Below are 72,089 nucleotides of genomic sequence, written 5' to 3'. Positions count from 1 at the left end.
CCGGAGCTGGCAGGGTGTGCGGGAAAGGACCTTCAGGGGTGAGAGTCAGTTCGGGTAACATGCAGGCCGGTGCAGGTGTGGAGAAGCCTCACAAAGTGCATATTAGTGCTAGATAAGATATTTGTAAAATGCTCGAAAATATATAGTTGAACTCCAGAGAAAGAAAAAACAAGCTTCCCAGGTGTTGAAGAAAAGTTTCCTGGGTGAACGGGGAAGTGCAGAGAAACAGCAGCGGAAACATCCATGGCCTCGAGGGCTAGGAGTCTGTCACCCCTCTCTCTCTCCCCCCTCCTCTCTCTCTCTCTCTCTCTCTCTCTCTCACACACACACACACACACACACACACACACACACACTGGGGGCCCCAGGCTGATAGCAGGCAGGGAGTTGGAACTCAGTGGCTTTTGTCCCTCCCGGCCCCCACAAAAAAGTTCTTTGTTTTTAAGTTTTTATTTATGTAATCTCTACACCCAACGTGGGGCTCGAACTCATGACCCTGAGATCAAGAGTTGCATGCTCTTCCGACTGAGCCAGCCAGGAGCCCCAAAAAACTTCTACTGGATTCTTTTTTCAAATCTCCTGTTCCTCTAAATGGTGTCCTATCTTATCCCTTAGTGTCCAAGAAACCTGAAAGGATGCTCCTCTGTGAGAGGGAACTCAAAACAAAAGTACCCCTGATCCAGGATCAGGGAAGCTGGTAGTTTGCTTGAGATGCTGGGTGAGGGTGGGGGTTGGGGGGAGATAGGGTTGGGGGAGGATGGGCAGGGGCAGAGGTGAGGAGAACGAGTTCATGACCGGAAATCAAAACTCCAAGCCTGAGTGGATGAAGTGTGAATTTATGCTCACAAGTTGTTATAGGAATCCAAAGTTAAAACAAAACAAAACAAAAAACAGAAACAAAAAGAAAGAAAGGAAAAAAAAAAGGAATCCAAAGGTAATAAAAGTCACATAAAAACTCATCACTAGCATTGTTAGAAGAGTTGCAAATATCTTCTCCTAGATTGTGTGTTGTCTTTTAACTCTGTTCATTATGGCTTCTATTATACAAAAGTTTTAAATTCTAATGTGGTTGGATCTGTAATAGCTTGGGCTTTTTGTCCTGGTTAAGAAATCCTTCTCTACCATGATATCATAGAGAAGGTCTCGTACAATTTCTTCTAAAATGCTTATTCACATTTAGATTTTAAGTCCAACTGCAATTTACTTTTGGATATGGTTTTGGATATGGCTTGAGGTGGGATCTAACTTTAGCTTTTCCATTTGGATACTAATTGTCCAGAATTTTTCACTCAAAAGTTCTTTCCCTACAGACTTATGATGTCATGTTGGTCATATACCAATTTCTTCTACTTCTACATACATGTGCTCATTTGTTATTTTTTTTCCATTGGTTTATTTCTCTCTCTGCCACATTTACTTAATATTTCTTTACAGTAAATTTTAATATTTGGTAGTACGATTCCTCTCTTCTTGTTAACTGAAGAGTCTGAGAATTTATCTCATTTGCGAGCGAGGAAGTTAGCCTGTTGCTGGTCCGTGTATACAAGCCCAAGACCTGAGAGGCTGACAGATCAGGGGCAAAGGACTTCAGCACTTACAGTGTAGCAGATAGTGCAAATTTCAGATTCACCTCAGCTACCCTGGTCTCCAAGTCCCATGTGTGACCCAGAAGAGCTGAAATCAGTGCTGCACACATCACCGGGAGAAAACCAAGGTTAGGAAACCTGAAACTTTGAAGTGGGGGGTAATGCTAGCAAACCTATCCTTCCCTTTACCCAGGGAGAGACATTTCGTAAATATCCTGTACGTCCAACAAATCTGCCCTATGCCCTGGAGGGAGACATTATCTCTGTCTTCCAAGGCAATTTGCCATACAGATGTCCTTGAAATTCGAAAAAAAGCTGTCAGTGCCTGTGTTCAGATGTAGGACCCCAATGGAGCATTGTCCTCCAGCATCCGTTCTGCTTTGGTATTATTTTGCTTCTTGTGGCCCTTTATTCTTCCATATGAATTCTATTTGATTTTATTTAAATGTTTATTCTTGAGAGAGAGTGTGTGTGTGTGTGCACAAGTTGGGGAGCGGCAGAGAGAGGGAGAGAGAGAGAATACCAAGCAGGCTCCAAGCTGTCAGCACAGAACCCAACTCGGAACTTGAACTCACAAATTGTGAGGTCATGACCTGAGCCCAAGTAAGACACTTAACTGACTGAGCCACCCAGGCACTCCGTTCCCTGTGAATTTTAAAGTCAATTTGCATGGGCACCTGGGTGGCTCAGTCAGCTGAGTGTGTGACTTGGGCTTAGGTCATGATCTTGTGGTTTGGTTAGTGAGTTTGAGCCCCACATCAGGCTTTGCGCTGACAGCCTAGAGCCTGGAGCCTGCTTCGGATTCCGTGTCTCCCTCTCTCTCTGCCCCTCTCCTGCTTGTACTCTGTCTCTTTCTCTCTCTAAAATAAATAAACACTAAAAAAATTAAATAAATAAATAAAATCAATTTGCATAGTTGTTTTGGATAAACTGTTGCAAGATATAAATCTATACAAATCACTTAAAAATATACTTTTTACAACCACATATACATAATATAATTAATTAATAACCATAATTATATGCATGCAAAGCAATTAATAGCTTAAAGTGAAACCACAGGGGCTCCTGGCTGGCTCAGTCAGTAAAGCATGCAACTCTTGACCTCAGGGTTCTGGTTTGAGCCCCACTTTGGGTGTAGAGATTACTTAAAAATAAAATCTTAAAAAAATAATAAAAATAAATAAAGAGAAACCACAAATTAACAACAAAAATAGTTTAAAAAGGCAACAAAAAAACAACAGTAACTATAGCAACAAAACAGAGAGCCCTCTGGGATCTTGCAGAAGTAAATACAGAATAGCCTTTTAATCACATTTCTCCAAATAGGGCACAAGGGACTCCCTGAAGTTTAAAAACAAAACAAAACACAAAAAATGAACTTCTGTTGAAAATAAAAACAAGCAAATTCACAAACACAAGAAAACCATCCGCTGCAAGAGACAGTCAACAACCCAACAATCTGAAGAAATACCAGAAGAATTTTAGATGATAGAATTATCTGAGAGAGTAAAACAAGCATAATGAAAATTTATTTTTAAAAACTCATAAAGCAAAAATGGGAACCCAGAGAATGGAATGGAATAATGAAGAAAAGGAAGCTTTTGTAAATAGATCGAACAGAACTTCTAGGGAAAAATATAATTGAAAACTGAAACTCAAAGAAGGGTAAAAGAGCAGATCAGGAAGAGCTAACAAGAGATTAGTGAACTGGAGGACAGCTCCGAGGAAATTGCTGAGATAGCTCAGAGATAAAGAAATGGAAAACAATACATGTATTCCTAGAATTTTAAGGAAACTACAGATCACCAAGCACAAAAAAAGTCTTATAGGCAAGCAGATAGTAAGCAAAAGATACAATCTCACCTGCATGAAGTTCAAGAACAGGCAAAACTAATCTTATGATGTTAACTATTAGAATAGTGGTTATCTCGGGGTGGTGGGGCGGGAAGGGCGAGAGGGAAGGGTTCCCATTGAAAAGGGCACAAGGGTACCCTTCAGACACTGGAAATGTTTTACACCTTCATGGTTACATGGCTGTATAAACACGTAAGAAGTCACTGAGCTTTACGCTTACAATTTTATGGACTTTGTGTATATTATTCCTTAATTAAAGTACTTTTGGGCACCTGGGTGGCTCATTGGTTAAGCATCCAACTTCAGCTCAGGTCATGATCACGCGGTTCATGGGTTCAAGTCCCCTGTAGGGCTCTATGCTGTCAGCGTAGAGCTTGCTTTGGATCCTGTGTTTCCCTCTCTCTCTGCCCCTCCCCATTCTCTCTCTGTCTCAAAAATAAATAAACATTTTAAAAAAGAATTTATTAAACAAGTAAGTAAATAAAAAGAAAAAAAATATTTTAAAAAAGGCAATCAGAAAAGAGGGGGAAAATTACCTACAAAGGGATGACAGCTAAATGAACAGAAACACAAATGGCCAAGATATAATTCAATGGTGACTTCAAAGTGCCAGGGAAAATAAACATCAGCTTAGAGTCCTTTACCCAGCAGAGCTATCATTAACAGATGAAGGGGACTAAAGACATCTCCAGGTCAAAACTAAAAAACCTCTAAAATGTGTGCTTTAGCAAGAAGCAAATCACATTAGCAAACAAGGTTAGTGAATATATATAAACACTAGTTTCAATAATAATTATTTTGAAGGGTTTTCAAAATTAGGTGAGTTATACCGTAGACACACACACGTGCACGCACACAAAAGGACGCGTGACAAGGTTATTCACTGCTGTGTTGTTTGAAACAGCAAATTAGAAAGAACCTCAATATTCATCCATACATTGAAATACTATTTGGCCATTAATTTTTTGAGTATGGCATAGAATAAATGTATTTCCATATGAGTCAGATTTTTCCGACTCATTAACAGCTACAACGTGTCAGTTGGTTATAATGATAAACACGGATTTTTCATAGTTTCATACACTCCATCTACAGGGAAGGAATGAGTAATTGCAAACATTAAAATACAGGGGCACCTGGGTGACTCCTTTGGTAGAGCAGGCTACTCTTGATCTTGGGGTCATGAGTTCAAGCCCCACATTGGGAATAGAGCCTACTTAAAAAAAACACTTTCACAATTGCTCAGTTTAAAACAAATGCAGGACAGAGTGTACAATGTCCTACCATTTGGGTCAAATCAAAACAAAAGAATCCATCACATAATTGTCTTAGATACAATATCTCTAGAAGAATCAACTTGAAACCGGCAAAGGTGATTGCCTTCATGCAGAGGAAATGACTGGCCATGAATACTGGTAGACTAGAGACATTTCACTCTCTATATGCCCTTTTATACCTTTTGAGTTTCCTATCATTTGGATATATTATCTAAGCAAGAATTCAATGTCCTGTGTTGTTTGGGTGGAGACTATAGATAGTAACTTCAGACATGTTTCAGGAGATATATATACATGTTAAGATTTTAGAGTAAACACACACACACACACACACACACACAGGGAATTGAACATACAACTACGATGGCACAGGATACAAAAAGGGATAAAACAAATTATCCTGAGCCTTTAAAAAAAAATGATTTGAAAGTCACATATGTTTCCTTTTCTGTGAACTGTCTTTCCACACATTTGCCCTCTTTTCTATTAGATTGTTGATCCTTTTTGTTACTGATATCCAAGGGCTCTTTGTACATTAGGGAGAGAAGCCCTTTATGATAGAAGTTGTAAATATTTTTGCCCAGTTTGTCACCGATTTTATTTAATGTGGACAGCTTTCAATACTTTCTTTTGAGTCTTAGAAAGGCTTTTCTCACTCTAAGGCTGCAAATGAAACGATCCCATATTTTCTTCCAATGCGTCCCTAGGTCCTGCATGAGTTTCCCATTTCCCCAGGCAAACTTTTCTTACAGGCAAGAGCAGTAGTGGATACATCTGCATGTCAGTCCATGGGGCCTAATGTCCTTCGTGTGATTTCTCCTGTAGTTAATAAATTTCTCCTGAAATCTTCAATTTCTCTCTAATCACCCATTAGTGTCCTATATGACCTAGACAATGGAAAAGTGTCAACAGTGAGTTTGAAAAATAATTTGGTTTCATCCCCATCAGAGATAAGGGGATTGAGGTTAAGAGATGTTAAGGAGCATCTCACAGTTAGAAAGTAATGGGGTTGGAATCGAAACTCAGGTAGTTGCTACAGAGTCACAACCTTAACCCCAAAGGTCATAGTGGGTACAACCTAGAAATACTGATTTACTTTACTCTTTAAAAATTGCTGTCAATATCTGGAAAATGAGGGCAGCAAAAAGATAAGTGATTTTCTAAAACAGACTTACAAATATTAAATGGGTGAATTATGAAACATAGTTTACAAATCTGATATGTTCATTTATCCACTGACAGTAATACTGAACACTTTGCAATTTATAGTGTTCTCACAAAGATCACATAATGTTACTCTTTCAACAGCAGGTATTTTAGCTGTTAAAATAACATTTATCCTATAGTAGAATGAGAGGGAAAATGCCGTATGTACAATGTTATTCACTGTTGTTATATCAGCAAAGAACTGGAAACAGCTTAGATGTCCTTCTTCTAACTAAGGGACTGAAAAGCAGAGCAGAACAATGTGCGTATCGTGCTACCATTTGTGAGCAAATGCATATTTCAACTTCTTCATCCATCTGAGGTTCTAAATTCAGAAAATGGTCTGTTCGATATTTCTTTCATCATTGTTATAGGAAAGACTGTCCCATTCAAGACATACACCTTGGCCACACTCAAGATGTGTTTCATTCACAAGGTCAGTCGATTCAACCCCAACTATACTTCTCTATTCTTTCAGGTGTCCGTTCATCAGCCCGCCTCTGGCTTGTGTGGTGACTGGTGATTCTCAAAGCAGAACAACCCTTTTATCTTACTTAATGTTGGTATTGGTGATAAAGACGATACTGATGATAGAGAACAACATTGACGAAATGTGATGGCTTCACAGACTTCTTTCTTTCAGAATTTCGTTCTTTGTCTTACTTTGTGAAATATATTTTTGTTGCTTGCTACACAAATGCACACTCTAAGGCAGATTTCATGGCATTGCATAATTTAACAGCTTTCTGTCCAGCATCCTTTCTGCAGCAGGTGCTACATGCATACTCTCTGAATAGACATAGAATGTAGATCTCAAATGATCTCATTTAAATGCTTATTTAAATCTCTTGATATCTTATACACAAAGATCATGGTTGCAATTCTGGTTGCACACCAGAGTACACACCGTCTGAGGGAAGATGATCATATTTCCTGACTTGTGGATCCATCCACCATGTGGCTGGTCCACTCAAGCAAAGCCTTCATTGGATCTCTTGGTGGATTCTTACACCTCATTCACACTCCTCCCTTTCTTTGTTGATCTTCATAACTCAATTTTGTTCTTTAACAGGCAAGTCATCTATTGAAAGAAATCACTAAAGGTGTGCCTGGCTGGCTCAGTCGGTAGAGCATGTGACTCTTGGTCTTGGAATCATGAGTTTAAATCCCATGTTGGGCACTGAGTTTACTTAAAAAAAAAAAAAAAAAAGGAAATCACTAAAATCCTTAAGGGGTGCCAAGTCACTTTTGTGTGTGTGTGTGCCATTGGAACCCAAGAGAACTGGGGACAGTGCCCCTTCATTCAAGGTTGACATAAGCTGTAAATCCCATCCATGATCGCTTATCAGCAACTCCTGCTCCTTCTGAGGGAGGCTGGCCTCCACCAGGCTTTTGGCATTCTGTGTAATACTGGATACATCAACTCATCCCTCTTCTTCTCTTCCTCCTTCTTCTTTTTCTTCTTCTTCTTCTATTAATTTATTTATTTTGAGAGAGAATGAGAAAGGGGAGGGGCAGAGAGAGAGGGAGAGAGAGGATCCGAAGCAGGCTCCAGGCTCCAAGCTGACAGCAAGAGCCCGGTGCAGGGTTTGAACCCACAAACCATGACATCGTGACCTGAGCCAAAGTCAGACACTTAACTGACTGAGCCACCCAGGAGCCCCAATTCATCCTTGTTCTTAACTAAGCCCCATTGTCTTTTCCCTGGTGACTCTTTCATTATGCAGGGCAGAGCAAGGGTCAGGCAAACTGGCTGATGACAGCTAATCCAGGGAACTTGGAAAAAAGGTGGTATGAGTAGCACCCCTCTTCCACCTCTGTCAAGTATTCTTGCCAGAAAATCAAATCTGAATCAGCTCATGCCTCTCCATCCTCTATATCACTTCACAGGAAATGTAGGGCACAGAGAAATATGTGAAATACACCATGATGAGGCAACTAGCAAAATCCAAAATATGGGAAATCCTACAGGACAAATGATTTGGTCGGTGGAAACAAATTACAAAAAGGGAAAAAAAAGAGATTAAGGATTTATAGATTTAAAGATATTGAAGAAAGAATAGAGTAGATAGAGAAAGGAACTGTAAACGTCTTTAGTTGTGACAACAATATAACTATGGGTGTAAGTAAGGAGTCCTATCTTTTATGGTACTATTTACAGATGTAAGGACAGGTCCGGGATTTGCTTCAGAATGGGACATGAGGGGGCTGTGGATGTAAGCAGATTGGCCACGAATGGAAAATTGGCCATGAGTGGAGCTCAGTGATGGATGCTCCAAGGTCCACTGTACTAATTCTCTATGTTGAAGTTCTCCGTAATAAGTGTTTAGAAAAAAGATTGGGTTAAAGTCAGACATTAAAGTCACTGAAGGTTCTGGGCAGGTGTTTGAAGCCGAGGTGAGTTGAGTGGATCAGAAGGAGCACAGCTGGTGACCTGAGTGGGGAAAACTGACTTGGGGCAGAGCTGCACCGAATGCAGTCTGAGACCCCTGAGTAGGAAGGTTTAAGTAGACAGATGGGAACCTAGGGTCGGAGCCTGGAAGAGGTCCGCAGTCCTATACTTAGGACAATTACAGCCACAAGCACAGAGAAGCTTTCAAGAGTGCAGAGAATCAGTGATCACACCCTAGGGAATGAACCACCTTAGGGTTCAGAAGGAAAAAAAAATAAAAGGAAGTCTGCTGAGCCAACAAGGCAGATAATTAGCCCAAGCCTCCTCCTAAAGTTTCCGTTAGTAGTACTAAATGATAGGAGCACTTGTCAGACAGATGAGCTGCATTTCACTCTTGCCGCCCAGAGATTTTCTTTTCATTTTTTTCCCCTGGGTAAGAGAAATAACTCAGAATATGTATTTTAAGGACAAAATCAGGCTCATCGTCTCTCTGAACTGCAACCCGAACTTCCCTCTGGGAGTTTCACTGTGCCATTTTGAAATGGTTTCAAGAGCTACTTAGACTTGGAACTGGCTCTTTAGTCTGTGTGCCCAACTCCATTCTGTACCATGTTCGGGCCACATACCTAAGCCGTTTTAACTGGACCCGAATGGGAAGAGACAGAGAAACAGTTCTGTCTTCCACTGTGTATTTTCAAGGACTGACAAGGAGGAGCCAGGTCAAAATAAACCTGGCCCCTGGAACACTGTTCTCCATCCTGGTGCCCATGTTCTGGTCCTGGAGGGTCAGCCCAAGGGTCTCACCTCTCCAGACAGTTGTCTTTCTCCTCCAGTTCATCCCAGTAGTTATTGCACTCTGCTTACAAGAAGTCTATGGAAGTGATGGTATTTTAAATGTTTATTTTTTTTAATGTTTATTTTTGGGAGACAGAGACAGTGTGAGTGGGAAAGGGGCAGAGAGAGGGAGACACAGAATCTGAAGCAGGCTCCAGGCTCCAAGCTGTCAACACAGAGCTGACACGAGGCTCGAACCTCGAGATCAGGACCTAAGCCCAAGTTGGCGCATAACCAACTGAGCTACCCAGGCGCCCCGGAAGTGACAGTATTTTACACTTCGATGCTCACCTGCCCTGGAGACACCTTGCTTTCAATGGTTGTCATTCTACACAAATGTGTTTGGAGCAAGGATGGAACAAAGGATGATGCAGGGAAATGAGCTGCAAATAGCCTCGCAGAATGAAACCGTTTTGAACAAAAATGTTAGGGATTTGAATTTGGTGGTGTCGAAAAATACAAGTCCAAAAGGGGGCGTTACAGAACTGCTTGCCCACGGTTGGGATAGTTCGCTATTGTGGTTCCGCACACCCTACCGCGGTGATCTGTGCATGTGTGTATTTCCCCTGCTAGACTAAGTCTAAATTCAGGACAGCAAGTGTGTCACCAGTGTCCAGAGAAGTGGCTGGCTCACAGCAGGATTCCAACGTGACTCAGTGAACATGTGAACGAATGCACAAATAGCTCTGAGGATCCGGTCTTTTAGAACGTAAAAATTATGCAGTGAAACCTTGGATTGTGGGTAACTTGTTCCGTGAGTGTTCTGCAAGATGAGAAAATAATTCTACTAAATTTTGAGAAACAAATGATGTCTTGCAATACAAGTAGTACGTGATACCAAGTGTCACATGATCACAAATGAGCCAATGGTTCTTGATATATGAGTGCTTTGGTTTAGAAGCCTGTTTACAGAACGAATTATGCTCACAAACCAAGGTTTTACTGTAAATGTGATTTAGATGCCATCCTTTCAAAATTCCTCCAGAGTAGGACATACACATTTGTTCCATCATTTAAAGCATTTATTTATTTTTATTTTTTTAAGTTTATTTTCTTAGTAGTCTCTATACCCAACATAGGGCTTAAACCCATGACCCCAGGATCAAGAGTCTCATGCTCTTCTGACTGAGCCATCCAGGCGCCCCAAAGCATTTTAATTTTTAGTCGAGTTTCCAATGTCAGAAAAGAACGGTACTTTCTCATGATAGTATGATGATTGAGGTAAACTGATGAGATAAATGAAAGGCACTCCCATTTTTCCTTAAAGAGTAACAGCTGTTATTTCCGAGCCCACAAAGAAAATAAGAAGTTGGCCTGCATTTCCTCCTGCAACTCAGTCTCTCGGACTAAACTTGGGATCTGTCTTTTCTAGGCACCAAGAGAAAACGATGCCACCACTCCACTCCAATCAGACCGCCTTCCCCAAGCAGGTGTAGCTGTGACAGTGGTCACTCCCAATCTTCCCCTTAGTCCCCTGCAGAACTTTCCTGGCTCCCCAGGCCACGTGGTGCCTTGCTTGTCCCCAGTTTCAGCACACACCCTTCGGGGCTGCGAGGCAAGGCAGGATGTGAACACGAGGCTGCCTGCCCCTCTTTGCTACCAAGTGTGTCCTCCCCGTCTCCCATGCTGGGTCTTGTAAGAGGACGAGTTAAGCATCCTGCCAAAGAGAATTGTCCATGATTTATTGTTGCTGATAGTGTCCTTTATGTATTTTACACACCATCTGAAGACTTGCCGAATGAAATGACCTCAGACATCGTTTAATACAATCTTCTAATTAAAATTTTTTTTTAATGTTTATTTATTTTTGAGAGAGACAGAGCGTGAGTAGGGGAAGGGCAGAGAGCGAGGGAGACAGAATCGGAAGCAGGCTCCAGGCTCTGAGCTGTCAGCACAGAGCCCGACATGGGGCTCGAACCCACAAACCATGAGATCATGACCTGAGCTGAAGTCGGATGCTTAACCGACTGAGCCACCCAGGCGCCCCTAAAATCTTTTAATTTAAAAACTGACCTGGGGGGCCTTGATGGCTCACTTAATGTCCGACTCTTGATTTCCGACTCTAATGTCTGACTCACGGTTCGTGAGATCGAGCCCTGCGTTGGGCTCTGTGCTCTCAGCCCAGAGCTTGCTTGGGATTCTCTCTCTCTTTCTCTCTCTCTCTCTCTCAAGGTAAATAAATAAACATTAAAAGATAAGAAAATAAAAACTGAAAATTATCAAAGCCCACGTTCTACACTAGAGTTCACTCTTGGTGTAGTACACTGTATCGATTTGGACAAATGTAGAACACACATCCACCATTAAGATGTATTTTCACTTTCCTTAAAATCCCCTGGGCTCCACTTCTTCACTGCTCCCCTCCCAACCCCTGGCAACTAATGATCTTTTGTCTCCACAGTTTGGTGATAACATACCAGTGTATTCCATCAATTACAGCAAATGCACCACTCTGGTGGGGATGTTGATAATGGGGGAGGCTATTTATGCGGGGGAGCAGAGGGGAGATGGGCTATTTCTACACCTTCTTCTCAGTTTTTCTGTGAACATAGGATTGCCCTAAAAAAAAAAAAAATTCTTTTAAAAGAATAACAAAGTTGAGGGGCGCCTGGGTGGCTCAGTCGGTTAAGCGGCCGACTTCGGCTCAGGTCATGATCTCGCGGTCCGTGAGTTCAAGCCCCACGTCAGGCTCTGTGCTGACAGCTCAGAGCCTGGAGCCTGTTTCAGATTCTGTGTCTCCCTCTCTCTGACCCTCCCCCGTTCATGCTCTGTCTCTCTCTGTCTCAAATATAAATAAATGTTAAAAAAAAAAAAAATTAAAAAAAAAGAATAACAAAGCTGAGACTTTGAGAGGTTAAGTGGACCAAGGTCACAAAGATGGTTCACAGCAGACCATCATTAGAACCCAGAGGGATCTTATGTTGCAAGCTTTATGCATCACACATTAGGCTACCTGGCATCCGGTAATAACATAAAAAACTCATAAAATAGTGTGCATACATGGTGTGCTATTTCTTTTCTTTAAAAAAATGTTTTAATGTTCATTTATTTATTTTTGAAAGAGACAGAGAGTGAGCATGAGTGGGGGAGGGGCAGAGAGAGAGGGAGATACAGAACCCAAAGCAGGCTCCAGACTCTGAGCTGTCGGCACAGAGCCTGAGGCGGGGTTGGAACCCAAGAATTGTGAGATCGTGACCTGAGCCAAAGTCAGATGCTTCACCAACTGAGTCACCCAGGCACCCCCATGGTGTGTTATTTCTTAGAAATACAAGTGAGAAATAGAGTTGGGGGACCTCCCCCCCCCTCCAGGTCCAGTTTAATCAGCAGCTCACGTGAATGGCAGAGAAGTGAGGGTCTGTCCTAAAGTGTACATCCGGGGTGTGTTTTCACCACCCGAAACACCCCCCCCCCCCCACACACACACACATGCCAGCACTTCTCTACTTTTGCTGGTGCTGTGCTCTGTGCCTGGCGGTCCTTCTCCTTCATCCCCAGCTCCTAGCTCCCCAACCCCCAGAAGCAAAGCAGTCATTCACCTCTCTTCCAGGCTTTCTCTGGGCAGAAGGGATCCCCCTCTCGCACTTCTGAACCCCGAGTGCTTTGCAAATGACTCCATTAGAGAATGTGTAAGCCTGATGGTTACTCACTAGCCCCCCAGTCAAACTGTGAGCATCATCACAGTAAGGGTGGGTCTCCATCATCTTTGTATTTCCAGAAACCAACTCCATGATGGGGTATAGTTTACAAGCTCCACAAACTGTAGAGAGGATACAGGCTTTATTTCTAGAGTACAGTGTGAGACTACAAAACACTATAAAACAAAAATACATAACAGCTACAATGAAGCAGCTGACAGAATATATCGAATATTACAGATTTAAAAGTTCTGATAGGGCACAAACTATGTATCACTAAGACGTAAAAACATTTTCCCCTTTACTTTAGAAAAAATGCCAATAGGATTGTAATTTTTCATCGTTCTGAAACTTAGTAAGCATTTAGGTTAGTCATAATAATAATGGGGAATCATTTGTTTTAAAAACAGAAAACCACATGAAATATACAAAGTATATAAAGAACGGCTTGGTCCTGACTCATGGGGGCTCAAAGGGAGTAATTTTGGATGGTTTTAAGGCCATTGGTTATGAGAAGAATAGAAGGCACAGGTTAAATATAAACCTGAAAAGGAAATCTAATAGTTTTAATTACATATGATCAAAGCAAAAAAAGCAAAGTCAGGCAAATAGTTAAAGCTTATAGTCTTTGTGCCTCAGTCCCAAAAATTACATTAACTTGTACCAAAGCAAACAACTGTACAATAACGAACTTTGCAGTTTCAAATAACCAATTTTTAAATTCAAGATTTAAAGAGATAAAATGAATGTTAGTGTACTGAACAAAGATGATGAGGCTGTTTTCTCCTAGCATGTAAACACTGTACAATGATGGATTAATACAACCAAAAAGTTTTAGATGAAAAATTTTCTCTTTTTAAAGTATCTTTTGCTCCACTTTATAGGTTCCTGTTTTTCCCTAAACATGAACAGGACATTCAATTTGTTTATATATTTTGCTTTATAAGCAATTGATACAAATGTAAATATACATATACCTAAAAAGTGGTTATCCTATGATATGACAGCCCAGAATTTAGTAATTGAATAGGTTTTCTGGTGATTTTAATTATTCATAAAAAGAATGATAGAGAAGACACATTTGTTATTTATTCTAATTAAAGCATATGAATTACAGTACAGTTTTGAAAGTTTGCTATTTTTAAAATCTTCATTTTTTTAATTCAGGAAATGCCCAGGCTTAACCTTTTAATAGGAATTAAATTTAATTGGTTTCTTGGGTTTGGCCATCTTTTCTTTATTCGTCTTAAAGGTAAAAAAATAGAACAATGAGGAATGTAGGCCTACTAAAAAAATATAAATACTTAGAGCGACCATTTAAATCATTTGGTCCTCAAAAATATTGCTTAATTAATCACCGGTAGCTTGATTGTAATTACGCCCATGGCTGATATATTTCACTCTGCCTTTGGTTGCAGGTTGTACTTTTGTGGCTGGAAAAAATGTTCCTCAATAGCACTGACTAGTTCATTGAGTTCCTTCTTCAGCTGCTCAGGATCACTGGAAGATAAGAGGGGAAACTCCAGGTCAGTGGATTATTCCAAAGCATATTTTAAGTTCTCCCTGCATTGGTCAAGTAACACTGAAATTTAACCTTAAGAGGAAGGCTAAATCAGACAAAACAGAACTCCAGTGGCTTAAGCATGGGAATGTATCTGTTGACTTGGACAAAACAAACAAACAAACAAAAAAAAACAAAAAAAAAAAACTGTGAGACAATATCCATTATTTCCCCCAAAGGCTTTCCCAAGGTCTCTACTAGAAATAAAATCTTCCCTTTGCATTTCTTACAAGCTTTTTAAGAAGCACAGTTTTTGCCGTAGCATCCCTGTAGGATCTGCAAAGTTTGTACCTAACAGTGCAAAGAAAACTTTTATAACTTCAGTTGTCATTCAATCCTGTTAAACTTTTACCAACGACCCCTCTGTTAAGTCCTCAGTCTCCCAGGATAGGAATGTTCCCGAAGCAGCTTGTCTTCAGAATATTGGAAGCTAAGCAGCAGAGAATGGGAGCCTCCTAGTGGGCCTGCTAATCACATACCAGGCACTCAGTTCCCCCAGCTTTTCTCCTTATTCTACCTCCAGGGTCACAACAAAGTATAAGCAAAAATCCAGGGAACTGGTTCCCTCTAAGGAAACCAAACTTTCAAGCATGCGGACAACACTCATTTACATGCAAACAATTGGAAGGTAGATCATGATAAAATGAATTTGTGATTAGACAGGTTTCCAGCAGCCCATGTTAGGGTCAGGCTCCTAGCACGGTGCGTTTACTGGAAGGACTTTAAACCAAAAAGCTGAATTGAAAAAACCAAATCCTTCAATTCTAACTTACATTACTTCATAATCGACTGTCTTTAATATATGCAACTTTATCTAAATGGAAATGGCAATTCTTGTAATTAGTTAAGTTCATTTTTACACTGTGAGAGCTACTCGGTACAACTAAAACAATCCATTTTATCGCAGACATGAATTCTGGCTCTACTACTAGCTGTATGCCCTTCTTAGCCTCTCAGAGGCCCAGATTTCTCATTTGTAAAATTGGGATAAAGACTTTATCTTCTCAAGAGAGTTGTTGTGTAGATTGAGATAAATTATATAAAGCAATTAGCACAGAACCTGGCCCAAAAACCTCAATAAATGTAGCTGTCATTAAAATTATTTTTACCCCCACTGGTAACATACAAGGTAATTATGCTTCATAAATACACATGAATCACATTGGTTGTTATTTCCTTCTCCACAAATGTGTTTTGAAGAAAACAACATTTCTCAGGAAGGCACACAACTAAACAACTACTGTTTGGTTTTTTTTTTAAACAATATACCTAAAATTAAACTCCCCAGTGAATACACAAACACAAATATATAAGTACAGTGTATATCTCCTACTGGTTTTGTTTCTCTGTTAGAAGCTTGCCTGATATAATTGTTACCTAAATTGTGATATTGTAATCCAGTATCCAAGGAATTCCAAGAATTCCTTAGAACATCCTTAGAGCATCCTTGTTCAGTTGTACTGAGGTCTGCAGCTTATTTTCAAATGGCTCAGGAAAAAACCCTGCATATACAATACAGGTACAAAACCTGCATATACAATAATATATGTGAGAGATAGCAAATATTGCAAAATGTTAGCGACTGTTTAGGTTAGAGTAGGCTAACTATGGCTGGCAGTCTGTTGACAGCCTGTTTTTATAAATAAAGATTTATTAGAACATAGCCACACCTATTCCTTTGTGTGTATTCCTTCTTTCTGCTTTTGAGCAACAGCAGAACTGAGTAGTTGCGACTATATGGCTTGTAAAATCTACAATATTTACTATCTGGCTCTTTACCGAAAATTTGCCAACCCTTGGTCTAGGCAAAAAGTATGTGGGCATTCGTTGAAAATTTCCAAAATAAAAAGTTGGACAAAAGACATCTACCGATCAAAAAATATTTTGATCAAAAAATATTTTAAGCAGGACTTAAACTTGAAAAGGATTTTCCATTCTAAAGGATGAGTAGGCTATGGAATTCTATGAATAAATGAAATTGATGATATAAAATACAGCGATAATATTAAGGTGATCAGACCGTAAGGAAACCTTAGCCATGGCTTTATTGCTCTTGTACGTTAGGTATGCTGGTAACTTGCTTGAGCCCTGATAGCATATCCGTGGACTGACCTAGTGCCCAATGTCCCAATTAGTAAATTAGAACAGCATTTTGATGAATATAATAAAAGGACAATTTTTCTAAGTGTCTTCAGGAATTTGTAAACTAGTATTTGAATTTAAGTCCACCCAATAAGCCATGTGAAAAATGTAAAATACCAGATCCTTAAACATTAAATAGTATTGTTATTATAAAGTTTTCCAAATTATTATATCTTCACAGAGAAATGACAAGGAAGGAACTAATATATAGAGAAAATGGATCTTTAAGTTGGACTAATGTCCCTTTTTTTTTTTTTCAGAAGAAAGGCATAGAAACATGAAAACATTACATGAGAATGAGAATTACAAAGAAATGTCTGGAAAAACTCATACCAGATAGAGTAGCAAACAGCTTACTATTTAACACACATAGAAACAGTGACACTTGCACAATATTACAATCAAATGTTGGTAATACAGAATGCTTAGAAAATGGGAAGCTTTATGTGTTTGTTCAAGCTGCTTACTAGCTGAGTTTTTGCCCTTTCAGCACAAAAAGGTTTTGAATGGGAATTTGTAGCAAAATATAGGACACAGTCTATGACTTTTTAAATATATTGGACTATCATGATATTTAAGAGCCATTATCATGACTTTAACTGTTGACCTGGGTCTCTTATTCAGAAGAAGATTCAGGGCCCATTTGGAAGTGGAATGCTATTTCCCTTATGATAAAGCAGTAAACATTCTGAGTTACCGTGTCCATGTATTATGTTTTTGTTTTGTTTTAATGTTTCTTTCCTTGCTATCAGCAGTCATTTCTTCCTGTCCGAGGAAAGTCTAACACTAATAATTCTGCATCCCCCTCTCTAATTTGCTACATTTAATCTGCTACTGGCTGGCCAACTGAAGATGCTCAGAAAATTTCCTCTGCTTTTATTTCCACATAGTGCAAATTGGATTCACAAGATCAGAAAAACTCTGCAATGAGCAAGGCTTTGGTTGGGAAACATCAGATCCATGCTCCTGACTATAGTACTGAGCCCTGGAAATGTGACTAGTGGGACTGAAAACTGAATTTAAGTTTAATTAACTGACTTTCAAATTTAAAAGCTGAAATTTAGGGGCACCTTGGGTGGCTCAATCAGTTGAGCATCTGACTTTGGCTCAGGTCATGATCTTGTGTTCATGGGTTTGAGCCCCGCATCGGGCTCTGTGCTGACAGCTCAGGGCCTGGAGCCTGCTTTGGATTCTGTGTCTCCCTCTCTCTCTGCCCTTCCCCCGCTCATGCTCTGTCTCTCTCTGTCTCTCAAAAAATAAAATAAAACATTAAAAAAAAAATAAGCTGCCATTTAATTCAATTATTGGAAAACTGAAGTATGTTTGGAACAACTTAGGTATCCAAATCTATTTTTTCAACGGTAAATTTTATGAACTCTTAACACATTTGACCCTTCAACAGCCTGGGATTTAGGGCATTAGTGACCCCCCCATGCAGTCAAAAATCCATGGATAACTTTTTACACCCCAAAAAGTTCACTATTAATAGCCTCCTTTTGACTGGAAACCATACCATAACATAGACAAGTAACACATATTTTGTTTGTTACATGCATTCTTGCAATACACTAAAAAAGTTATTAATAATAAGAGAAAATACATTTATAATATTATACTGTATTTATTTTAAAAATCCATATATTGGGGCGCCTGGGTGGCTCAGTTGGTTGGGTGTCTGACTTCGGCTCAGGTCACGATCTCACGGTGCGTGGGTTCAAGCCCTGCATCAGGCTCTGTGCTGACAGCTCAGAGCCTGGAGCCTGCTTTGAATTCTGTGTCTCCCTCTCTGTGCCCTTCCCTACTCACGCTCTGTCTCTCTGTGTCTCTCAAAAATAAACAAACATTGAAAAAAAAAATTTTTTTTTAATTCCACATATAAGTGGACCTTCATAGTTCAAGCCTGTGTTGTTCAAGGGTCAATTGTATGGAACAAGTGTTTCTTAAAAAAATCAAGCATTTTAATTGAGATATGTGGTGAGTGTAAAATAGTAAATGGATCTTGAAAATGTGATAAAAAGTAAAATATCTCATTAATTTTATATAAATTATATATGGTATAATAACAATATTTTCATGTTAAGTAAAGTAGAATAAATTACTAAATTAATTTTACCTGTTTATTTTTATTATTTAACTTTTTAAAAAAATATTTATTTTTGACAGCGAGAGAGACAGAGTGCAAATGGGGGAGGGGCAGGGAGAGAGGGAGACACAGAATCCGAAGCAGGCTCCAGGCTCTGAGCTGTCAGCACAGAGCCCGATGCAGGGCTTGAACTCATGGTTTGTGAGATCATGCTCTGAGCTGAAGTCAGACGCTCAATTCACTGAGCCACTCAGGCGCCCCTCTTTTCACTACTTAAAAATGTGTCTAGTAGAAAATTTCAAATTGCATTATGTGACTCACATTTTATTTCCATTGCACAGTACTGACTTAATTAGTCTTTAAACAATTTTTCCTGATTCTTTACTCCGAATGGAGAAGTGCTAGTTACCTGGGGGTTAAATGAGCGTGCAGGGTCACATTTACACAAGCTAACTACATGCACCATGGTTGGTAAAGTTTAAGATGTTATGGTATTGCAAAGTAAACTCAAACCCTTTACCAAGGTCACAAAAACATGACCCTGAAGCTACCAGACCGTCAGCTTTTTGGAGGCAAGACTCTTTCTGCTATGGCTCTTTATCCTCCCCAGAACCCGGCACAGACTTATGCACAATAGATACTCAAAGATATTTGTTCAAGGATGTACAGTGGAATGTAAATTATTGGGGTGCCTGGGTGGCTCAGTCGGTTAAGCGGCCGACTTCGGCTCAGGTCATGATCTCTCGGTTCATGAGTTCGAATTCCGTGTCGGGCTCTGTGCTGACAGCTCAGAGCCTGGAGCCTGCTTCGGGTTCCGGGTCTCCCCCTCTCACTGCCACTCCCCTGCTCACACTCTGTCTCTCAAAAAGACATAAATATTAAAAAAATGTTTTTTTAATTACTGTATCAGAGACAAGAAGAAAAAGAGAAAAACTCATTGGTGCTAGTCTCAAATTAAAGTATTAGAAAAAGGAAACTGTATTACTATTACTGAAATCTGGAATGAAATTTCCCCATACAAAGAAAGGTAGGACAGAAATAAGTAAGTAAAAATGAGCTCCTGTGTCCGTGGATGCTCCAAACAGCTGTTAATATCACAGTATTGCTGCAGGCTTTGAAACAACATTCCTAATTAAAGTACATAACACTGGCAAAGCACAAGGTTTTACTTAGCACTTGTGCAGAACCAATTAGGAACTTTAGGGCACAGCAATCACACGTGCTGCCGTGGATATCATACCTATTTCCAGGGGGGGCACACAGTTCCGAATAGTACTTGATCTTGGGTTCAGTCCCGCTGGTCCGCATGGTGGCCACGCCCCCATTAGCAAAGGTAAAGGTGATCATTTGGCTGCTTTTGCTAGTAGGGAGAACCTAGGAACAAATTTACAATTTATACATTTAAATTGTAACATGAACTGTTCTGGCTCAAATAATAGTTTCCCCCTGTATAGGCAAGAAAATAAATGCCAAGCAAATATACTGGTTTAAGAGAAAAGGATACTTTCGAGGAAATTAAAAAAAAAAAAATTCTTCTTCTGAATTAAATACTAAATAATAATAATCATAAAATGATTTGTGGAATTAAGTAACTTGTATACTTGCATTTTACCTCCCTAGTCTTGTTAATTAAAGCTACTGAAGTTTTTGGGTTTTTTTTAAAGATTTTATTTTATTTTTAAATGTTTATTTATTTATTTTGAGAGAGAGAGACAGAGAGTGAGCAGGGAAGGAGCAGAGAGAGAAGGAGACGGAGAATCTCAAGCAGGCTCTACACTGACAGTATGGAGCCAGATGTGGGGCTTGATTTTACGAACTGTGGGATCATAACCTGAGCCGAAATCAAGAGTTGGATGCTTAACTGACTGAGCCACCCAGGTGCCCCTAAAGATTTTAAGTAATCTCTACACCCAATGTGGGGCTCGTATCTACAACCTAAGATCAAGAGTTCATGCTTTTCCAACTGAGCCAGCCAGGCACCCCAAAACTACTAAAGTTTTACTAACATGGAAACATATCATTTCATGAGAAATTGATTTAAATAGATTGATAATATGTGACCAAAAAACCCACAATAAACTAGACCTTATTTTACTTTGTAAAAAAAAAAAAAAGTTATATAAAGAGATCTTTTTAAATATAACATTTCTGGCAGATGTATTCATAGCTGATCGCTCCCCATACTCAGCTAAAATGACAGAAGTGTGTGTGTGAATATATAAAACACAAGGGCAAAGAGGAAAAGAAAAACAGTAGTTAATTAGGTTGCCAACGAATCCTGGGAGTTACAAAACAGATGAAGGGGCAGAATTGACCTGATGGAACACAGGACAATGACAGCTGAGCACCTGCAAGGAACAAACAAGACCCTGGTCAACTTCGCAGAACCCTGGCAGAGCTCACTATCTGGTGGCACCAGGCACTGTGAAAGGCAGGTGGGAAACAAAGAAAGGATGTGAAAAGACCTATCAGACCCTCCCAGATTCTCACCCTCTGCCCACACAGTCAGGCAGCCACCTTAATAGGAGATGGCTTAATTCTCTGGTATAATTGAACAAGAAAGGCTCAGGAGTTGGGTACACCAGGCACTGGTGTAGAAGGGCAGGATATGGTGAAAACAGAGAGCAACTCAGAGTCAACAACCTGAATACCAGCCATCCTCCCTCCAGACTCCAAGGCAACTCTCCACCGCTGTCACCACCTTACAGCCTTTAGGCAAGAGATCAGGGTGAGAATTAGGCTTCCCCAGATAGGGAGCCCGGCGTGTAAAAGTTAACTTGGCACCCAATCTCCTGAGAGCAAAGTTTGTCAGTTGACAAGGTTTGCTCATGTACGTAGAGCTTCCGATCGGTTTTTGAGTGCCCCCAAATAATGAGGGATTACCAGACTTTGGGAAAAGACAGCTTAAAGACAAAATCCAAAAAACCCGAATAATAATAAAAAAATAACTTGGGAGATATAAAGACAATACAGGAAAAAAAGTCTACATTTTAAAAAGTTATAATGCCTATACTTAAGAGAGATAAAATATTATATACATAAGCAAAATAAAACCATTGGGACTACACCTAAATAAAAAGCTTTTGCACAGCAAAGGAAACCATCAACAAAACAAAGAGGCAACCTACTGAATGAGAGAAGATATTTGCAAATGATATATCTGATAAGCAGTTTATATCGAACATGAATTAAGAACTTACAGAACACTAAAAAACAAACAGATTAAAAATGGGCAGAGTACCTGAATAGACATTTTTCCAAAGACATAAAAATGGCCAACAGGCACATGAAAAGATACTCAATATCACTGATCATCAGGAAAATGCAAATCAAAACTGCAATGAGATATTACCTTACACCTATAAAAATGGCTAAAATAAAAAAGACAAGAAATAACAACTGTCAGCAAGGATGTGGAGAAAAAGGAAAACTTGTTCATTGGTGGTAGGAAAGTTCATTGGTGCAGCCAATATAAAAAATAATATGGACATTCTTCAAAAAATTAAAAATAGAATTACCATATGATCCAATGATTCCACTACCAGGTATTTACCCAAAGAAAACGAAAGCACTAATTTGAAAAGATATACACAGGGGCGCCTGGGTGGTTCAGTCGGTTAAGTGTCCGACTTCGGCTCAGGTCATGATCTCGCCGTCCGTGAGTTCGCGCCCGCATTGGGCTCTGTGCTGATAGCTCAGAGCCTGGAGCCTGCTTCAGATTCTGTGTCTCCCTCTTTCTCTACTCCTCCCCCCACTCACGCTCTGTCTCTCTCTCTCAAAAATAAATAAAAATTAAAAAAAAAGATATATGCACCCCAATGTTTATTGCAGCATAAAAATTTAAAAAAAAGAAAAGATATATGCACCCCAATGTTTACTGCAGCATTATTTACAATAGCCAAGATATGGAAGCAGTCCAAGGGTGTATGTGTGTGGACACACACACACACACACACACACACACAAGAATATTATTCAGCCTTTAAAAAGAATGAGATGTTGGAGCACCTGCCTGGCTCAGTCAGTACAGCATGTGACTCTTGATCTCGGGGTCGTGAGTTTGAGCCCGATGTTGGGTGTAGAGATTACTTAAGAAAAAAAAAAAAAAAGAATGAGAACTTGTCATTTGCAACAACATGGATGGACAACATAGAGGGTATAATGTTAAGTGAATTAAGACAGACAGACAAAGACAAATATTATATAATTTCACTCATATGGAGAATTTAAGGAACAAAACAATGAACTAAGAAAAAGAGAGACAACAACATCAGAAAATATATGCTCTTCACGTAGAGAACAAACTGGTGGTTGCCAGAGGGGAGGTGGGTGGGGGATGGATGAAACAGACAAAGGGGGTCACGAGTACATTTACTGTGATGATAGCCAAGTAATGCATAGAACCGTTGAACCATGACATTATTTAAAAAAAGGAAAAATATTATATACATAAAACAAGAATAGGATGTTATTTTTATTTTTAAAATATTTTTATTTAAGTTGGCTCCATACCCAACGTTCAAGAACTCACGACCCTGAGATCAAGAGTTGCATGCTCCACTAACTGAGTCAGCTGGAAGCCTCAGGGTGTTATTTTTAATAAGCTGGACAATAAGAGCTAAAATTGTGAACAGAAGCACTGAAAATTAATGTTGATGTAATCTCCCAAAAAGTAGGGCAAGAAGATATAGATGGACAGTAAGAAAGAGAGAAACAAGGAAAGGAGAACATTAGTCCTGGGGAGCCAGCCTCTAACTAAGAACTCAACAAGAAAGGGAGGCCGGAAACTCAGGGCAAGAGAATACTTGGGAAATGACCATGCAGCCCTCTTCTTTGACACAAAATTAAGAAAATTACTCAGAACTGAAAGAAATGACTCCAAAGACCAACAGAGACTCACCGACTACCCAGAAAAATGACTGAAAAAAGACCCATATTAAAGCAAATCACTGAAATTTTAGAACTCAGAGTTTTAGCAGAAAATTCCTGAAATCTTCCCATAGAGAAAAAACAAGCTGCATGGAACGGACTGAATCAGTATGGCATCGACATCCCTTTATGTGGCTCACAGCAGGCCTCAACTATTTCCTGAAAGATCAGACCCTCCACAGCAATACTGGGAACTAAAAAATGACAGAGCACTGCTGCTTTCAAAACTGCGAGTCAATCAAATGTGAGGGTAGAATAAGATATTTCCAGATTTAAATGCCTCTCAAAATTTACCTCCTATTCACTTTGTTTAAGGAATCTACTAGAGGATATGATTTAGGAAAACAAGTATAGGAAGAAGAAGTCATGGGGTGCAGGAGCAAAGGACCTGACTCAGTAAGTGGTGAAGGCTATTCCCAGGATGACGTGTGTGTACCCAACGCATAGAGGAGTTGGCCCTGCCCGGATGGAGGGATCAGGACAGAAGCTGCTGGAAACAACACGGAACTGATAAAACAGCACTGGACCATGTGGGAAACCCTACTGAGAGGTATGTGAAGGATGTGAGAAAGACTGGTGATAGTTACATAAAAATCCAAGCACACAAAAGAACAAAGCAACTATTAATTATAGGAAAAATAATTATACAATTTAGGGGAAACTAATCAAAGTACACTACTTAGCTAAGCAGGAAACAATAGTTCCTAGTCATAATAATACAAGCACGGAATCTGATTTCATCAAATGTTGTGGCATATGTGTTTGTGAAGACAGGAGAGAAGGTGGAATAGTGAATGTAAGAAACGTAAGATTTAAATCCTTACCTCCATAATTAATAAATTACATAATTAATAAATTAATAAAGTACAATGCTGAGAAGTCAAAACATCGCCATATGAGCACATTATTTAGAAATCTGGTGGTAAGGGCGCCTGGGTGGCTCAGTGGGTTAAGCGTCTGATTTTGGCTCAGGTCATGACCTCACGGTTCGTGGGTTCGAGCCCCATGTCGGGCTCGGCACTGACAATGTGGAGTCTGCTTGGGGTTCTCTGTCTCCCTCTCTCTCTGCCCCTTCCCTGCTCGCACTCTGTCTCCCTCTGTCTCTCAAAAATAAATAAACATTGAAAAAAAAAAATCTGGTGGTAAATACCAGGAGAAACAACTGAGAGGGAACATGGTTGTCTCAGCATAGCAAAGAGATGGCAGGGGCTGGAGCTGTCATGTTTCATCAGGACTCTTCCAGAAATACTTCTTTTTAAAAAATACATTGTGTGCAGATGAAAATTTTAAAAAAAGGTAACTAACAAGATGTCTAATATCTCATAAGGCTATTCTTACTCTCTTCCTCCTATCTCCTGCCATTAGTTAGCAATACTCTTCGGCCATATCTGAGCCTTCTTTTGACTCCAGTGGAAGATCCACATGATGTGAAGAATGCGAACTCATGCTTTATAGCTAACAGCTCCCAGACATTCAGAGAATAGGGTAAAACTAACCAGGAAGCAAACAACGGTTCTCAAAGTGTGTACCAGTAATATTAGCATATAACAAGCAGGGAACTTGTTAGAAATGCAAATTCTTGGCCTCCGCCCCAGATCTACTCATTCAGAGACACCAGGGTGGGCTGCCCTACTCTTTCTATGTATTTTGATAGCTTATTTATAATAATGCCTGTATGCCTAAAATCAGCTTCAACTAACTCCATGATTCAATAAGTCAAACTATGCCAAGTATAATAGAAGGTAAATAGAGAAGTGTTTAACTGATAAAAGATATTACTTACAGCTTTTTTGTCAGGTTGGCTATCATCGTAGCCGGTTGTAAGGTCTCTAATACCAGAAATTGCAAATCTGCCACAAGTTTTTGGATAATTATTCTTCCCATCATAGTTTCTAAGGTTTTCAAATAATTGTTTAATGGTGCCTTGATCATGGCAAATAAAATATGAAGCTTTGGTAATATGGTAGCCATACCTATGGAAACAAACACAAATAATTTTAGAAATTAAGTAAAAAATTTATTAGAATAAGTAAAATACAGCATGGTGATTATATTTAATAATATTACACTATATGTTTGAAAGTTGCTAAGAGCATAGATCTTACAAGTTCTCATCATAAGAAGAAATATTTGTAATTACGTGTGGTGCGACTGTTAACTAGATGTACTGTGATGATCAGTTTGTAATATATACAAATATTGAAACACTATATTGCATACCTGAAACTAATGTCAGTTATATCTCAGTTAAGGAAATACAAATATGCAAAATGAGGAACGCATAATTCCACACAGTGTACATTTGTCAACCAGTATATTTTAAACCAAATGAAACAAATAGCCATGAGTACCTTCAAAGGAATAATTTAGCATAAAAAAGAGGTACAACAATTGACCCCGGGGATTGCCAAACAGCTGCCTGGCATTTAGCCTGTATTTGTAAGTAAGAGTCTTACTGCAACGTGTTGCCACGGGCTGCTTTTGCACTTTATAAAGGCAGACCTGGGTCATTGCTCTAAAAACTTAATAGAGATTTCATGAACACCTTTAATCTTTTTTGACATCACATACTTAAAATCACATTCTTCAATTAGCTATTTCTGCAACTGATGCCCTCATTTGTTAAGGATTCGTGCAATCATGAATGATAATTACCATTACATGGTTAAGTATCAAAAGAAAAGATGATTCTTTAGTTTTCATAAGAAATAGAATTCATGGGGCGCGTGGGTGGCTCAGTCGGTTGAGTGTCCGATTTTAGCTCAGGTCATGATCTCACGGTTTGTGAGTTTAAGCCCCCCGTAGGGCTCTGTGCTGACAGCTCAGAGCCTGGAGCCTGCTTTGGATTCTGTGTCTCCCTCTCTCTCTGCCCCTCCCCTGCTCATACTCCATCTCTCTCTCTCTCTCTCTCTCTCTCAAAAATAAATAAACATTAAAAAAAGAAAAAAATAGAATTCACAACCAAAGAGCATTAGAAAGAATATTAGTATCTCACACGTAGAACCATAAGAAAATATTTAACACTATTACTTCAGTTAAACAGAATTAATAGACACTTACTCAACATAGATGGCCTTTAGCTGCTGAGACAAAGTCAAATTCTTGGTTGCTAGAAAGCTAGCCAACTCTGCGCTTATGACAGCGGCACTGACCCCATCTTTGTCCAGAACAAAAGGGCAGCACATATATCCTGCAGAGAAACACGCGTCATACACACACGCTTAGGAGTGAGTTCCTTTACAACACTGTACATGCACACACCTATATGCAACTTGCCCATCTCATGTGAATGCTTCCCATTTACCATTTTTTAAAAAAAATTAAAAAATAATTTAATGTTTATATTTGAGGCAGAGAGAGAGACAACCACAGCATGAGTGGGGGAGAGCCAGAGAGAGAAGGAGACACCGAATCCCAAGCAGGCTCCAGGCTCTGAGCCGTCAGCATAGAGTCCGATGCGGGGCTCAAACACGAACCACGAGATCATGACCTGAGCAGAAGTCGGACACTTAACCAACTAAGCCACCCAGGCGCCCCTCATTTATCATTTTTATATTCGAGAATCCAGGCCAATGTCTAGTGCATAGCAGGCCTTCAAGATGTACTGGTTGAATAACCTATAAGGAGATTCTCCCTCCTAGATCAACTGTTCATTCCCTAGGTCCAGCCCCAACTCCTCCAGCTCACACAAAATAGTCTCCAGGTGCTCTAGTCAATGCTTCTTCTGTCTTCTCTGAATTCCAATAGTTCTTGTGAGTTACATCCTTCACCTTGACACCTAGCCTATGCTCTCTTGTGTGGTTACTAATTAGATCGATGCAAAGTGCTATAGACTGAGGTCAGTGTTCATCCATTTCTTAACTGATATGCAATAAATATTTGAAGAAAACATTTTTTTAATAAAAAGCTATAGAAAGATAAGACTGACATTTGTGACAAAAAAGCAAAAGCTGAGCTATTATTAATTTGTTAAATAATATGTGAGCATCTGTGCTGCAGGGAATAGGTGAATCTTCTTATATAATAAGTATAAGGTATAATAGCTTTTACTAAACATGTAGCTAAAATATCCCTCACATAAACATCTGAATTTCAAGTTTCTACACCTAGCTCCCCTTTTTCCTTACGTAAACTGACGAGCGTTTCCCAGTCACTCTGACTTAACTCAGGCTGTCCTTTTGGGTGACAGTCACTTTGATGAAAGCCCTACAACCAGGCCTTGTCTCTTCCTCTGGACAGATGTCTGCCCAGCATTTTTAGAACAGGAGTGAACCATATCAGACCTGGAGATCAACACCACAGTTGAGGAAATACCACAACTCCCCCAAATACATGATTCCTGAGCTACGAGCATTCATGGGCAGAACATCACTGTTTTCAGTCATCCAGGGAAAGGATTCACTTTCTTATATTAATGGCTTGGCTTTTAAAGAGATATTCTTTTCAGCTGAAAGCATGTCTGAGATGCCAATTTTGGGGTAGGACAGTTCAGTGCTCTTTGAGCGCCAGTGTGTTCCTGTTCTACTGTTAATTTTTTGAACCCAAATCCAAATCCCATTTATTTGCATTCTATATATTAACTAATGCTACAATCACTATTATCACTTCTTACCGATAGCTTCTTCAAATGCAAATAAGACATTCTTCCCCTGGTCTATTAGCTGTCTGGCTCGGTTTCCCATCCACTTAAAGCCAGTTAGTGTTTCCTAAAGGGATAACCCAAAAGAGAAAGAAATGCCTTAGACCTTCTACAGAGAAAAAGAAATTTAAGAGCGAGTCCCAGAAACACCTTACCTCAAAGTGAAAGCCCTCCTTTAAGGCAATGGCTCGCAAGATTTTGGAGGAGACGGTGCTGGACAACATGTATATGTCTTTGAGGGCACTGTGATCTTGGTTCTTTTCTTTCCAAGAAGTAAAAAGCCACCAGCCCAAGAGGGCCCCCAACTCATTGCCTGAAAACACTCTCCATTCACCGCTGAAAGAAAGAATAACCAATGCATTGCTGTGATCTTAAGACAGACACTGAAGTGACTGGGACAGGACAATTAAGCCAAACGAGGCTCAAAGTGGTTTCTATAAGAGTGTTCTTGTCACTCTTGCTTAAATAACTGGTCGAAAAAGTGTCACTTCACCACAAACATCTGAGCAGCTACTCTGTCTCAATCGGTTTGCCCCAACATCCCATCTTTGAAGAGCAACGACACATAACACGTTTATTTGTCTTTGTCAAAGGGTTTGGCTTTAAAGATGACAGAAATATGCTTCCCCCGTTCCTCCCCTGCCCCCCACAGGATTATAGTGTGTGAATCTCAATTTTCGGTCTGGTCAGTATTGAGGTTCTGAGAGGTCAATATCCTAGTGTGTCTCAAGAGTGAGTTTGCACTAAAATGGTCAGGACACCACAGAACAGATGTGTGATTCATTTTCCTCTCCGTAGTCGGGTGGCTAGCAGTACATCTTGCGTTTTAGCATGTACCACCTTGCTTAACTTTCTAGAAAGTGATTAGAATTAAACCTGCTTGCTCGCTGCTCCCAAAACATCACGTGGGCTGTTTGACCTCCAAAACTGCTTGGACCCTGCCTGCTTTTCATCTTTCCCCTCCACTTACGTCTTATTCCTCTGCACAAACTCTATGGCCAAACTTGTCTTAAACACTGGGTACCCCAGTGCTATTCCTCTCTGCTCCACTCGACCTGAATTCAACGTTTCCTTGAAGGTACAGCTCCTGCAGCAAACCCTTCAGTAAATACTGACCTGTAAATCCAGCACCAAACAAAGTACTTGCCTGCATTAGGAACTGAGTCATTAATTATAAAATTGATGATGAAACGAGAGAAGAGAAATAGTAATTTCAATTCCAAATACACCCTGGGCTGTTTACTCTGCCTTCTGCTCGCCAATCATCGTGTGGGCCCCAGAACTGCATTTTGCTGTATGTTAGAGGTTCAGTAACAGAAGTTCAGTGAGGTGATGATGTGTACAATGAACAGTAAATATTTCCAGGAGCAGTTAACTGCTCAAGACGTCACCCGTTATGTTTGCTACTACATAGGTAATCCCAATCAATTGTACCTGTCCTGCTTTTCTGCCACAGCGAGTCTATCAGCATCCGGGTCGTTTGCTAAAATGATTCTGGCCTTGGTTTTGTCAGCCAAGGCAAAAGATAAGGTCTGAAAAAGTAGGAAAAGAAAAGATTATTTCAGTCAAGAACTGAGCATATTGCCGTCTTTAAAATCATTCAGTTCTTGAGGAAAAAAAAAAAACTTTCCCCAAACGAAGGCTGAGTTTTATTTCTGGAGCTGGTCTTGGCTGATCACGAATTACTTCCTAAGCCAGAGGTCAGATAATGGGAACAGCAACACACGACCCACACCTGCCCGTGGGGTTCACCTCACATTTAATAGCGTATGTGTGGCTGGACTGATGTTTCTAGGCCTTGCCAAGTGATCAACCTCAAAACAAACCAAAGTAAGCCAATTTGCTGAATATCACTGTTAACCTTTAAAAAGGCTAAAAGCGGGGTGCCAGTGTGGCTCAGTCAGTTGAGCATCTGACTTCAGCTCAGGTCATGATCTCATGATTCATAGGTTCGAGCCCCACATTGGGCTCTGTGCTGACAGCTCAGAGCCTGGAGCCTGCTTTGTATTCTGTGTCTCCTCCTCTCCCTGCCCCTCCCCTGCTCTTGCTCTGTCTCTCTCTGTTCCTCAAAAATGAATAAATGTTAAAAAAATAAATTTAAAAAAAGGCTAAAGGAACCATAATTTAAATAATTCTGCTTCATATTAGGAAAATTCCAGAATAAAAATATTAAGGAATAAAAAACATGTGATAAATATTCATTCCATTACTGTTTCTTTTTAACATTAAGAAATCAGGGTAAACTAAATTTTAACTTCATTAATTCAATTCAATTTAAAATATCATTTCAATTTCAGCTCTCACATCCTGATGCTAAGATGTGTGTTTGGAAGGTTCCTATAAGAAATGGATGACTAATAGATATAAATATTTCTCATGATAAAGTTGGTTTTTTTGTTTAGCACAATGAAAACACATAAAAAGGGGTGCCCTGGCTGGCTCAGTTGGTTAAGTGTCCACTCATGGTTTCGGCTCAGGTCATGGTCTCATGGTTTGTGAGTTCGAGTCCTGCGCCAGGCTCTGTGCTGGCAGTGTGGAGCCTGTTTGGGGATTCTCTCTCTCTCTCTCTCTCTCTCCCCCCGCCCCATTCACTCTCTCTGTCTCTTAAATAAATAAAACTTTACAAAACTAAAAAAAATACATAAAAATTATTTTACTTGATAGTAAGAAGTTTCAATATAAGAGGTAAGTTTTAGGACAAAAAAGATTAGGTTACCAAGACTCCTTTACCCTCTTCAGGATTCGGGTATTTCACTGTTGGGAACTCAGGATCGGGATCTTTCTGTTCAGGAACAGCCTCAGGAGGAGCAAAGTCAAAAGCCTTGAAAGCCGACTGCACAAAGTCATGACCCACGCCGTGGACAGAGGTGTGCACAAACTTCACCTTGGTCTCCCTGTTCACACTCCTGGGATTAAACATATGATGAGAAAGGATAAAATACAGATAAAATATTTAAATATGGCTTGCAAAACTAGAAACTTTGCTATTAAGGAACCAGATTGCTAAGAAAGGAAGAAATCAATGTAATAAAGATATATGACAACTATCTAATTCCATTTAAAAAAAGAAGCAGGGTGCCTGGGTGGTTCAGACGGTTGAGTGTCCAACTCTTGATTTTGACTCAGGTCATGGCCTCACGGGGTTAAGGGATAGCCTGCATCAGGCTCTGTGCTGACGGCACGGAGCCTGCCTGGGATTCTCTCTCTCCCTCTCCCTCTGCCCCTGCCCTGTGCGTGCTCTCTCTCTCTCAAAATAAATAAACATTAAAAAGTTTTTCAAAAGAGCAAAACTTATTCACTCTTTCCCAAATATATACCCTACTCCCAACATATTCATGCCTTAAATTTTACTCTGTAGTTATTTCCAGTAAATCTGATTACTTTCAGAGTCTGTTTTATGTGATAGCTTTTGCACCTAGAGTGGGATTAAAGAAAGAACTCTGGGCTCAGGTTCCAGGAGAGACTCAGCTGCTCGTGGGTGCCCACCTGTGGCAGTGCTAGGGCCTCAGTTCCAAGTCCTCTTAACTAGCTTCAAAATGGTTTTCAAAATGTCCCTTTTAACAAAATGTGATGGAACATCTTATATAGGGATGTATAAAAATGTTTTTTCTTTGTCAAGTAACAATCCTATTGGTCAAACTGCCTGGCTCCGGAGACTTAAAATAGAATAACAGTAAATATCAAAAGTAAAGGTAATAGAAAGGTAAAAATAAGACTTAGAAAAATTCCAGTGTTCTGACTGCTGGAATCTTAGGTTATTGTCCATTTCTTTTGAAAGTGAATAAATGCACGAGGTCTTCTCTTAAAATAAGAAATAAAATGCATCCAGAAAAATAAATATGCTAAAGACTAGTGAGAACAAACCTGAAAAAAATCACTCAGATATTAAAGTGAATTATAAAGCTATCATAATTAGAAGGGTTTAGAACTAGATATAAAAAGGCAGATTAGAAGAACAGAATAGAGAGCAGAAGTAGATCAAATTTGACATAGAAAATATATATGAGAAGCTTCATCGTTAACATGCTTTGAAGACAGACTCTGAATTTAGGAGCTCTGCCACTTATAAGCTGTGTGATTGTTGGTTATTAACTTAACCTCTCTGTGTCACAAGTTTTTCATCTATAAAATGATAATACACCTGAACCTACCCTCAGCATTACTGTGAGGATTAAAATGAGATTAAATTAATTAGCACAAGTGAAAGTCCTACAGAAGTTATCTATATAACTTCTATAGGGGCGCCTATAGGGGCGCCTGGGTGTCTCAGTCGGTTAAGCATCGAATTCTTGATTTCAGCTCATGTCATGATCTCAAGGTTCGTGAGTTCAAGCCTCATGTCGGGCTCTGTGCTGAGAGTTCAGGGCCTGCTTGGGGTTCTCTCTCTCCCTCTCTCTGGCCCTCCCCCACTGGTATGCCCTCTTTCTCTCTCAAATAAATAAATAAACTTCAAAAGAAAAAAAAGAAATTATTTGATAAAGGTGATATTTCCAATTAAAAGAGACAGTTTTTTAATTTCCAATTAAAAAAGACAGATTCTTCAATTTAATGCATTGATATAACCACAACACTTAAAAAAAAAAAAAAGCCCCAATCTGCTTTCTTATTTTGTGTCTCAGGCACAATTAAAAATCACTAGTGAAAGAAAAGATTTAAACATTATAAAATGTAAATATGCAAGTCCCAGGGAAAAAAAGGATTTTTAAAAATAATCTTGGTGTAGAGAAAGTCTTAAATCTGACATAAAATTCAGAACTCATAAATTAAAAAGTCAACTTTTTAATCAATTTTTTATAAGATTTCATCCAAAAGTTTCAATAAAAAAGTCCAAAGGTAACAAGAGCAGAATGGAAAACAATATTTGAAATAAATGAAGACTAGTTTTCTATGTAAGCAAAGAGGTTTCACAGATGCAAAAAAATGAATAACACATAGAAAAATATAGGCTAAATGGATATGAAAAAATAGTTTATTCATACTTAAAGAATCCAAATAAAATATTACTTTTTTTTTTTTTTAAGAGAGAGAACAGGAGCGCAAGTGCAAGTGGGGGAGGGGCAGAGGGAGAGAGAGAGAAAGACTGTCAAGTAGGCTCCATGCCCGGTGCAGAGGGCACACAGCCCAACTCCCAGAGGGCTCTCAGGACCAGGAGATCATGACCTGAGCCAAAATCAAGAGTTGGACGCTTAACTGAGTCACCCAGGCGCCCCCAGACACTCCTTTCATCTAGCAGAATAAGAAATTTGATAATACTCAGTATGGGTAAGATGTGTGGATCATACACTGCTAAGATATACTCGATATATTCCATCATTGTATTTGATATTGTTATGATAACGTTGGTGGGAGTGTCCATTAGAATAACATTTTTGGAGAGCAATCTATTAATCATTGCCAACTTTGTAAATGCATGTAGAACGCTGATGCCAGAAATGTCTCCTATGACGCACACGCACAGGTGCGCACACACAGGTTCTCCAGGAACTGTGCCGAGGCGAGCCGCCAGTGCTCTGAGTAGCAAACAACTCGAAACCCTTACCCTCGTACACGCCAGTTGCAAAATGGTCGCCAGTATTTAAAAATTAGGAGATTTCACATGGAAAATTTAGGTTTCTCATTTCTCTTACGGAGAACAAATCAGGTGATCTGGCCGCTCTGGACTTCCATTTGCACATGCTAACACCCAGCCTGTAGGGCCGCTCCCTTCAGCTGCAACTGGTCCCAGTGGTCCAACAAATACAATATTAGAGACGGTCTAGAAATTATGCTTCTTTAAAACCAGTGCTTTCTTGCTGGAGGACAGTCAGCAGTGGTGGGACCCACAGCATGCTACAGAAGGACCACACGGTTACTCAGCTGGTCTGCTTCTTACCTAACTGTACGTATCAAGTCTCTGAGCCACCGGGTTAAATCAATGTGTACAGCATCCCTTACAGCAGAGGAGTCAGGACTAGTAGGGGCTGACACAGAAGGTATCCATGACTAACTGGGGGGAGAAAGGCACGGAACAAACTACACGCACGCTATATTCCTGTTTATGGTTTTGAAACACACTACACATACAATATGCTAGCATATGCACAGAAAATTTCTGGAAAGATAAAAAACATCAGTGTTTCCTTTTGCCATGTTTCAGCAAGTTTTTTTTTTTATATACATATACACATACACACACTCACATGCATATATACACGTGTGTGTAGATGTATGTATATATATACGTATCTATGATTCTACCACAGAGGTCACTGAAGTACGAAGTATGGCCAATATGTCAGCCACCTGCTTTTGTAAATAATTTTTTTTTTTAACTGAGCTATGTTTGTTGTCATTCACTCGTGTTTCATCTATAGCTGCTTTCCTACCACCACAACAGTTGGGTAGTTGTAATAATACAATGGCTCACAGAACCAACAAAATTTATTATCTGTCCTTTCAAGAAAAATGCCCAACCCCTGACTTACGGCCTCTAAAACCAGATACAGCTACAGAAGATATACCGAGTGAAGAGAAAAAATTAATGAAAACTGATAGAACTTGGCTGAATCACAAATTTCAACTCACTTGAGGTGAATTTACAATCCATTTACCTGTGAAAACAGTATTTTTTCAGGTCTTCAAAGTAGCTCTTATTGATGGAAGCACTTGGGTCATGAAGCAGTGGACTGCCATTAAGTAAAGAATCATCCCAAGCTTGAGGCCATGGCTCTAGATTTTCTTCAATAGCTCGAGAAATCCCTTTGTCATGAGGAGAGGTGATCTGAGCTCCGTTGTCCCAGTAGACCTGGAGGATGTAGGAACATATCCAGATGGCTTAGGGTCAATGGAAATAAAGCCTCTGTTACCTATACCGTAAAGGTATAGGATGCACATAGAAGGATACAGGTGTGGAGAGAAAAAAAAAAAAACAGAATGAATACCTTGTAACCATTATCTTGCTTTGGGTTATGGGAGGCAGTTATCATGATTCCAGCACAGAGTTTCAAATGCAGCACTGTGTAGGGCTGTGCAGGCAGGAAAAAAGAACCGTTTCAAACAAAGAACAGGATATAATTAGTGTGTTTATCGTATATTATTCGTATCAATGTTTCCTTTAATAAACATAAATAACGCATCATTCAGTATTTTTGTGCCACACCCAAGTATACTTATATTTCCCTTAGCGTGAACTCACGGCTCAAAACTCTAGGATGTGCACCCTAACAAGGCACGTGGGGATTTTCCTAGGTGCCTTCTTCTCATTCTGTCTTCCACTTGGTAGAGCGAGAAAACTGTTCAAACAAAAAGGTCTAATCTTTCATTTCACATTCTTTTAAGCCTTCTGCTTGGGACAGAAGCGTCTGGATTCAGTTTCTCCCCTCCAATGGCTTTCTCTTCTTTCCCATTTGCTTTTAGGAAACGGTGGAGGGAAATGAAGAAATGGAGACTGCTCCTGTAGCTTGCTCACTTATGTCCTACTCCAGGGTTAGAAATCCTTCCCTTGTATTTCTACTCAGCCCCCCACCTTTACAAGACTACTTCTCCAAATGGGGAGAGGGGCTGGCTTAGCCTCCCTATGATACTGCTTTTGAGACTTCCTACACACAGGCAACCGGAGATTCTAACCATCTGCCCCCCTCCAGCCTCCCAGCAAGCATCTCTGTGGTCATTTGTCCCTTTAGGAGTTATTTTCCATCCCCGAAGCAAAGAAAAAAGGAGAACCACTCTACAGCATGGGGAAGTGATCACGACACACTCCTATGATTCGTGTCTGATATAAAAATCATGGCAGTTAACACTTACATAGTACAGAAGCCCAAGGATGCTTGAACACACTGCAATCTTTCCATCAAACCATGAAATCTGAGCTACGTTTGCATGGGACATTGTGTGTGAATTGGCTTATTTACAATCTGGGAGGTGATGCACCTTCCTGTCAGCTCACTAGAGACAGAAAGCACCACACTGTGGGGCTGCCTTCTGTATTTATACGTTCTCTTCTCCACTCCATGTAAATAACTGCATTCTAAGCATGTTGTTGGCTTAATTTCTGAAAATGCATATTCTCAGCATCTGGCCCTGTTCCTAAAAGTTCTAGGTACTTAAAAACAACAGTTGTCATAGTCCCTATTGTCTTTTTCTTTAGGTTCTGCTATATTAAGGATTATATATATATATATATATATATATATATACACACACACACACACACACACATATATACACACATATATATATACACACATATATATATACACACATACACACACACACACACACACACACACACACACATATATATATATATATAAAATCTTACTAAAATATGCTAAGCATGCTTCTTGTCCTGGTCATGAATAGCGTTTAGAACGAAACATTTGTATAAAAAGTTGGCGCATCAACTTCAAAAATATTCGGGGTAAGGCACAGTTTGAGGTAAATTCAGATTTAGACCCAAGACATTTCCTTTGGGACCCGAGACGTTGTGCCAGTGAGAAAAACAACTACAAATCAAATGAAAACACAGATGACCAACAAAATATTTTGCTAACTAGCTAAAATATCCTTTTAATGGTAACTAAAGGAAAACCGCACTTAGAAAAAAATCAGTTCTGGGGCACCTGGGTGGCTCAGCTGGCTAAGCATCCGACTTCAGCTCAAGTCATGATCTCACGGCCTACGAGTTTGAGACCAGCATTGGGCTCTGTGTTGACAGCACAGAGCCTGGAGCCTTCTTCGGATTCTATGTCCCCCTCTCTCTCTGCTCCCCACCTCCTCATACTCTGTCTCTCTCTCTCTCAAAAATAAAATGTTAAAAAATAAAAAAAATAATAATAAAAATTAAAAAAAAAGAAAAAAATCAATTCTGACATACTGAAAGTTGAACACCATACAAGTATTACTAGAATGTGGGAAAACATGTCCAGAGAGATGAGAGAATGTCTGATAAATGCCAAGGGACTCTTCTGTCACATAAATACCCAAAGCCCAAAGACTAAAATGCAGCCATGTCCTATCCCTGACCCCGTGATAGAAAATTATAAACAAAAGGGATACTTACCACAAAGGGGGTTGGGGTTATATCCGAAAAGAGGTACACAGGAATCCCTTGGGTAATAAATGTGGTTGCAGCAAGTCGGGCAAATCTGGAAATGCAGTGTGATGGGGGAGAAAGGAGAACAGGGCTGTCAGGACTGTGCATGACAGTGAAGCAGGAAATGAATGCCCGCCCACTTCTTTAGGTTCATTTGTTATATTTCCATTGGCATAGAGCATTCAAGCTGGAGGAATCTTAGGAGTCGTCTCGTTCCACCCCTTTGTTTGACAGACATGGGACTAAGGCCAAGGAAAGCCAGAGAAGTCATCCCATGTCCAACGGCCACACAGCAGCTAAGCCAGGGCTGAGCCCAGCGGAGGGCAATTCTGCCCCCGTGGGACGTCTGCAGTGTCTGAGACATTTTTGATTGTCACTGGGGACTGGGGTACGTGCTACCAGCAGGCTAGAGGGCAGGGATGTTGCTGCACATCCTATAATGCACACAGCAGTCCCCAACAAAGAATTACCCAACCCAGTATGAAGTCACATGTCAACAATGCAGAGGCTGAGAAATCCCAGTCTGAAGTTATCACAATCCAGCATGAGCCACACAGACTAGCATTTGATTAGATGTTCTCATAAAACATAAGGCATATTGACATATGTATGTGAGTATGTATACACACACACACACACACACACACACACACACACACACACACATATATGGCATATATACATCTTGGCTCCATGAACTCGTTTAAGAAAAGATTCATTTTTAATTTATTTTTAATTTATTTTATTATTATTATTTTTAATACAATTTATTGTCAAGTTGGTTTACATATACTATATATAGTGTGCTCTTGGTTTTGGGGGTAGATTCCCATGATTGATCGCTTACATACAACACCCAGTGCTCATCCCAACAAGTGTCCTCCTCAATGCCCATCACCCATCTTCCCCTCTCCCCACCCCCCCCCCCCAATCAACCCTCAGTTTGTTCTCTGTATTTAAGAGACTCTTATGGTTTGCCTCCTTCCCTCTCTGTAACTATTTTTCCCCTTCCCTTCCCCCGTGGTCTTCTGTTAAGTTTCTCAAATTCCACATATGAGTGAAAACATATGATATCTGTCTTTCTCTGACTGCCTTATTTCACTTAGCATAATAGCCTCCAGTTCCAACCACATTGCTGCAAATGGCAGGATTTCATTCTTTCTCATTGTCAAATAGTATTCCATTGTATATATGAACCACATCTTCTTTATCCATTCGTCAGTTGATGGACATTTAGGCTCTTTCCATAATTTGGCTATTGTTGAAAGTGCTGCTGTAAACATTGGGGTACAAGTGCCCCTATGCATCAGCACTCCTGCATCCCTTGGGTAAATTCCTAGCAGTGCTATTGCTGGATCACAGGGTAGTACTATTTTTAACTTTTTGAGGAACCTCCACATTGTTTTCCTGAGTGCCTGAACCAGTTTGCATTCCCACCAACAGTGCAAGAGGGTAAAAGAAGATTTAAATCTTTGACACTGACATTTTTCTCATCTTCCATGGTGGCTAGCTTAGGGCAGGACACAGAACTGGGCATTGAATCTTTCTTCCAGCTTGCGGTGAAATATTTTATCACAATAACTGAGCAGTTTTCTTCCAATGAACTACATTATACCATTACAGGATTAAGCAACCAGATATATATTCATTCTCTCCCCAAGTATTTCTTGAGGACCAGCCCACTCTTCTTGGAGCTGGGTGGGCACAAAGAGATCTCTGTGCTTTAACAACTCAAGTGTTAAAATTCTTAGGATCCACAGAAACACAAAAATGATTTTGACAGTTAGAAAAAAAATAAAGGCTCCATACAAGGAGACTCATAAAAAATAAAACTCAGCGAAAACAATATTAATAAAAATCTGAATTAAGTCTAAACTTCATTTATTAGAATTGAAGTGACTTGACATGTTTATCATGTGTTCTGGCTGCTTTTAAAGGCGCTGACTTAAAAGGAGCAAGGGAGACACTCAGCATATACGTTACATATACAAACTAAGTTACAGATCTGCACAAGAGAGATCCAATGTGTTCTCTGCATATGCTTGACAGCTACTGTTTATGTTTCCCACCAGATATTTAAAATTGGAAGATTAAAGAATAAATAAACAGTTCCTTACATAAAATTCTGAGACCAATCATTTCCAGCTCTTTAAGAAGTTTCCATTTACTCATCACGAAGGTTTTACCAGGTATTGGTTTAATATTTATGCTACAAGTTCTAAACATCTTGCATGTTGTAGGTGATTGAGAGCGACCCTGAGCTCCACTCCATCCCATCAAACACTGAGACGTGAACCATAAACTCATATGGCAGTCACTTCAAGGAAATGATATGGCTCCAAGGCCAGAGCAAGAGATATCTGTAACTTCACTGATAACGTGAACATGTTTGAAGGATATATCAACCAGAAGCAGGATAGTCAGCCTAAAATGAAGCAATTTCAGAAGCTAAACAGGCACCGTTGGCCACATACGTGCACTGGGTGCGCTCTGGCTGGAGGATGTGACCTGCCCCTGGGGCCAGGAAAGCGCATGCTTATGCCCTAATTCTAACTGTAAATTCACGAAGTGAAAACTGACAAACTGATATTCTGGCTGATACTACATCACTCTCTTACAAATACAGGGCTACAGTTTCTCTCTTGCTTTGTTGACAAAAAACACATTTTTGAGCCTGCAGCTTAAAAGCAAAAATCTTATGTCATTCTGAGTTCAGTCTGGTGGCTGGTGTCATCTAATCTTATGCCCTGGCTATGTTCCCCTCCTCAAAGCTGCACATTGGTTCCTGTCAATGCTTCTCTCTTAGATTAGAAACTCCTGATGGACAAAGATTAGGACTCTATGAACTCATCCTACACTATCTAAAGTTATGGAGACTTTTCATCAATATTAAATATTTGTATGTTCTTCTAACCTCAGAAACTACTAATACTCTTACTCTGGAGTGACAAAAAAATTCATCATAATAGGGGAAGTGTTCAAGTAAAAAAGGGAGTCGAGAGCAGCGGTTGGCAATCTACAGCCCATTTTGTAAATAAAGTTTTACTGGAACACCACCATGCCCACTCAGCATGTAAAACCTATGCCTGTGCTTGTGCTCCACGCCAGAGTCGAGTAGTTGTGACAGACTGTACAGTCCACAGTGTGTAAAACGTTTACTACTGACCTTTTAGAAGTAAAGTTTGCTGACCGCTGGTGTCAGCTTTGTTACGCTGAAATTGTGGCTCCTTCTCTCACGTCATGATCTCAGAGCACAGAGATAAAAGTACACTTTATAGGCTGTTGTGACAATGAAATGAGTAAACACCTGAGGGCCTAGTTCATATTCAGCACTCAAATAATTGCTATTCCCCTCATCACCGTCATTGTCTGCCTTTGGTTACAAGAGGGTCCCAGTGGTTTGGAAACAATCTAAGAATGCAGCTTAAAGCAGGTGTTCAAGAATGGGAAGAAGCTCCTGCGGCTTATGAATAGTGGAGGAAAAAAATGACATAAGAGGAAGAAAGCGAGAGGGAGAAATAATGTTGCCCGTTTAAAAAAATGTCTTTCATTTAGATACATATTAACTTCTAAATTGTCTAAATAATCTCATTCCCTTAAATGAAAAACCAGAATTCTTAAAGTTGCAAGGCAGAATGGACTCCTTTTTATAGTTAAGCCATGTAGCTGACAAATGAATGTAAAGTGATTAAAAACAAACCCACCAAATACACTACCAAAAAAGGCTTCTTCAATATCTTTAAATACCTTCTGCTGTTGCCTCCACTTGGTGGATGAGCTCGAGCATCGAAGCTAATCACAACACCTCTTTGCTTCAGGTCACTGAATTGTTTTTCCAGGTATCTGCAAAATCCCTAAAAAATATCCCACGGATAATGAAACACACTGAACAATAAGAAACTAACAGCTTCAGTTATTGTCTAACTATATGTATCAGGTACTGTGCTAGATACTTAGTATCTATTATCCATAACCCCCAGATGAGTTTTGCCAAGGAATCCCATTTTATGGATGGGAAAGTTAAGGCTCAGGGAGGCTTGCCAGACACATGAACAGCAGAGCCTGGATTTCTGCCTGGGTCTGGTTGCAGGCAGTATAGTGCAGGGGTTCAAAACACACAGCATCTGTGGGCTTCATACTCCACTCTGCCACCTATGAGCAAATGACAAATCCCTTAATCGCTTGGTGCCTCAGTTTCCTGTTCTGTTTTCTACGAAAACAACAGTACCTACCCCAAAGGGCTGTTTTAAGGATTGAATTAATATGCTAAGTGCTGACAATCCAACACCAAGTAAGCACTATGTGTTTGCTGTTATGAACATTATTTTTATTATTTTCCTTTAAAGTCTATATTCCTCCCTTTACACTAGTTCTAAAATGTCTGGGGACAGGGAAGTGTTTCAGACGTTTCAGCCTACTCGGTAACATCAGAAGGTCAAAGAAACTTAATATGCTTTATAAGCTTTTGGCAATCATCTGGTCTAAACCTGTTCTACTTGTGATCTTGTTTTCTAGCAAGCCAAACTTTTATGGAGGCCTTATCAGTCTAATTGCATGGCATAGCCAATTATACACATAAAAATTGTGCAGAGTTTGGGCTATTATCATCTGCCTACAATTAATGGAACATGCAATTCCTGTATCTCAGTGTGTGCAATAACCTCACATCGATCTGAAATATGAAAGATTAGAAAACAGTGAACTTTGAACTCAATAGGTTTATATCACTGGACAAAAAAAGGTTTTATTACAGAACAAATAGAACTCTGGCTGACTGGGTAAGAATATTACTTATTTCACCTCGACTGCAGGAAGTCTTTTTTTTTTTGGTCCCCTCCCTTGAAGGAAGTCTTTTAAAAATAAATATAACTTATTTTTGGTAGGGGAGATACTTCACAGTTTTGTGGCCAGAGCAGTACCCGTTGAGAATGCCTTCAGTTTTCCCCCAAAATATTGTGTTGGGCTGATCTTCTGAGTTTGAGTGATATAGGAAATAAAGACACATGTGCGTTGGTTTTGTGGGTTTTCCAGAAGGTACTCAGATGCTTCTAAGGCTTCCATCAGCGACAGCACCCTCTCCCCAGCCCCACTCAACCCCTGTCCTATGGCCCCAGTGTTTAAGGGCACAAAAAGCACTCAGTGTAAGCCCAGAACCCTAACAGCACCAAACTTCTTTAAAAAAAACTCTGAGGCTGGGGCACCTGGGTGACTCAGTCAGGTGAGTGTCTGTCTTCAGTTCTGGTCATGATCTCTTGGGTTCATGAGTTGAAGCCCCACATTGGTCTCGATGCTGTCAGTCTATCAGTGCAGAACCCACTTTGGATCCTCTGTCTTCCTCTCCTTGCCCCTCCCCCGCTTGCACTCTCCCCAAAATAAACAAATATTTAAAAAACAAAAAACAAAAAACACTGGGGCCAGCTGAGACTAAGGATTTGAGAAAATGGCTAAGGGAAGAGGGAAAGTTTATTCTAGAGAGGACTCAGTGTGGGATCAGGGAGGTTTTCAGAATTGAAATGTTATCAAGGGACATAATAAAGGAATTCTGTACACTTTCAAAATCTCAAACTATGAGTGGTTTGTCCTGGGAATCCTCTTTCTCTGATTTTGAAACCACTCCTAAGACTTTAAAAATGTACCTGCTGATGTCATAAAACTGTCGTACATTTAAACATCCTTGTCTCCCATTATAAATGTTCCAGAGTAGGCTGGATAATCAGGTCAAAGTGGTGGGGACTGTAGAAGAAATTATCACAAGGGGTGGCTGGTTGAATCAGCGGACCTTTAAAGGGTCTCCTCATTTCAGTTTTGTGGGATTCTTAACAATCACAAGGTCTCCTCTCAGAAGGGGCCAATTCCCCTAGGGGAGACGATGTGTGAGACAGGGCCTAAGACCTTTCTGAGGATAGATTTCATCATACTCAGAAACTAGATGTAGATGAATGTAGGAGAAAAGGCTCCGAGTTCATCTTGAATCCCTTAGAATCCCCTAGCAATTAAGCCGAATGGAGACGTAACCAACTGGACTTTCCAAAGATAGCCAGATGGATACATCCCATTCCCTGTGCTTCTCTAATGGGACAGTGACATTCCTCCATTGAGAGGTGGGTATCTATGTGCCCTCTCCTTGAACAGGAACAGCTTTGAGTCGTTCTAACAAACAGAGCATGATGGGAGTGAATTTGTGTGACTTTCAAGGCTAGGTCATAAAAATCAATACGGTTTCCAACTGTGCACACTCTCTCTGGATGCTGTCACTGGCTGCTCTCCAACCCATACTGTAAGGAAGCCCGGGGCACACAGAACGTTCCAGCCCCAGCTTAGCTCTCAGCCAAAAGTCAGCAGTAACTGCACACGTGTGCTTGAATGAGCTCTCAGGTGATTCCAGCCTCTAAGCTGGCTCAAGGGATGCCAGGTCCAGCAGAGATGAGCTGTCCCGACATTATAGATGTGTGAGCAAAATAAATGTGGTTGTTGTTCAAAACCGCTATGTTTTGGGCGATTAGTTATACAGCCCTGGTACCTAGAGCAGAGGGTGACTTTCCCGAGCGGCACGATCCCATGCAAACCATAAACTAGAACAGGATTCCCAGGCTCGCTCCATTCTAAGCCTTCCCTCCAAGAAGATCTCAGGGAGCCCTATGGCTTACAGAAATTTGTAGCCAGGGTTCCCATGGCATAAGTCCATACCCTTACACAAGACTTCCTTATTTGGGTTTCACTAGAACATGCTCAAGTCTGCCTTTTATGCTGGGAGATACGTGTAAGGTACACGTAATCATTAGTCATTTTTTCTAGCCTTTTTACCTTTCAGAGTTAAAGTCACCTACATTTTCTCTCTCTCTCTCTCTCTCTTTTTTTTTTTTGAAAGAGAGAGAGAACGTGCATGAGTGCACAAGTACAAGTGGGGGAAGGGCAGAGGAAAAGGGAGAGAGAGAATCCCAAGCAGGCTACATGTTGTCAGTGCACAGGCCGACACAGGGCTCGATCTCACAAACCAAACCTTGAGATCATGACCTGAGCTGAAATCAAGAGTCGGGCACTTAACCGACTGAGGCACCCAGGTGCCCCAAAGCCACCTTCATTTTTAAACAAGCATATGTAGTTGAAGAAAGAGAATAATCTGTTCTTCATTTCCCTCATAAACAAAACTCTGGGTACTCCATGGGAGCTCTTCTGTTTCATCAAAGGATTCATGTCTATTCCTAGCAGTTGGGTGTAGACTCTGACAGTAAAATTCACAAATGAAGGCAAAGGAACTCAGCAGTAATTTCCACCTATACTACAAACTAAAATGAAATAGAATCAGCTCCCGGGTATTCTGGTAGTTAGAAACGTTTTTCAATGCTTGCACCTGCTCCACCATTGCAAAAATTACAAAACCATAAAAGTCATCAGTTTAGCAGGTGGATTTGCACTGGAATGAAAGTTCCACGAGGGAATCTGTCTGTTTGAGTCACACTGTTATATCTCCAAAGCATGGCACAGAGTAGGCATTCAATAAATCTCTGCTGAATGAAAGGAAGAAAGGAAGGCTGTATGAATTTTTTTAATGTTTTTATTTATTTTTGACAGAGAGAAAGCACAAGCGGGGAGAAGGCAAAGACAGAGGGGATAGAGGATAGGGAAGCGGGCTCTGCTCTGACAGCAACGAGCTCAATGCTGGGCTCGAACTTATGAACCGTGAGATCACGACCTGAGTCAAAGCCAGACACTCAACAGACTGAGCCACCTAGGCTGTATAAATTTTGTATGAATTTTGAATTTGTATGAGTTTTGTATGAATTTTGAAACAAGTTACCCCTTTAACCAACTGCACAAGCCTTACTTTACTGAGTAAATGTCCCTGTGCCTTGGCAAACCCACAAGACCCGGCCATAATTAAAACAAATTAGGTCCCTCAAATGCAAAAGGAGCCTGGGGTTATATTAACTAGACATCAAGGCCATTAGACTGCGGAGGCTTAATGCCTTAATAGTCTATAGAAGCAAACCAAAGGCCAAGCCTGTAAATGCCTAAAGGTTAAGAAATTAAAACCTAAGGACAGCTAATCATAAACTGCCTGCAAGACATTCCCAAATAAGGCAACCACTCCCAATCCTCTAATTTCCTTGCCTTGCCTCTTCCTCTCCTATGTAAGTCTTTCTTCCAGCCCCTGCCAGTGGGATGCTAACTACTTCCGGTTTGGCACTGACCAATTCAAACAGAAACCAACTCTTAAAATGTTTAACATGCCTCAGTTTTATCTTTTAACGCTGGGGATGTGTTAAGAATGACCAAGAAATATGAAAATGTGGTACCTGTGTAGTCTGGATGATGGTCAAGCCATTCATACGAGAAATTCCTGCTCCCATTGGGGCTCGAAGGCCAGCTGTCCCGAACTCCATTCGGGCCCCAAAGCATTTTTCTAGTTCTTCTTTATTCCCATCTGCAATTAGTTGTTTCACTGACTCCAAAGTTAAAGGATTCTGCAAAACAGAAATGTATACAACAGACACAGCCAGCTGAATAGCAGAATAAAAAATCTGAAATATATATTAAAAAAAACCCACAATGATTGAACCTATAGAGGAATAATGTATATATCTGAAAAGATACATATATATGTAAATATGTATACATATAAATATATACACATACATATATATATTTGAAGAGCCATATATATATGGCTTCTCAGTTTTGCAATTTGAAATATGAGTAAGTTTTTTTTTTTATTGTTAAACACAATGTTTCATTAGTTTCAGGTGTACAACACCATGACTCAATTTTTTAAAAATTATAATGTGTGATACTGTGATATGATAAGAAATACTATTTTGGTTTTGTCCCTGGCTCCTAGAACAGAGCTTCTAGAACCCTTGGCATTTCCTGAGAGGCAGGGGTGAGAGTATCTTTTGTTATTCACAATAAGCCCCTACAAACCACACCGGGAGTTTATGCTAATAGAGTGACTCCTGAGGGTGGGGCTGGTTGCCAGGGGAAGCAGCTTGGGATTGGTGGGCTCAGAGATTGAGTCCACTCACCAGTGGCCAATGATTCGATTTCGCCTAGGTTAACAGAACCTCCACAAAAACTCTCAGCAACTGGATTCTGAGGCCTTCTAGGCTGCTGCACACTTGGGGTGCTGGGAGGGCAGCATCCCTGGAGAGGGCGTGGAAGCTCTGCAGCCCTTCCCACACACCCTACCCTATGCAGCTTTCTCATTTGGCTGTTCCGGAGTTGTATCCTTTATAATAGAACTGGTAATAGTAAGTAAAGTGCTTTCCTGAGGGCTGTGAGTGGTTCTGGTAAATTATCAAACCCGAGGAGGGGGTCTCGGGAACCCCTGATTTATCACTGGTTGGCCAGGTGACAACCTGGGGCTTTGGACTGACATCTGAAGTGGGGGTAGTTTTGTGGGACGGCGCCCCTAAGCTCGGAGAGGGAGGTCTGTGCTGACTCTGGGTAGTTAGTGTCGGAATTGAGTTACATTGTAGGATGCCCAGTTGGTATCCATGGAGAGTTGGAAATTAACTTGCTGTGGAAAAACCACACATTTGGGGTTGGAAGTGTTGTGAGTATAAGAAAATAGTTTTCTCCTTTATTATTTTTTTTTTAAATTCTTTTAATGTTTATTTATTTTTGAGAGAGAGAAAGAGTATGAGCAGGGGTGCAGGAGGGGGCAGAGACACAGAATCCGAAGCAGGCTCCAGGCTCCGCTCTGTCAGCACAGAGCCTGATGCAGGGTTCAAACTCACAAACTGTGAGATCATGACCTGAGCGGAAGCCAGACGCTTAACCGACTGAGCTACCCAGGAGCCCCGTTTTCTCCTTTATGTTATTTTTTTGCCCATCAAGGCAAGTGCTTTTGGAGAAATGGAATGAACACATGGTTTTGTGATCTAACACCCAGAATGGAATGCCAGTCACATCATCACGTACCAACTCTGTGTAACTGGGTAGCCTACTTAGCTTCTTGAATTCTCAGTTTCCTCATCTGTAAAATGGGAACAGTCTAGAACCTCCTTTACAAGGTGGTTTGGAGGTACTTTACATCAAATTAATGTAAAACATTTTTCTCTGCTTGGCATTTAGTTCATTTTCTTCCCTAATATCTTCAAATTTTCCCACAGAGTTGTGAGATTATACAATTTAAATCAAAACCTTACTAGAGCACCTGGGTGGCTCAGTCAGTTAAGCGTCCGACTTCAGCTCAGGTCATGATCTCATGACTCCTGGGTTGGAGCCCTGCGATGAAGGGCCTGCTTGGGACTCTGCCTCTCTCCCTCTCTCTCTGCCCCTCCCCCGCTCAAGCTTTTTCTCTTTCAAATAAATAAATAAACTTAAAAAAAAACTTACTGTTGTCATGTCATAATTCGTACAATTCTCTCAAATGTGACGCATGCAGTGGGTGCAAGAGACACATAACAAAAACCCCAATTCGTCGATGGGGATCCTCAGAGGTTAAGTGACTTGCTTGAACATTGACCTAGTGCCTTTTCTATTACATGAACTGTTTCAAATAGATGCTCATAGGAACCATTTAAGTTCATTTTACATTGCCCTATTTTCTTTGTACAAGAGTTGCAGAAAATGTTAAGAATGGAGGAAAATGAAAATCACATTAATTCCACATCAGGCTTTTAAAGTAAGACTTCAGAGGAACAAGAGAGTAAGCACTTTATCTTACAGTCACGATCCAGCTAAATGAACATGCAGCCAAGATATGCCACGCCATTAAAATTTGAAATGCTATTGCAATAAAACCTTTGCTTTCTGGAATGGAGCCCACATTACCATATTGTTCTACTTTGATTAGGATCAAGTAAAACCCTACCTTTTGGGTTAAGAGCGATAGCTGGTGATCCTAGAGCACCATCTGAGCAATCAGATTGTCAGGTGCCCTCAAGGAAGGGCTCAGATCTGGCACATTAAAGAGGTTCAATAAATATTTGCTGAGTGAATGAGAAAACACAGACTTTAAGGTCACACCCAATATCCAGTGATTCCCCTGTGTACAGGGTAGATTTGGAAAATGCCACCTGGCCTTTGATAGCCATAAAAGACCTAATAGCCTGAGAGAAACCAAAGGAGGCAGAGAGAGAAGAATACAAAGTCAAGAGGGCGGCAGAGATCAGAGCCGGCCCTGAGTGTGACTAAAGCTGACAGCTGAGACACAGGGGATGAAAGCACAGTGGAAATGCAGAGGGTGCCTGCCTTGTGCAGTGTGCTGTGTCAGGCCCTCTGCACCAGTGAGGGAGGGAGTGGACAGGGTCAGCTATACAACGTGGGGGAATCAGACCAGAGGGCTTGCAGTGCCTTTGGTGGGCAGGACGTTCTCCACCCGGTGTCTGTCTCAAACCAAGGAAGACGCTGAGACAGGAAAAAACAAGCAAGAGGAGCCGTAGAAATTAAAAACTAAAAAGGATAACATCCCCTTTGCCTCTACCCAGGGAAGTACTCTCTCTCCATAAACGGATACAAGATCTTGCAGAAGTTAGGTTTTGACTTCTTCAAAGAGAATGTTTCATGGGTTTAAAACACATGATCAATTATGACTTTAAAAGGATTCTACCCACCTCAAGTTACGAAGTTATCACAAATGGAAACATTTTCCCCTCCCTAAAGAATTACCAGGCTGTCTTTCCAGGAAAAGAAAAGCCACCCAAGGAGTTGCCAATAGCATCCTGGGCGGGATGTGCTCACATTTCAAGTACAGGGGCCCCGGGGAAGGAGGAAGGCCTGGCCCCTGCTGACAGAGCTTACAATCTGCCTTCTTTCACCCTACCAGTATTTTACGTGTCTGCTAAGACCAGTGCCCTGTGTCAGGCTCTAAAAACCATGTAAGTTAGTGGAGGAGTGGACAGGCACAGCTGTATAATTTGTCTGGGCCCAGTGCAAAATGAAAATGTGGGACTCCTTGTTCAACAAGTGAATTTCAAAACAGGACAGCAGAAGATCGTACCAAGTGCTGGACCATCCTAGAACAGGGTCGTGCCACCCAACACATGTCCTGCCTTCGAAGTCAGCCCTGGCGGGCCAGACATTAAACAAATACACTTACAAACAAGTTTTTGTGGGTTTTTTTTTGGGGGGGGGGGTTTGTTTTTTGTTTTGCTTTGAGCAATGCAGACCAATTAGGGAGACATAATTTATCACTGGTTGCCAGGGAAGGCCCCTCTACATAAATCACATGTAAGTTCAGGCCAGAAACAGGAGTAACAGCTTGAGAAACAAACTCAGCAGAAGAGGAAGGAACATTCCCGGGAAAACAAACAGCCTGCCCCAAGGGGCAAGTAGGAGAGTTAAAGAAGGGAGGAGGTGCTGTCTGCTGCGGGGTCTCTTTGCTCCTGCACCTAAGAGAGTGAATAGGAGAAAAGCTAGCGGTGCTGTGCTCAAGGAGTTCCCTTCTGTCATTCCAACAAAGTCGGAGACCAGAAGAAAACGCCTGAAGCCAGGCGGGCCCAATCAGGAGCACGCACGTTCTCAACCAAGCACCTGGGAGAGGTGGATGGGAATACTGCTCCCTGCAAAGTTCCCAGGAGCAAAAGGAATAGGCTGGACGGAACGATTCTGGGTCTCTGGGGATGCACAGCGTACTACTAAAGGACGAGCCAGCGGTCCGAGTGACGCGGGCACGCGGGCACGCCCCAATTGGACGCGGCCCCAGAGCCCCGCCGAGTTCAGATCAGCTCGGGCTCGCTCTCCCTCTCCCGAACTTGGAGCCCCAGACGGCCAGAGGGCTGGCTTTGTCCCGGGACAACTTTTCCGGGCTTGCCCCGGCTTTGCCACGTGCAGGCCAAACACAAGGAGGCCTGGCCACCCCAGTTTCCTCCTCTTCCGTCTTCCCGCATTTGATGAGAAAAACAACTTAGTCTTTCTGAGTTGCTGCCAAGTCATTTTACTTTATAACCCTGCTCACACCCAGAGGGATTTCCGCCCCAAGTTTTCCTTTGCTTTTCCCGGGGCATCTTTTAAATAACCACTTAGAGTTCAGCCCGGGGAAAAGTTAGTGACCGCCGCCCTAACCACCTTATACTGGGTGCTTGCTACCCTGCCCTCTCTCCGGCTCCCGGGGACGTCAGACCTGGGACGGAGGACTGACCTTGCCCCGGCTCTCTGCATACCGCCCCCCTCTCCTTGAATCTGTAAGTAATACAACCAGTGAGTGGCTCTACTTCCTTTGTGTGGATGTATTGCAACCGCGCCTTGCATCAATATGCCCGGGTGGGTTCCACTTCCTCAAAGAGGAAGCCCGGCAGCTGAGGGAGCGAGTTGTGGCCTCAAGGGGGTGTCTCCCTATGACAGGTCGTAGCAGGTCGTAATCTGCATATTCATAATTCGGTACTCCACCTCCGTTTCTCCACCGGCCGTGGGCCCTGCAGCTGCGAGCGGCCGGAGGGAAGGAAGCTCAGGCACCCGCACTCCCCGCAGGAAAGGTGGGGGCTCCTGGGGCGTGCAGAGGAACCCCACTTCTCCATCCGACGCTCCCACACCCTGTCGTCCCTCACCTTGTCCCATCGCAGCCACCGCGCAGTCTCCTGGTCCAGCCGGGTGTCCATGCCGAGACCGCAGCCTCCCGGAGCCGCCGCCGCTGCCTTCCAGGCGCTGCCAGCAGCCCAGTGGGGAAGGACTGCCCTTCCGGCCTGTCTGGGAGAGGCCCAGGCGGGGCCGGGAGACGCGGAGGCGGGGCGGAGAGAGGCGGAGGCGGGGCGGAGAGAGGCGGAGGCGGGGCCGGGAGAGACGGAGGCAGGGTCGGGAGAGGCGGAGGAGGGGCCAGGCCAGGCGGAGGCGGGGCCGGGAGAGGCGAAGGCGGGGCCGAGAGAAGCGGAGGAGGGGCCGGGAGAGGCGGAGGCGGGGCTGGGAGAACGCGCTGCTGGGAAGGGTGTGTTTTGGAGGAAAGTGATGAACTCAGTCTCTTAGCAGTTTAGCCGTGTGCCTCCGCGTGGACGGGGAGTGGGGAGGGGATGGGGGAGGAGGAGCTGGGCCGGTTGAGGGGGTAGTGTGGGAGGGGGGGGCCAGCGTAGTGGAGGGTGGGGGGGAGAGGGGTGCCCGGGGTAGTGGGGGTGGGGAGGGCGTTGCTGAGACCAGGCATGCGAGAAAGTCTTTATCATCATCCTGAAAGTTCCCGAGGTCACCTCCATTCACGCAACAGCTATTCAATGAGTTCCTAGTGTGCGCAGGCACCTTGTCAGTGCTGGGACCAAGGATGAGTAAACTCAGATAGGAGCATAAAAGTTATGTAGAAATGCTGAGGGTCACAAATAAATGAGAAAATTTTGGAAAAAGAAGAACACAGTGGGAGGATTAACATGACTAGACGGAGGAACAGAATGGAGAGTCCAGAAACAAAATTACACATACATAGACAGCTTATTTCAGAGGTGACACTGTAGAGCAAGGTGAAAGGACTTTTTATTTATTTATTTATTTATTTATTTATTTATTTATTTAATGGTGGTGGTCAACTGGATATCTAGGTAGCAAAAAGGAAAAAGAAACTTGAGCCCCTGCTTCATATCACATACAAATACTACGCATTCCAGGTCAGTTGTAGGTCTAAGTGTGAAAAGTAAAATGAAAATTCTAGAAACTAAGGTAGGAGTACATCTTCATTACTTTGGGATCACTAAACCATGAAGAAGATGCATAGAGTGAGCATGAAAAGGCATGTGCAAGAGCATTTCTAGCAGCATTATCTCTGATAGCCCCAAATTAGAAACAATTTTATGTCCATCAACAATACATTGGATAATACTGTGGTATGTTCACTCAATAATGTAACTAAATTATGATTTATACAGCAATGAAAATGAACAACTGTTATACACATTATGAACAAATTTTACAAATATTAGGTTGAAAGAAGCCAGGCCTTCTCTCCCATCTCCCCCCACCCGTCCCCCACCCCCATCCCTCCAAATACTGGACCATTCCATGTATATGCCATGGTAGGATAGGTAAAACTACAGGGAAAGAAAAAAGATCAGTTGGTCACAAGAACTGGGGATAGGGAGAGGGGTTGACTACAAAGGATACAAGGGAATTTGGGGGTGAGGGAACTGTTCTGTATCTTGATTGAGGTTGTGATAAACACAGCTCTGTTTATGAAAACTCATAGGATTGCATACTCTAAAAGGTAAATTTCACTGCACACAAACTCATGGTACATATCTCAATTTTTATAAAGTTTTTTAGAAAGTTTTTTTAATGTTTATTTACTTTTGAGAGAGAGTGTGAGCAGGGGAGAGGCAGAGTGAGAGGGAGACACAGAATCTGAAGCAAGCTCCTGGTTCCGAGCTGTCAGCACTGAGCCCAACGCAGGGCTCAAACTCACCGACAGTGAGATTATGACCTGAGCCGAAGCCGGATGACCAACCGACTGAGCCACCCAAATGCCCCGCATATCTCAATTTAAAAAAATCTTAATAATTAAAAACTTTAAAAAGGAGGCAAGATTAATCAATGGATGGCAGGGGAAGTGGTGACTTTAGGAAGGAGGAGAGTACCTTCTGGGATGTCCGGACTGTTTTATTGACCCATATAGTGGGTGCCTACATGTGTTCCTTTTGTAATAATTCACTGGGCTGACCTTATGAATTGTACATTTTCTATAGGTTCTATTTCAATTTTAAAAAGAAAACAAATATCCAGGATTTATGATATCTGTTTATAGAGACAGATTAATCATATAATTGTACCAGTTTCTACATAATTACAGACTGATACAATTGTTGGGATGGAAACAAAGAAATTCCAGAAGGATGCTCATTAGGGGGCTGTCCTGCTCTGGGAGTCTTCCCTGCACACACGTGGAGACATGAGGGAAGGACACGGTTAATGTTGCAGGAGGTAGTCTGGAAAATGCTTTTCAGATAGACCCTGGGAGCGTAGTCCTTCTCCTGAACCAAAAGGCCTGAGAGACTGGAGCTTAGGCAAATGACAGTGAAGAAGGATGGGCAGATGGAGTGTCCCCATCTGTCAGGTTGTCTGCACATTGCCCTGCTTGGGGTTGTTTCATTCTCTCCCCCAGACCAACCTTCTTTCCAATCATGCTAGGACAGAAATTGCAGGACCCAGAGAGTCAGAGACCAGGCAGTCTCACTTGCCCTTTGTTTCCCTCTCCTATGCCAGAACTCTTCCAGATGGTTGCTTCAGGGGACTCTATGTGCAAGGGACTTCCCCAGAGTCTCCTGTAACTGAGATGCCCGAACCGGAAGTCTCTTCAGTTCTGATAATGATGCTGCTGTGACCTGGGGCAGGTGATTCCCACACAGGACCCCAAATAACATGTTAGAATAATTGGAGCAGGAACAGTTCGAGCCTCCTTGTTTTGCAGACGAGGGAACAGAGACCCAAAATGTAAGCATCCTTCTCCAAGACATGCAGCTGGTCAGTGACAGAGCCACGATTCACTGCCCAGTCTCCTGACTTTCTAATCCACTGTTTAATCTCCTGTTCCCTCAGCTCATTTCTGCACATGTCCATGGAAGGAAGTTTCATGAACTCTGGTAACCTGTTTCCTTGTGCTAGCAGCCAGCTGTGGTTGGAAAATAAATATTAACCATCTCTGGCATTGATAATGTTGGATGATGCTTAAAATAATTTGATTTGTTTGTGCGTGTTCTTCTGCTGCCTAAGAGCTATTTCACACGTGGATGTCCTGTTTTCCTTGGAAGCTTTCCCAACTTCCCCAAACACCTTGTCAGTGATTCTAAAACTGACAGTTCCTTTGTATCCAACCCAGGAACAGTTATTCTAAAACTTTCTATTTTGGAAAGTTTAAAATATTTACTAAAATTGACCCCCATGTAACTATCACCAGGCCAACAATGATCATCCATGGCCGGTCTTGTTCTGTCTATCCACTCCCCCCTCCTATATATGTTGAAGGATATTCTCGACATCATATCATTTCATCTATAACTATTTTAGCATGTATCTCTAAAAGGTAAGGACACATTAAAAATAACCTCGAAACCATTTTCTCACCCAAACTTTTTAAAGTTAAAAATTTCTTGATATCATTAAATGTGCACTTAGTATTCAAATTTTCAAGTATCTAGTAAGTACCTTCACTTTTTGTTTGTGTGCTAACAGTTTGCTTGAATCCGGAGCCAGATAATCTTGCCATTGGTTGGTAAGTCTTTTGTTATCTCTTTTAATCTATACGTTCTGCCTCTATTTCCTTGCAATTTATTTGTTGAATAAACTGGGTTGTTTGTCCTGTAGGGTTTTGCACAATCTGGGTTTTGCTGACTGGAGTCTCTCAGCACCTTCCTCTGTCACCTGTATTTCCTGTAAATTCACTTCTTTATAATCTGCTCTTCAAAATGTCTCCCTCACTAGACTGTGAGCTCCTAGAGGTGTTTTATTTATCTTTGCCTACTAGGAGGCTACCACTGTAGGTGCCTGGTAAGTGGGTGAAGAAATGGATGAAGTCGGCAGGCTGTGTGTTCTTTCCTTATGTAGGAAAAGGGAAGGCACCAGAGTCAGGGCTGAATCTTGGTTCTCTGGGGAACACTGGGCAAGCCACTTAACCTCTCTTGGCCTCAATTTCCTTATTTGTAAAATGAAGCAGTAATAGTGTCCACCTCACTGGGGGGATGTGGGTCTTAAATGAGGAAATACATATAAAATGCTTACTGTAGTGCCTTGCATAGGGTAAGCATTCAACAAGTGTCAGCTATTATTCAAAATACTGCGAACTTGAAATTCTGTATTAGTCACAATAGGCTAGGTCAAGCTGAAGGAATAAGTTAATCCCTAAATCTCAGGGCTTTGTGAAACAAAGATACAATGATTTTTTTTTTTCTTGCTCATGTTACATGTCCCGAGTAAGTTGGTGGCTGGTATATGCCACCCAGTCCCTCAGGGATCAGGATGCTTTCATCTTGTGGTTTCCTTCATCTCAATATGTGGCCTCTGCAGTTACCATGGAAGACAAGAGAAAAGTGTAGCGGCCACACAATGGCTTTTAAATGCTTCTGCCTGGTAGTGACACATCACTTCGACTCAATGTTTCATGAGCTAAAACGCATCATATGAACCCACTTAATTGCAAGAGTGTTGGGATGTGTAGACTACCCGTGTGCCCAGGAAGGAGTGTGGATAGGAATGAGCCTTCATAGTCACTTCCACATGCTCTATGTTGCCTGTGATTGAATGTTAGCATGATCGCAAATATCAACGGTTCTGGGAGATTTGCAACAAGCAAGGAGTAATTCTCAGACAGCATTCACTTGAAATTTAGAACATATCACTTAATAGAACGGTCTAGTCTCCTCCATACAATAGGATGTTCCTTTGTGATAGACATCAGCACGTGTGCCTCTCCTATTTTCAATCCTTCCATGGCCTCGTAATGTACTTATCATAAAAAGTATCTTTTACCACGGGCTTCAAAGTTCTACTTAATCTGTCCCTGTCCTGATTTCCTGCCACATTTCTCACTGACTACAATCAACAGCCATGCTGGCTGTTCTCTGTGCTGATACTTGACCATGTGTTATTCTCCCCCAGATATCCTGATGACAATGCCCACATTTAATTTGGGCTTCTACTCAAATATCACCTTATTGGAAGGACTCTTCTCTGTAAAGTGCTGGTAAATGTTTAACTGGCTCTCTGAAATAAAAAAAGAAAGAAAGAAAGAAAGAAAGAGAGAAAGAAAGAAAGAGAGAAAGAAAGAAAGAGAGAAAGAAAGAAAGAAAGAGAAAGAGAGAAAGAAAGAAAGAAAAAGAAAGAGAGAAAGAAAGAAAGAAAGAAAGAAAGGAAAAGACCGTGGTTAGTATTATTTGCCCATTTCCATGGTGTAATTATATCCGCCATGGCTGATTTCAAGCTACCGTGACATCACTAAACACAGAGTTGGGACGAAAATTTCCAACACACAGATATAATAGATGTAAATAAAGAGCATAGATGATAGTAACAAGTAGAAAAATAAATATAAATGGTGAGTGTTGAGTATTTATTACCTTTGCTTTTATTATAATGTATTTTTACTTACAAGGTTGCACAATTTAATTTATAATAATAGCTGTTTTTTAACATCTGACCAGCAGAATTCCTAAAACTTTCGTAGTCAGCTCTGATGAAAGTGGTGAGAGCTGTTACCAGCACACCGTTGCCTCTCCCAAAATGGATCTCCCCCACTCTTATCCCATTTTATTTTTCTTCAAAGTGTTTATCGGTAGCTGCCATGATATTATACATTTGATTTTAATGTTGTCTCTCTACTCTGCTATAATTAAATTCTTTTTTGTCTGAGTCCCCAGCACTTAGAACAGTGTTTGGTTCATAATAGATGTTCAATAAGTATGTGTTGAAGAATGAGTCATTGGGTTCCCTTATATTCGTGAAGAAAGAAAAAAGATGGATTATAATAATAATACAAGTTACTCCCATACAAACCTTTTCTCTAAAACGAGCCAGCATTTCTGAATTTAAGCAAGAAAATGAAATGCTTGTCACTATTCCCTAGTGCCCCAACTTCAAGGTTGACGAGAGAATGAATAATAATCTGTCAATAGACTTTATCAGTGTACTCATTACTGGCCATAAACCTAAACAGAGCAATTATTTCTGCAGACCAGCTGGAGGTCAAAGGTCTTTCTCAGTGAAAAGATTTAAATATCTATTATTTATGCCTATTTTCATTAAATAAATTCATGAAACTGCTTAGGTTCCTCTCATTACTTTTTTTAAATAAGTTTATTTATTTTTGAGACAGAGAGTGAAAGAGAGAGTGCAAGCAGGGGAGGCACAGAGAGAGAGAGAGAGAGAGAGAGAGAGAGAGAGAGAGAATCCCAAGCAGGCTGGCTCTTGAGGGGCTTGATCTCACGAACTGCGAGATCCTGACCTGAGCAGAGATCAAGAGTCGGAGGCCTAAACTACTGAGCCACTCAGATGCCCCTCTCTGATTACTTATTTTAATAATTGTTTGCACGTGAATTCCCACTATGCCTTCTGATCACTAGAAATTGAACAGCAGGCCTGGTTTGTGTTCCCTCACCCCAGCTTCTGCTTTCAAAATTTTCACATCTCTTTTTCCTTCTCAGTGGTGCCCAGTCTAGCACACCGCCCTCTACCCCTCACCTCCAACCTGTCACAACGAGATAGATCTCAGGGAAAGAGTGGTTCATTCTCATTAGAACTTGGGTGACCAGTTAAGCATCGCCGTGTCCTTTGGCCTGAGGTATTGGGCTATTTGGCCAGGCATTGATGAGCCAGCAGACTCAGGAAAGTGCTGTCACCGAACTGCTGCATGTCTTGGTTCCTGCCTTGGTCAGATGCAGAGATGCCCTGACCACATTGTCAGAGTCTGTGAGGGTAAAACTCTCCAAGAGGTTTGTGTTTAAAAACTCAGGGCACCTGGGTGGCTCAATCAGTTAAGCGTCCGACTTCAGCTCAGGTCATGATCTTGCGGTTCATGAATTTGAGCCCCCTGTCAGGGGAGCCTGGTTTGGATTCTGTGTCTCCCTCTCTCTCTGCCCCTCCCCTGCTCATGGTCTGTCTCTGTCTCTCAAAAATAAATAAACCTTAAAAAAAAAAAAAAAAAGCTCAACACCCTCTAAACACTAACGCTAAAATGCTAGTACACTCAGCTTGGGACTAAGCCTTAGACTAAAAAATGTATCCCCTTACAAAGTGTTGAATTTAAGAGACTTACTAGGAAGGGAAATTTTGTTTTCTTTTTTCTTTTTTTCCTGAGCACCACATAATTCCTGGTGTTTCTGAGACATTACTGTTTTGTCAACTGAATATTGAGCCTCGCTTTTTAAGTCAGGACCCAGAGGAGCCACAGTTTCTGTTTGGGTAGCCACTGGGTAAATGGCTGTGCTCCGAATGAAGCCGGCTGATACGTTGTGTTTTGCTTTTTTACCCAAATCATTTTGATCTACAATCTTCTCAACTCAGTCTGTTAATTCTACCTGCATTAAAGTGGAATTTAGTTTGTACTTCTTGAACGGATAGCGTTAGAAAGGAGTCCCAAGAGCGTACTGTTAAAAGAAATACCGGTCTCTGATAAATTATGTTGCAAGGACAACCGACAAATCATTATTTAAGGTGGATAATCCAACCTTAAATTCCTTAAGGTACCACTGTTTTGAAGTAAAAAAAAAAAAAACAACATTTTCAACCTGTAAAGTTTCCTATACTAATCACTGTTCAACTTTTCTCAAATCTTTTCTTTCTTAAATTAGTTAAGCTCCCTCACTCTCTCCTGCTCTTGCTCTCTCATTTTCTCTCTCTCTCTCACTTTGTCTTTTCTACCTGTAGAGATTATACTATTTTCATAACCTTGGATTGAGAGTAACTTGTTCTGTGAGCGTTCCAAGACGAGCAAAAGTTTCTAATAAATTTTAACTTGACAAACGAGAGATGCCTTGCAATACGGGAGTTGGACACGACGCTGAACATCACATGATCGCTGACGCTGATCATGACGTTGGTCACCTTGATACGTAAGTGCTTTGGATCACAAGCATGTTTCCGGAATGAATTATGCTCGCGAACCAAGGTTCTACTGTAGATCTATATCCACCCCTTACCATACAACACACAGGGACTTCCTGCTGGAGGAGAAACTTCGCCTCCTCATCACTGTGTTGGGCTTGGCCGTATGACTTGCTTTGCTCTGTGGAACGTGGGCACATGAGACATGGGTCCCATTTGAAAAACGTTTTAACAGGTGCCACATCTTTCAGGCGGTTCTCTTTCCCTCTGCCACTGAGCCACGTGTCCCAGATGGTGCTGCTGTTCAGTCTGGCTGAAGCAGTCTGGCTTTGACCCAGAGCCACTGCCGTGTAATGTGGCCAAGAGAGACACATTTGCTACTGTGAACCACGAGGGGTTTAGGGGACCATTCCTTATCACAGCAAAGCTGACTGAGCCATCCCAGAGTGACCTTTACCTGCTCTGAAGAGGACTGAAATAAGGGAATGTTTGGGTTTTAAGTCAGCATAAGTTTTCCTGTAGCCTATGAAGATAAAACAATTCAGTAAAGGTCCCCAGATCATATGACCTTTTCCCCTGGATCACCTGCTTGATGAGGGACAATCGGGGCTTTCAGCCTCCTCTCAATGGCAAAAACCCCAATTGTTTCTCAGCCAATTCCAGGCACCACGTGCCTTAAATAACTGAAAAGTTTTGCTATTAAATTTTTCATGTTTGGCTTTTCAAAATGTCCTCTGACTAGCACACAGATAAATAGCTTATGCAAAAAAGCACGAATGAATTTTTTTCCACAGTTCTTGAATACTGGTAATCACATTCTGAAAAATGCTATGTCCTACTTTGAGTTGATGAAATCTTATTAAAATGTGGCTTGACAACTGTAATTTGCTCTAGACAGGCTCCTTCTCAAATTAAAGGCTTAGATAATTATATAGTTGGACATCTAAATAATTAAAGGTTTTCAGTGAATTTTATCATTTCCGAATGTCAAATGTTCCATCGCTTAGCTTTATGTCTTAGCATTCACTTACATGTTACGTACGCATGTATGTGTGTATAATTTTTTATAATTGTTTTAGTAATGCAGGAAAAGTTCCACACTCAGCTTTAAAACTACGTTTTAAAACATTATTGTGTCTCACAAGAATGTGCTAAAACATTGACTGGTTTAGTTTTCTCCGACATTGGTGGTATAAATCTAATACACAGAAGGCTAGATGCAGGAACTATTATGATGAACAAGAAAAACAGAAAGGTAAACAACCTGAAACCGCAGGACCAATCCCATAGATAAGCATTAAGATATAAGTTTTATTAATAGTAAGACCTGGATTGAGACTTTGCACCAAAAATAGCAGGTTGGCTATGTATCTCCTTCTCCTTCTTCTAAAGCCATACCAGGATACAAAGAAAGGGACATTTTAAGAAGATACAAACCCACACGGACAAAGAGAATGGGAAGAGGTGGGAGACAGCAACAAATTTTGGAGGCTGGGAAGCCATTGGAAGGAAGTAACTGACTTAACAGACTTAAGAGCACTGAATCCTCAACTGGTGCAGAAAGCCAGGAACAATCCAGTTCAAAGGCAGAACCCCAAAAGACTCAGGAATTGGTAGACAGAGATGCTTCCGGAAGTAAAGATGGGGCTAAGATCAGAAAGATCAGTTGAAAGTGTATTTAAGAAGCAGTTAGATCTTGGGCACCTGGGTGGCTCAGTTGGTTGAGCATCTGACTGGATTTTGGCTCAGGTCATGATCCTAGGTTCGTGACATCGAGCCTCACCTTGGGCTCCATGATGCACATGGAGCCTGCTTAAGATTCTCTCTCGCCTTCTGTCCCTCTCCCCCACTCACGCTCTCTCTTTCACTAAAAAAAATTTTCATTTTAGAAATTATAAAAAAGAAGCAGTTAGATCTCTAGACTTCTTGCCCTTCATGCCAGTGACAATTGTTCCTTTGACACACACACCAGCAGAGGACAGCAGGTTTATACTCTGATGTTTAAATTGAGGGTCTCTTGACTGAGGAATCCCTGATATGGGTTAGGATCAGGTTACCAAAGTGAAAATAGGAAGAATAAGTAAAAATTTATATGCTGAATATTGATACCGCCCCAGGTTTCTTGACAATCCATCTTACCAGAATGGGGTAGAGGGTGGAGATTTATCTGGAGAATATAAACAGTCCAAGGAGAAGGAAGCCCAATGGAATGGGCAGCTAAGTCATCTTACCCTGAAGCCATGTAGTACATCAGACTTCCAACCAGCTCTTTTGTGCTTTACTCTTTTTTTTTTCAAAATTATTATTATTTTATTTTTTAAGATTTTATCATGAAGCAGTATCAACACCCAACATGGGGCTCAAACTCACAACCCCAAGATCAAGAGTTGCACGCCTCCACCAACTAAGCCAGCCAGGTGCCCATATGCTCTACTCCTAAGTATGAGAAGATAGCTAAGAATCACCAGATTTTAAGCATCCTCCAATTTGAGAGACAGAGACAAAACAAGAGAAAGGAAATAACCTATATGAAAGAGATTATTTGTGGGAAAGAAAATGTGGGGGAAAAATTAGTATCTTGAAAAAGTAATGAAAATTTATTAAGTAATAACATGATGATTAAAAAACAAAAGGGGATTTAGAGAAAATAGTGGAAATTAAAAGCATAATAATAGAAATAAAAAATCCTAAAGAATGGTTGAAAGAAAAAGTTAAGGAACTCTCCAAAAAAGTAGAGCAAAATACACAAAGGGGGAACATGTAAAGAAATTAGAGTATTTTAGGAATTCCAGAAAAGGAGAGCAGAAAACATGGAGGGAAGGAAATTATCGAAAAAATAACTCAAGAAAATTTCCCAAACATGAGGTTCTAGAATGAATGGCCCACTGAGTACCTGACAAAGTACACCTGGAAAGACCTGCATTAAAACACGGGATAGTGAAGTTCAGAACACTCTGCCCAAATGAGGGAGTGAACCAAATGAGAGGAAGACATGAGATCTGAGGACCAGGTATCTGCAAGAATAAGATGAAAGGTATCCCTAAGGTGGTATTGAAGGAAGCCATCTGAGCGACCTCTGTGCAGCTGGCCCAGATGTCAGTGCATGAAGTCTAGTGCAGGTCAGAAGGCAGCAAGAGATATGGTTTCAAAAGACTGAAGATATATGAGGCTGGGGCTACATCAGGAATCCTGGTACCACCCCCCACCTCAATTTTGTTGTAAATCTAAAACTGCTCTACAAAATTAAGTCTTTAAAAAAATGGAAAGCGATAAAGTGCCTGACGTATTTGGACGTGCTGGGAGATTTACTCAACTGGAGACAATATTGGGGATAAATTAGTGATAAGTATTAGAAATTTAAACAAAATTTTTTTTAAATTTTTTTTTTAACGTTTATTTATTTTTGAGACAGAGTGAGACAGAGCATGAACGGGGGAGGGGCAGAGAGAGAGGGAGACACAGAATCAGAAGCAGGCTCCAGGCTCTGAGCTGTCAGCCCAGAGCCCGACGCGGGGCTCGAACTCACGGACCGTGAGATCGTGACCTGGGCCGAAGTCGGACGTCTAACCGACTGAGCCACCCAGGCGCCCCATAAACAAAATTTTTAAAAGCATCTAAAACTCTCAAGAGATAAGTGGCACAGGAAAGAAAAATTAATAATCCATGAATTAGCTGTCAATAGTGTTTACATGTTACATGGCCATAAAATGTAAACTCTGAGTATTGATCTAACCAAACTTATAACACATTGGAAGGGTGAGATACTGAGGAGAGAGAGAGAGAGAGAGAGGGTGTATGTGTTAGAAAATGTAAAATCATCATCTCCTATGGTGGGAAATAAGTAAATAATGTTTAAAGTAAAAAAAAAAAAAAAAAATCAACGCGTATTTCTATTAGCATGCTATTTAGAATTATTGAAGAAAATACAAATAACCAGTTAAAAAGAGTTAAATGAACTTGTGTTTTGGAAATGGTGTGGTGGTAAAGGCTGCTGCTTTTCATAACAGCCCTTTTAGAATTATGTATAACTCTTTATAGACATAGTAACTTTATTTAATAAAAAATATTGGGGGCACCTGGCTGGCTCAGTTAGTAGAGCATGCAAGTCTTGATCTCAGGGTCGTGAGTTCAAGCCCCACAGTGGGTGTGGAGCCTACTTAAAAAAATAAATTAAAAGTATTAAATACACCAACAAATCTCTAATGAAGAAGCTTTGAGGTAAAGCCAAATAGGCTGTATGTGAATTTGACCCACTTGGTTTTCTTTCAAGGACTAAGCTCTGGCCCCACCCCCGTCCCAATCTTCAAAGATGCCTGAGAAGGCACAGCCAGAACACCAGAGAGTGTGGTGTCCCAGGAGGTGAGTGAGATAAGTGCTTCTGGAGAGGAATGGTCAGTTTTCCTAAATGCCACTGAGAGGAAAGAAGGGAAGTCCAGAAGTTACCACTAGAATAAAGGACGCGCAAGTTGCAGATATTTGTTTGAGATGTCCAACTGACAAAAAGAAGTGATTGGCCTCTTAGTTCAGTGATTCCCAAACCAAAATTACCTGGGGACCTTCAAAAAAGCTCCTTTGGGGAACCTGGGTGGCTCAGTTGGTTAAACAGTTAAGCCTCTGACTTGGCTCAGGTCATGATCTCCTGGTTTGTGAGTTCGAGCCTCACATAGGGCTCTGTGCTGACAGTGTGGAGCCTGCTTGTGATTCTCTCACCCTTTGTCTCTCTCTCTCTCTCTCTCTCTCTCTCTCTCTCAAAATAAATAAATAAACTTAAAAAAAAATTCTTTCATTCTCATGGATTTACACTCACACACCTGAACAGTCACAAACACTCCAAACCTGAACTATAGTTAGACTATTGGGTTTTATGGCATGGGACTTAGAAATTAGATTTCAAGGGGCGCCTGGGTGGCTCAGTCGGTTAAGCATCCGACTTCAGCTCAGGTCACGATCTCGTGGTCTGTGAGTTCGAGCCCCAAGTCGGGCTCTGGGCTGATGGCTCAGAGCCTGGAGCCTGCTTCCGATTCTGTGTCTCCCTCCCACTCTGCCCCTCCCCCGTTCATGCTCTGTCTCTCTCTGTCTCAAAAATAAATGAACGTTAAAAAAAAAAAAGAAATTAGCATTTCAAGAAGTCAAAGTTCTGATTCTGGTGGCCAGCAAGACCTGGGGAACACAGGCCTGGCTAGACTGTATCCAGAACAATAGCTGAGAGTTGGGCATTGGCCACACCCACAAATCCTGCCCTTTCTCAAACTTGAGATATTGTGTTCTCAACAATAATTCCCATATCTGAAGCTTGTGTTAATGTGGGCTTCATATCTAGTATCTTTTTCAGTATCCTGTTTTAAAATGTTCATTTTTCCTTAAAGAACGTCAATGGATGGCACTTTGTGAGGGATTTTTCTTCCGGAATGTCACATTATTACAGGTGATGTCTATTCTCATGCACAAGCACACTTGTTATTCAGACCTTGGAGATAGTTTGTGTCTTTTTTTTTTTTTTTAATACTTTTAAAGATTTTATTTTCAAGTAATCTCTACCCAAGGTGGAGCCCAAATTTATAACCCCCAAATCAAGAGTCGTGTGCTCTACCCACTGAGCCAGCCCGTGCCCCCTTGCAGCCATCTTTGAAGCCACAAAGACCTCCGGTCACAGTAAAACTAAATTCCTTTTCTTGCATTAATGGTTATCTATTTCTTTTTTGCAACCTTATAAAACTCTTCTCTTCTCTGAAAGTGAAAGTAACTATTTAAAAAAGCTTTTTTTTTTTTTTTTTTTAAAAAAACAACTCTTTTTTGTTGTGGTAAAATATATATCACATAATATAATATAGTATATATAAATAAAATATATTTTATTTAAAATGTATAAATAAAATATAATTTTATTTTCCATTTTAACCATTTTTAAGTGTATGATTCTATGGTATTAAATACTTCCCTATTATCATCTACTACCAGCACCATCCATTGCCAGAATTAAAACAATCCATTTAAAAATGTCTGAAAATAGTTGTATTACATGCTTAATATCTATTAAAAAATTCAGTGTTGGCCAAGCGAATTAAAATAATACAAATATTAAGAGAAAATTAATAAAATAACTTAAGAGTATCTTGAAATATCTCATTTTCTTCTTTTTTTTCCCCCTACTGTACTACTTTTCTATTGCTGGATGGCGAATTACCCAAGTTTAGCACCTAAAAACAACAAAGATTTTACATTCTTTTTATCATATTAACTCTTTGAAATCTGATGAGTATATTACACTGGATTACATCTCAGTTTGGATTAGACTCATTTCCAGTGCTCAGTAGCTGTGTGTTAACGTATTTGCTGCATAAGACACATTAGTTATGATGAGGACGGCTTCGACCTGAGCACTCTATAGCTTATTCTAGATCTCACAAGCAGAAGATTGAAGAATAAATGCACATGCACATGGCATTTGGGCCAGTTACATTCCATTCATGTTGTACCATTCTGGTTTTATAGGAGGCTCATGAATGGTCTTAGCTAGATGCAATCTTTCTAGATGAAGGAGCTGGGAGTCCCGGGGCATGCATGGCCTTGGTCAAGGCATGGTAGTTTAAGATGTGGTCTAGAAAATATCAACCTTCCAGGGTCTTGTCTACTGACAAACTTAAACTAAGACAGTTTATCCAAGGTTAGACAAGATATAGGCAAAATAATTATTCATAGCTTATTGCAACAGCTTATAATTTTAAAAAGTGTTGCAAATGAGTACCACAACTCATATACGCACAGAACCATAGCTTCTGTATCTCCATAGCCTATCTAGTTTTCCTGTCCCCATTATGAGAACCTTGAGAATGTTCATGCACTGGCAATGGGAATATAAATTGGTATATTGTAGAGCTACCTTGGAAAATGAGTGTCATTAAAAATGTACATACTCTATTCTGTAGCACTTCCAGCTTAGGAATATAATCTACAGCAAAGGTCTGCCAACTTCTTCTGTGAAGACCCAGATAGTAAATATTTTGGGCTTTGTGGGCCAAGATATCTCAGTTTGGACTAGACTCATGCCAGGTGCTCAGTAGCTAATATTCAAGATATCACAGCTACTCGCCTCTGCTGCTGTAGTTGGAAAGCAGCCATAAACAACATGGAACGGAATGGGTGTGTTCATGTTCCAGTAAAACTTTATTTGTAGACAGTGAGATTTGAATTTCATATTGTTTTCACCTATCACAAAATATTTTCCTCTTTCTTTCTTTTTTCAACTATTTAAAATGTAAAAATGATTCCCACCTTAATGGGCCCATACAAAAACAGGCAGCGGAATTTCCTAGATGAAGTGTTGTACATCTGTAGTGAGAGGCTCTTGCTAAGTTTCCAGCAGTGTCACCTGTAATAGTAACTAAATAAAAAGTGGACCAAAGAAGCATAGACAATGAACAATAGTTTGTGATATAGTCATAGGACGGAACTCTACAAAGCGCCAAAAATGCATGAAATACAGTTACAGGTATCGGTACAGATAGATCCCAAACAATGAACATTGATCAAAAAAAGCACATCACAAAATAATTCATGCAGTATGATAGTTGCATTAAGGGCAAAAAAAAAAAAGGGAGGGGAGCAAAATTAAGCAATACGTAGGTGATAAAACTATAAAGGAAGTCAAGGAAATTATTAACACATAATTTAAAATAGCAGCTCCCATAGGGATGGGGAAGGATGAAGAAGAGAGAAGCAGAGAAAAGCAGAAGGAACTTCCAAGTTAATGGAATTTTTCTATTTCCTGAGTTCTCACGCCAGGTATGCAAAAGTTCCTTTCCTTCTCACACTTTAAATTACATATACATATACATCATATACATATACATATACATATACATATACATATACACATGGCCTTGGTCAAGGCATGGTAGTTTAAGATGTGGTCTGGAAAATATCAACCTTCCAGGATCTTGTCTATTGACAAACTTAAACTAAGAAAGTTTATCCAAGGTTAGACAAGATATAGTCAAAATAATTATTAATAGCTTATTATTATTAATTATTAATACACACGTACACATACATCCACACTTATTACTAGCAATATAATTTTTTAAAAAAGCATTGTTACTGATAACTCGGAAGTTAATTTAGTGCTTTACTCCACAGGTTGGTTTACCGGTTAGTTGAGCAAACGGACCTTGGTTTTGTGGGAAAGGGTGCCCTCTTCTGGCAATACGTCCAAGGTTGTGAAAGTTTTTTCACAGCAAACGTAGACTTTTTAATTTTAATTTTTTTTATTTTTGGGACAGAGAGAGACAGAGCATGAATGGGGGAGGGGCAGAGAGAGAGGGAGACACAGAATTGGAAACAGGCTCCAGGCTCCGAGCCATCAGCCCAGAGCCTGACGCGGGGCTCGAACTCACGGACCGCGAGATCGTGACCTGGCTGAAGTCGGACGCTTAACCGACTGCGCCACCCAGGCGCCCCGTAAACGTAGACTTTTAAAAATACCAGACGCTCATAGAATTCCATGACTAAGAGGTACTTTGTGAGGTCTTTCACACCTATTCTTAGCCAGCCTGAAGTATTTTATTTTTAGAAATCTCTAGGGAAGCATTTTTTCTATTTTTTGTTTAATAATATGGCTTGGCTTAGTTTTTTAAGTCATTTCCTTTATATTCTAATTTCTATTTCTTATCAGTATATGAAATTCCTTAGAGTCCTTTATTGGAAGATCTAAGATACAGCCACAGAAATGCTTACCCTGAGATGCCTCCCTTGGCCTGTGATAACACCAGTAGGTGGGAAAGACTGGGTTCCTTGTCCTTGGCAATAGCTTATATATTCTTGCAAATATTTCAGAATTCTATTTCTATTCAAAGAAGGAAAATCTATTTAGATCTAAAATCTTGTGGGGACTATTCTGGTTTGCTCAAATATTTAGCTTATGCCTCCATTTAATATATGTACTACACTACAGTTTATAAAAAGGATCTGAACAAAAATTACCATTTAGTCATTAATTACTAAAAATATAGTTGAAGTTGTAACATCAGTAGCTTGGGATTAATAAATCAATTCTTTTGACCCAGCCACTACAATATATTTAAATTTGTTCCTTTGTTAACTCACCGAATAAGCCCTTATTTGTGATTATTATCATTTTAACCTTAAATATAGTATTTATTCTCCCAGATCATCTTATGCCACCACTGTATTGAAAATAATCTTTAAAAAATTCCTTTTTAAACATTATACACTAGTTTGAAAAATTGCAAAACATTTCCTGAGTTATTATCTTTCGTTTCTTTCATGGCTACCATAAACTGAATTTCTATGAGGGGTTTTACTGGCCGTAAAATGGTTTTAGAAACACATGTTGAGTAAAAAATGGGTTGTGCTGCTTTTAAAAACATATGCTATTTTCATTATGTGTGGAAGAACAAGAAATAGATGACAGAAATTAGAATCCTATTGATTTTTTTAATGTTTATTTTTGAGAGAGAGAGTCAGGGCACAAGCAGGGAGGGGCAGAGAGAAAGAGGGAGACACAGAATCTGAAGCAGGTTCCAGGCCTTTAGCTCAGAGCTGACACGGGGCTCGAACTCAGGGACTGAGAGATCATGACCTGAGCCAAAGCTGGATGCTTAACTGACTGAGCCACCCAGGCACCCCTTAAATCCTATTAATTTTAAAACTAGAAGTGATGTGAAAGTTTATCTTGTCTGTTGTCCCCTACTGAGGACGGCTGCCCTCATCTGAGTAAATTGAGTTCTAACGTGTTCACTTGATTTGTCCCAAATCACACAATTTTACTAATTGAGATAACTCTTTTAACCAGTTTCAAATGGACTTAAGCAGTTTTTGATTTCACGGGCACTTGGCATGCCCAGTGTTATAACATTGGGTAGCTGGGAGGCAGTGTTGTATAGTGGGAAAAAGCTTTCAAGTGAGAGAAATAGAACAGGGAGCTGGCTCTGGCCACTTGGTGGCAGACTGTGGGCAATTTACTAGGGGTCTAAATGGGGGAATAATAATATATACTGTAAAGTGTTGTCATAGGGCTTAAAAGAGATGCATAGTTGGGCTCCTAGGTGGCTCAGTTGGTTAAGCATCTGACTGTTGATTTCAACCCAGGTCATGATCTCACGGTCATGAGATTGAGCCCCGTGTCAGGCTCTGTGCTGATAGAGCAGAGCCTGCTTGGGATTCTCTCTCTCTCCCTCTCTCTCTGCCCCTCCCCCACTCTCTCTCTCTCTGTCTCTCAAAAATAAAATAAAATAAGATAAAATAAAATCTTTAAAAAAAGAGAGAGAGATGCATAGTGCTTGGAACACAATAGATCTTCAATTAATAGAAGCTGCTGTTATTGCTAGTTGTATATTTCTATTAGCTGTATATTTGTTATTATTATTAGCTATATATTTTATGTGTATCATTAGCTGTATGTTTTTTGTCAGTGGTATTTTTATGCTTGTGTGCATTTTTCATCTGAAATCCATCTCCTTAACTACTGCTTATGTGCTTTAACTCTCTATATTTTGCCACAGTCTGAAGCAGAGTGATTTGTATCATATTTAATTCTTTGATGCCTCAGTTTCCTCATTTGTCTTAGGAAGGAGGGATTGAAACAAATAATTTGAAAATCCCTTTTAAACCTAACTCCCCATGTCCCCATCAGTTGGTTTTTTGAATCCCCACATTCCTGATTCTCAGAGGCTTTTCAGGTCTGAATTTCCTACAATAATTCACTCCTGTAAATGAAGCAATGGGAAATACTGGGTTGAGGGGCACCTGGCTGGCTTTGTCAGTTGAGCATACGACTCTTGATCCGGGGTGAGTTCAAGCCCCACATTGGGCATAGAGCCTACTAAAAAAATAATTGGACTGAAAATCATTGTCAAGAGTTTTAAAAAATGATGATGGGGGATATAAATCTGTTTAATAAATGCTGTCAGGCAAGCAGGATAGTAGGGAGAGATATTCATTTGGAGCTGTGCTTCAGATTATTTACTGAAGTAAACCTCAGATGGATCAAAGAGTTAAATATTTAATACCAATCTATTAACGACAAAAAAACAACAACAACAACAACAACAAAAACACCCTTGGAAAAATGGATGCCAAATTTAATCCAGCTGTGGAGGAGGGCTAAGTCTTTGATGCTTAAGAAGTATTGGCTAAGACCAGGGATACAATGCATATGATCACATACGTGAAGTCAGACCAAAATTTGTGTGCATACTAAATACTGAAATGAACAGTGAAAAAAACAAACCGGATAGAAGAAACAAATGTGACAACAACATCTGATAAAAGCTTTACTATTCAGATATAGCCAGCACATCAATGCAAAAATCAACAGGTAGGGTTCATTTAGTAGGCATTGAAGGTCATCCAGAACAAGAGACAGTGCATTGTCTCATGGACAGTGTCTACAAGCCAATAGAAAGAAGGAATATAAAATAAGGTAGCAAAAATTAATAAAAATTAGCATGTTCAATGGAGCTAGGGCTACTTGGTCACTGTGAGGAAACAAAATGTGCTTTCTCACTGCAGAAGAGTTACCTCTTTCTGGAGAATAAGTTTCCAATATATAGCAGGCTCTTTAAAAGTTATTCATACCCAGGGTGCCTGGGTAGCTCAGTCGGTTAGGCATCCGACTTCAGCTCAGGTCATGATCTCACGGTTTGTGAGTTTGAGCCCCGTGTCGGGGTCTGTGCTGACAGCTCAGAGCCTGGAGCCTGCTTCAGATTCTGTGTCTCCCTCTCTCTCTGCCTCCCCCCCCCCCCCCCCACTTGTGCTCTGTCTCTCTCTGTCTCTCAAAAATGAATTAAAAAATTTTTTTAAAGTTATTCATACCCTTCCACCCATTAATTCTATTTTGGAAATATACCCTAAGGAAATAAACTTACAGGAAAGGACATCAGTAGTAAAAGCACAAATATAACTTCTCCATTTATAGCACAAAATAAATAGAGAGGGAAAGAAAGTTTATTTTACCAAAGAGAAAAAATATGGGACACACATACATACATATATACATACATATGCATATATATGTGTATATGTATATATAATATGCATATATAATACACATACATCGACATATTCTCTAGGCAGAAAAAATAATGTGGTCTGTGTAAATACTTGGAATTGTTTTTATGAAAATAATCTTAAGGTGAAAAGGAGAAGCATAAGACAGTCATATACTGATTGCAGCTGAAACCATTCATGTAATGATTATTCGGTTGGGTTTATGTCTCATGGTTTCTGCTTCCTCTGCGAATCAGATGACTGAGTTGTTCATCGGAAGCACTTGGGAATGAGGAAGGCAGATGATGGAGGGGAACCAGAGGAGGCTAAGAATTTAAGTAGCTGCTTTGGGGGATGGGATAAAGAACAAGTATTCTGGGAAGGACGAGGACTGAAGTTACAGATCATGAATTGGTTCCAGTCTGAAGAGTGATTTCTTTTTTCCTGGCATGATCCAAAGCCAGAATGTGGGAGCAAAACATGGGGGCAGAATCAATAACCACAAGATATGAGTTTATCGAGAGATGAAAAGAATGACAATGAACATGTGAGTTCAAGTGTTGGTAAATACATCAGTCATTCCCTTGAAAGTAGCGGAAAGGAAACATTAACTTAAGTATATAATGAATAGCTCATAGATCAAAGGGAAGGTTAGAGAGTCAGGCTGAAAAAACAGGTGGGACTCAAGGGAGATCAGACAGCTCACACGGGAACGAATGACCGGGGCTCCCTGCTGGAACGGCTACCGCTGTTGTCAAGGTGGCCCACTACTACCAGGACACCCTTCCCCTGCCGCTGGACCCACCTCGTCTGGATTCTGCAGCCATAAATATGTACGAAGCTATCCATTTGTCGTCAGTGGTCAAGAGTTGACCTCATGCGGGAACATCCAAGTGACTAACCCTTGTATGTCCAACTTCTATTTCTAGGAGGAAGGGAGAAGTATCTGGCCCCTTCAGCTTCCATTGTGGAAAGAGTCTCTACTTCATGGCAGATTCAGACTAGAAAGACAGAAATTCAGATTAGAAAGACAGTTCAGACACATTGAATAGGAAAACCAAGAAACAACGCATTCACTGTAATAAAAGAGTGGTTGAATATTGGGCTATTGGTTCTGGGATGACAGGAAAAGATGTGGGAAAACGTAGTAGTTGAAAAACTTGGAGAAAAAAAGAGATAAAGGAACTGGAGATTTATTTTTTAAGTTTATTTAAGTAATCTCTACAGCCAACGCGGGGCTCAAATGTACAACCCTGGGGTCAAGAGTTGCATGCTCTTCTGACTGAGCCATCCAGGAGCCCCACTATGCTCTCTCTTTATTTTTTTTTTTTTAAAGAGAAAAGACTGGAGATTTTGATGCATTTTTGAAAGTCAGGAGTGAGAACCCTAGAAAGATAGACTGTCAGAGAGTAGGATGTGAGGAGTTAA

The 72,089-nt window shown here is 40.7% G+C and overlaps 1 protein-coding gene across 1 annotated transcript; it reads right to left on the bottom strand.

Moving 5' to 3' along the window:
- Window positions 1-12,910: 12,910 nt before the first annotated feature.
- PGM2 (phosphoglucomutase 2) lies at window positions 12,911-50,851 on the bottom strand. Its single transcript, XM_060655260.3, has 14 exons — window positions 50,705-50,851; window positions 45,512-45,679; window positions 40,962-41,068; window positions 37,182-37,266; window positions 35,062-35,145; window positions 34,732-34,925; window positions 30,858-31,047; window positions 29,576-29,673; window positions 28,297-28,477; window positions 28,115-28,208; window positions 26,563-26,692; window positions 25,286-25,475; window positions 19,814-19,947; window positions 12,911-14,287 (listed from the first exon to the last, which is right to left on the bottom strand). The coding sequence occupies exons 1-14, from the start codon at window positions 50,753-50,755 to the stop codon at window positions 14,185-14,187; spliced, it is 1,809 nt and encodes a 602-aa protein (XP_060511243.1). The 5' UTR covers window positions 50,756-50,851; the 3' UTR covers window positions 12,911-14,184.
- Window positions 50,852-72,089: the final 21,238 nt, after the last annotated feature.

The sequence above is a fragment of the Panthera onca genome, chromosome B1, assembly GCF_046562875.1.
Source record: "Panthera onca isolate mPanOnc1 chromosome B1, mPanOnc1 haplotype 2, whole genome shotgun sequence".
In the NCBI taxonomy this organism is placed as follows: Eukaryota; Metazoa; Chordata; class Mammalia; order Carnivora; family Felidae; genus Panthera; species Panthera onca.
Note: the sequence above shows the minus strand (reverse complement) of the source record. Positions and strands in the feature narration are given on the sequence as shown.

What these genes read in the sequence shown, in the direction of transcription:
- PGM2 (XM_060655260.3), bottom strand. Translation starts at nt 50,755, where the DNA reads ATGGACACCCGGCTGGACCAGGAGACTGCGCGGTGGCTGCGATGGGAC. An exon ending in AGGAGGGCTTTCACTTTGAG is followed by an intron (nt 28,209 to 28,296) that starts GTAAGGTGTTTC and finishes TTATCCCTTTAG; the next exon opens with GAAACACTAACTGGCTTTAA. An exon ending in TGTGCCCCCCCTGGAAATAG is followed by an intron (nt 14,288 to 19,813) that starts GTATGATATCCA and finishes CTTATCTTCCAG; the next exon opens with TGATCCTGAGCAGCTGAAGA.